The sequence below is a fragment of the Engystomops pustulosus genome, chromosome 8, assembly GCF_040894005.1.
Source record: "Engystomops pustulosus chromosome 8, aEngPut4.maternal, whole genome shotgun sequence".
Lineage (NCBI taxonomy): Eukaryota > Metazoa > Chordata > Amphibia > Anura > Leptodactylidae > Engystomops > Engystomops pustulosus.
Window position 1 is genome coordinate 123,772,850 of NC_092418.1, and position 72,089 is coordinate 123,844,938.

General features: G+C 47.4%; 1 long non-coding RNA gene and 2 other non-coding genes across 3 annotated transcripts; 2 read left to right on the forward strand and 1 right to left on the reverse strand.

The window, feature by feature from the left end:
• Positions 1-19,648: 19,648 nt before the first annotated feature.
• On the forward strand, positions 19,649-19,719 carry TRNAG-GCC (transfer RNA glycine (anticodon GCC)). Its single transcript has one exon. It is a non-coding gene; the product is annotated as a tRNA-Gly (tRNA).
• A 2,371-nt stretch (positions 19,720-22,090) lies between these two features.
• Positions 22,091-22,162, forward strand: TRNAA-CGC (transfer RNA alanine (anticodon CGC)). Its single transcript has one exon. It is a non-coding gene; the product is annotated as a tRNA-Ala (tRNA).
• Positions 22,163-62,399: 40,237 nt separating this feature from the next.
• LOC140074985 (uncharacterized) lies at positions 62,400-63,789 on the reverse strand. Its single transcript, XR_011849323.1, has 2 exons — positions 63,544-63,789; positions 62,400-62,936 (listed from the first exon to the last, which is right to left on the reverse strand). It is a non-coding gene; the product is annotated as an uncharacterized lncRNA (long non-coding RNA).
• Between the last annotated feature and the right edge of the window lie 8,300 nt (positions 63,790-72,089).

Consider the following 72,089-nt stretch of genomic DNA (forward strand, 5'->3'; position numbering starts at 1 on the left):
AGGACAGGAGTATACAGAGGACAGAAGGAGTATACAGAGGACAGGAGGGGTATACAAAGGACAGGAGGGGTATACAGAGGACATGAGGAGTATACAGAGGACAGGAGGAGTATACAGTGGACAGGAGGAGTATACAGAGGACAGGAGGAGTATACAGGGGACAGGAGAAGTATACAGAGGAAAGGAGGAGTATACAGAGGACAGGAGGAGTATACAGGGGACAGGAGGAGTATACAGAGGACAGGAGGAGTATACAGGGGACAAGAGGAGTATACAGAGGACAGGAGGAGTATACAGGGGACAGGAGGAGTATACAGAGGACAGGAGGAGTATACAGGGGACAGAAGAAGTATACAGAGGACAGGAGGAGTATACAGGGGACAGGAGAAGTATACAGAGGACAGGAGGAGTATACAGAGGACAGGGGGAGCATACACAGGACAGGAGGAGCATACATAGGACAGGAGGAGCATACAGAGTACAGGGGGAGTATACAGGGGACAGGAGGAGTATACAGGGGACAGGAGGAGTATACAGAGGATAAGAGGAGTATACAGGGGACAGGAGGGGTATACAGAGGACAGGAGGAGTATACAGGGGACAGGAGGAGTATACAGGGGACAGGAGGAGTATACAGGGGACAGGAGGGGTATACAGAGGACAGGAGGAGTATACAGAGGACAGGAGGAGTATACAGAGGACAGGAGGAGTATACAGGGGACAGGAGGGGTATACAGAGGACAGGATGTGTATACAGAGGACAGGAGGAGTATACAGAGAACAGGAGGAGTATATTGAGGACAGGAGGGGTATACAGGGGACAGGAGGGATATACAGAGGACAGGAGGAGTATACAGAGGACAGGAGGAGTATACAGGGGACAGGAGGGGTACACAGAGGACAGGAGGGGTATACAAAGGACAGGAGTATACAGAGGACAGAAGGAGTATACAGAGGACAGGAGGGGTATACAAAGGACAGGAGGGGTATACAGAGGACATGAGGAGTATACAGAGGACAGGAGGAGTATACAGTGGACAGGAGGAGTATACAGAGGACAGGAGGAGTATACAGGGGACAGGAGAAGTATACAGAGGAAAGGAGGAGTATACAGAGGACAGGAGGAGTATACAGGGGACAGGAGGAGTATACAGAGGACAGGAGGAGTATACAGGGGACAAGAGGAGTATACAGAGGACAGGAGGAGTATACAGGGGACAGGAGGAGTATACAGAGGACAGGAGGAGTATACAGGGGACAGAAGAAGTATACAGAGGACAGGAGGAGTATACAGGGGACAGGAGAAGTATACAGAGGACAGGAGGAGTATACAGAGGACAGGGGGAGCATACACAGGACAGGAGGAGCATACATAGGACAGGAGGAGCATACAGAGTACAGGGGGAGTATACAGGGGACAGGAGGAGTATACAGGGGACAGGAGGAGTATACAGAGGATAAGAGGAGTATACAGGGGACAGGAGGGGTATACAGGGGACAGGAGGAGTATACAGAGGACAGGAGGTGTATACAGGGGACAGGAGAAGTATACAGGGGACAGGAGGAGTATACAGGAGACAGGAGGAGTATACAGAGAACAGGAGGGCTATGCAGAGGATAGGAGGAGTATACAGGGGACAGGAGGGGTATACAGAGGACAGGAGGAGTATACAGAGGACAGGAGTAGTATGCACAGGAAGGGAGGAGCATACAGAGGACAGGGGGAGTATACAGGGGACAGGAGGAGTATACAGAGGACAGGAGTAGTATGCACAGGACAGGAGGGGTATACAGGGGACAGGACGAGTATACAGGGGACAGGAGGAGTATACAGAGGATAGGAGGAGTATACAGGGGACAGGAGGAGTATACAGGGGACAGGAGGAGTATACAGGGGACAGGAGGGGTATACAGGGGACAGGAGGAGTATACAGGGGACAGGAGGAGTATACAGAGGATAGGAGGAGTATACAGGAGACAGGAGGAGTATACACAGGACAGGAGGAGTATACACAGGACAGGAGGAGTATACACAGGACAGGGGGAGTATACAGGGGAGAGAAGGAGTATACAGGGGACAAGACGAGTATACAGAGAACAGGAGGAGTATACAGGGGACAGGAGGAGTATACAGGGGACAGGAGGAGTATACAGAGGACAGGAGGAGTATACAGGGAACATGAAGAGTATACAGAGGACAGGAGGAGTATACTGAGGACAGGAGGAGTATACAGGGAACTTGAAGAGTTTGCAGAGGACAGGAGGAGTATACACAGGACAGGCGGAGTATTCAGAGGACAGGATGGGTATAAAGGAGGAGTACACAGAGGACAGAAGGGGTATACAGGGAACAGGAGGAGTATACAGAGGACAGGAGGAGTATTCAGAGGACAGGATGGGTATAAAGGAGGAGTACACAGAGGACAGAAGGGGTATACAGGGAACAGGAGGAGTATACAGAGGACAGGAGTGGTATACAGAGGACAGGAGGAGAATACAGAGGAAAGAAAGTTCTCAAAATTTAACCCCCTAGTAATGTTACACAATAAGGATTATTTTTAACCCCTTACTTCATAATGTTACTCAGTTTTATTGCTGTTTTAGCTCCTATCACTCAGTGATGGTCAGTGTAAGATTCTCTGTGCTATGAGATGCTCTGTGCTTAGATTATCAGGACCCATAGTTTATCTACGCTATTATTTAGCTTCTGAACGTTCTTCTAGTATCTGACAGATAGAGACATGAGACAGATCAGAGATGACAGATGATGAGATCCATGAGATACATGTTACACACAATGACACTCTCAGCTCTTTTTTCAGTAATCAGTTTAGAACCTGTTCTGTTTGTAGTGATGCTGTGTGCTGACAAAGTGGTTAGATTATCAGAGTCCAGACTTATCTACACTTTTATTTAGCTTCTGAACATTCGAGTCGTATCTGACACATAGAAAGAGAGAGGTGAGCCAGATCAGAGATGAGAGATGATAAGATCCAGGAGATGCATATTACTAATGACATTCTCAGCTCTGCTATAATATCCACGGCATACACTATCAGCTCTGTTATATGCCTCCCTCCCCAGGATAAAGACCTTATCTGTCTGTAGCTTGTAAAATGTCTCCCCTCACACTTGCCGGCAGGAAGTCTGTGTGTGTGTATATCCATATATATGTGTGTGTGAGCTCGTCTTGGAATGTAAGGGTGGGGGCTGGAGGCAGAGAGGGGCTCAGTGCAGCATCAGGCAGAAGAATAATATGTTCCCCGACCCTAAAGTCAGACCATTCAGAGTCGGGTTCAGGGGCAACCGAAATTGTTTATAGCAGGATTGATAGAGGCAGGTTGGACTTAGATCAGTGCAATAACAGTGAATCAGAGAATGTGTTATTTTGTTATCCTGATTACATTTAGATATATTGCGGGAGGAAAACCCCTTTAAATAAATCACAAGGACTGTACAGCAAGGTCGTTCAGCTGTATGACGGCTCTTTATTTGGCCAGATACAGGGCATCACCGGTTCCATTACTGGCAGAGCGCGTCTCATGCACGGCTCTATAACAATCCTCGAAAGCCAAACACAGACATCAACTCATTATCAGCTTATGTGAATAAATCCCATCGTATCCGTCACGTAACAGCTGAGCTGCTGGACATTTACTTTGTAGTGTTGCTGTTTTTACGGTGGTGCATAATTAATCACACTGCCCATTCAGATGATACAAGTCTATAACATATATAGTCGTTTATTTAGGTTTATTTTCTACTTTTAAGGTGAAATTAAACATTAAGTTTACAGAATTAGTGTAAAAAGCTGATTTATATTTTAGGATTGTAGATGCACTGGGGAGCATTCATGCTCTTAGTTCTGTGCATTAAACTTCTCTGCAACCTCTTCCCTTGGATACATTAAAGTAGTAACTCAGAGATGAGAGGAAGCGCTGGGCGGCAATGCAAAGCTCAGAGCTCAACTGTGTGAGATCATGTTCCCAGGGCACTGCAGGGAGCTACAATCCTGGAATAGAAACACATTATTACTTATCCCTGCTGTATTTACTCCCAGGAGTCTTCATCTCTGTGCAGCATATCCCCCACACTGTGATACTAAAAATATGGCAGTCACTTAGAGTGTAATAGCGTCTGTATTACAACCTTGTCTCACACTACGCTCCTAAGTAATATATACCATGCACACCCCCAACTGACCACACTATGCATGCCACACATATCATAAAGAATGGGATGAGCTGACACTTTTAGATTCGGCTCTGCAGAGTTTAGTCGAATCAGACCCAAAAGTTCAGTGCGGGTAACCAGACCCTAACACTCAACCCTCCTGGTAACACCCACGGACGGAAAATATAAAACCGGTGCTCCCATGACGTTATCTGGGAGCATTGACCCTAAGAAAAATGATGGCCCACAAATGCTGTCAGCAGCATTCAAACAGTTACTGGGTGTTACTGGAAGGGGGTTGAACCTAGGACCTGAACCAGCACTTATCAGTATGGACCCACTGATCAGGTCTGCTCCTCCCTAATCATAAAGACACCAGTACAATTGATCAGGGCCACCAGTGGGGTATAATGTGACCAGTAGTGGATTATAATACAGGCAGTTTGGAGGGTAGCCCAGTGCTCAAGCCTTCTAGGGGGCCATGACTTCACAAAACCACCCACTAAATTTTATACTGAACTGAGAAGGACCTCTGAAGGTCCTCCAAAGGTCTTAAAACCACAGATTGAAAACAGGCAGAAGGGACACGTCCTCCATTCCCCTAGAAGCCGATTCTAGTACCAGATGTAGGAAGTGATCCCAGACTTGTAGGGGCCATAATATTCCTACAGCCCAGGGCCCATGGCAGGCTTATTCTGCCCCTGAGTGTGACTCCAGGCCCCCTTTTCATTGTAAAACTTTCTGGACCCTTTGATAGTAATCAAAGTATTCCTCCCCTTAGTGTCCCCAATAGCCAAGTTGTGTGTCCATATAGAGGGGGTGTAGATTTTCCCTCTATGATGTCACTGAGGTGTTCTATGTCACTACTTGTGAGATCACATATGATGGATACATCTATAATATCAAAAGGCAAATGTAAATCTGTCAAAGCCAAGTGAAATCAATCCTCAGTCATGACATGTAGCGTCCTGTTTGTTCTGCCAGTGATCAATGGATTCAGTATGAAAGGTAAGGAAATCTTTAATAGAATTATATGGAATCTGTTGGCTTGTGTGTCACATATTAACCATTAATGATGGAGGACCCAGACTCTCAGATTCTACAGGGAGTATTGTACTGCATAGCACTCAACCATAGGACACTGATATTGCTGATCATGCAGCAGGATTGGAGGCAGGCAGATGGTGGGGGCCCCGGGACTCACGCCTTGGGTGCCCTCCCTTTAATCCAGCCCTGAGTATATAAGGTATCAAAACAGTAGAAAAGAAATTGAGTTGGAGTTGGTGGAGGAGGTGAAAAGCCCTCTATACCGAATAGTAAATCTTCCCATATATTTAGGACCTGGTGGTAGTCACTGACAGCATTTAGATTAATCTTATTTTTCATATCCAAGATAGACAAAACATCCAGACAAAGGGCGTCAAATCTCCCCATGCGCTAAATTTACTGTTTCAAGCAATCTCCATGACACCGTGTCCTCATCATCAGATCGAAGACACCTCCTGCGCCCGCAGGGAGAAGATATGGAGATGAGATAACTTAATAAACACATTGCACGACATGTAGAATACCTTCCCCTAAAGGTTACCCTCCCTGAGAAGGCAGCGCTCCATTCCCCAGGGTTCCCACATCCAAACCTTGTATCACTTAGAAGTGTATTTTATTGGTTCAGGAGAACATTTCTAGATTCCCCGAGCTATTGTTTCCTCATAATACAGACAAAAAACACTGTTCCGGGATTGATTCATAAGCACAACCTATAATAACTTGCCTTGGGGAGGGTGTCAAAGGCGCAGAGATCAATAAGATATTATCTGGTAGTTTGTATAGAACAAGCAGTCATATGTCTGTTTCATCTAGAGATCTGCGCTCGGCTCATGTCCCCCCAGGCTGAGTGTGGTGGTCGCCCAGACCGAGCGCTGGTTCTGTGGTTTTATCTCTGCTCTTATTTACTGCTGAGTAACGCCGGAACGCCGCTGATCTGCCGATTGTCCACCTCCTGCTCCTTTCCATTGGGTTTAGTTTTAAGCACAATGTATCGTTTTATACAAATCTTACAGTATCCCTTTAAAATCAGAACATTGTTAGGATGTATAATGTGAACGGGGGTGAAGTTATTTTAGGGTAAATAGCTGAATCTGTGAAGGTCTCCTGGAGTATTGTTCAATCCATCATCTGCAAGTGGAAGGACACAACTGCCAACCTGCTGTACCACGACCGGCCACACAAGAAGGAGAGGCCAAGGGTCATCCTGGAAGAGGTGCAGAGATCCACAGGTGAGGTAGGAGAACCTTTCCACAGGACAGCTACAGTCACACAGTCCCCAAGTCTGGAAGAAGGGAAGGAAGAAGCCATCACTGAAACCTAGGAAACACATGTGGAAGAAGGTGACCTGGTCAGACAAGACCAAAATTTTACTTTAAAGCTAACAATGTACATCCCCCTGAATACACCATCCTCATGGTCAAGCATGGGGGGTCATCTTCATGCTGGGGAAGGTCAAACTTCAACAGGAACTGGAAGCCTCTCAGAGTTGATGGGAAGATTGATGGAGCTAAATACGGGACAAACCTGTCAGAGGCTACAAAAGACCAGAGACTTGGGTGTAGGTCACCTTAAACCTGGACGACCTCCCTAAACATACGGCAATGGCTACGGTGGAAGGATTTACATCACTGCGCAGTTATGTGTCTATAGAAGTCCAGACCTACATTTCATTGAGAATTTGTGGGGCAACTTGAAAATTGTTCTTCTTCTCAAAACCTTCTCCACCCGTTGTGAATGAGCTGGAGAATGATAATTAGGGGAGGACAATCAATTAAAGGGGTTGTCATATGAAGACCACCCTTGTCTCTGTGCCCTAGGACAAGTGAATGTGGTAGAGGATCGGCTCATCTGTACGTTACATGGACACTTGTTAGAGAAGGTTTTGCTGCGTTAGACATTATTGCTACCAATCAGATATTAGTACAGACCACCAGTGTAGTCATGGGGTGACCCTTTCAAGAGTCAGCTCTACAATAAGCACTACTTTTGCACTTGGCAGTGACCCTTCCCATATATAAATGCAATAGTAAATCTCCTGCAGTGTCATATCTGGAAGTTTCAGGGTCGGTATGAGAAGAGCTGGACCTGATCTAAACATGCGCCCGCCAGGCAGTGTTGTCATAGGAGTCTGTGTAATTCTTCCTATCACCATTGATGCCCTTGTGGTAATGACTCCTGTGTGATGGCTGGATGCTGATTCTTCACTGTATAGACCCCACGTACAAGCTCTCATTCACGCGATGTAGTAACACAGCAAAAACTTTCCACTCTGAGTCCGATAGAGGAAACCACAAGCAGGAAAAAATAGACGAAAAAACCACGACTGCTCTTACTACATGGACTTTCCGAGGACAACCTCCAGGTCCTCCATGGGTGGGACATCTGACCCCGGCTCTGCTGACATCTGCCCTTGGGTGACGGCTTTCATCTCAGGCTTCCCTAACTACAACTCTCATTATCTACCAACATTACTTACCCCCACATGGTAGCGAGAAGGGAATCTGTGGAGGGTCACAAGGTGCCCACATACCTCATGTGCTCCTCAACTCTTCCCAATGTCAGATATCAGGATCATGGAAGGACAAGTCTCCGTCCCCACATACAGGACTTATTTCCCATCTCCAGGTAAAGCTGCTGGACCCCACTGAGAAGTTTGTACCAGACCCACAACCATATTGTATCTATCATTGGTCTACTGCCATTGAGAAGTGGAACCTGTATGGACCTCCAAGTGCTCCTGGGCACAAAGGCAGCTGTGCCCTCTCATTATCTGCCCCTGCCCCCAGCCAGAAATTTATTCATATTTGTTACTATTAAAGTCCAAACAGAAGACGTCAAGAAAACCATTGGTTGACCAATGCAAGAAGTGAAGTGTGTAGAGTGGTTGTCCCTAGAGAATGTCACATCACGTACACTGAAGGCCACCATGGGAGGGTCTTCTCTCGGTCTTCTAATCGATGAGGATGCTATCACTGGGACCCCAGTAATACAGGGGTAATTCAGCTCCATTCATTCTCTATGGGACTTTTAGAGCTTCTCCATCTTGGGCAGGCCTATAGAAAGTGAAGGGAGACACAGTGCATCTACCTTTGGCCAATCTTTTACATAAGTTGCCCAAGGGCCTTTACTGCCTTTATAATAATCCCTGAATATTCATCAAGTGGCTATCAATATACTTAATTTACTGCTGTGTGCAGACTATCTATGGATCTTTGTTTACATGTTTGAGCACTGATGAATAGGAGGAGCTGTAGCAGAAGAGTTATGACTTACCTTACTCTCCCCTTTCCCCTCTCCCTGTCGGTGAGGATAGACACAGTGGGAGATGCCATGAGGTCGTCCTAGAGCAGTGACAGAGGACGCTGTGTATATACAGAGGGCAGCGCGGGGAGAGCAGGGAAAAGCTGAAGCTCTCAAAGGAGGCAAAGACAGAGGGACATCTACATACAGAGACCTGTCTACTGGAGGAGATTTATTGAAAAGTGGCCAACCCCTTTAAAATGGTAAAAGGAAACCTACCACCACAAATCTACCTATAAAGGTAGATCGGGTAGTAGGTGGATCAATAGGACGTGAGGATAGCCCTTTTAAGGACTAATCCTCACGTCCTCGCACTTTTTTGGAAACTTTTATTCGGCACATATGTACATTTTTTTATGCGGCTACTGGGGCGTGGAGTAGCCGCATCTGAGGTTACACGAGACGGCTACTCCACGCCCCGGTAGCCTCTTTTCTCCTCCTACTTACAATCTTCGGCGCACAGCTACGAGGAAGCCCCAGTAGCCGCATAAAAAAATTTACATATGTGCCGAATAAAAGTTTCCAAAAAAGTGCGAGGACGTGAGGATTAGTCCTTAAAAGGTCTATCCTCACGTCCTATTGATCCACCTACCATCCGATCTACCTTTATAGGTAGATTTGTGGTGGTAGGTTCCCTTTAAATGCAACTTTCTGGTCTTCTGATCATGGAGGATTATCCCCTGGAAACCAGAAGTCGGACCCCACTGATCGGATATCAGGTGGGTAGGAGAAACCTTTTAATGTAATAATTCTAATATAAAGCTAATGGAAGAGATTCGGGTTTCAAGTCCAAAATGTCCTGGGGAAACTGCTGTTTTTCTCGAAGAGAAAAGCTACACTCCTTAAAAACCTCCACCCCTCGGACATAGAGGCCCTTAGGACAGGGCATCAGTATTAGATAGGTGCTAGTCCAACAGCCAGAACCCCCACCGTGTATCTGGACTACACTGGCCTCTTTACTGGTGACCAAGCACAGCGCCATATGTTGGATAGTGGTTGTGTCTGGTATTGCATCTGGAGCGCAATCATCTGAAATATTCATGACATCATCTGCCAATAGACGCCCCAGTGATGCACAAATCAGTGGGGTGTCAGATACTAATGGGGTTCCAGATGCTAGTGGGGTGCCATATACTAGTGGGATGCCAGATGCTAGTGGGGTGCCAGATACAAGTGGGGTGCCACATGCCAGTGGGGTGTCATATACTAGTGGGGTGCCAGATACTAGTGGGGTGCCAGATGCTAGTGGGGTGCAAGATACTAGTGGGGTGCCAGATCCTAGTGGGGTACCAGATACTAATGGGGTACCAGATACTAGTGGGGTACCAGATACTAGTGGGGTGCCAGCTGCTAGTGGGGTGCCAGATACTAGTGGGGTGCCAGCTGCTAGTGGGGTACCAGATACTAATGGGGTGCCAGATGCTAGTGGGGTGACAGATACTAGTGGGGTGACAGATGCTAGTGGGGTGCCAGATACTAGTGGGGTGCCAGATGCTAGTGGAGTGCCATATCCTAGTGGGGTGTCAGATGCTAGTGGGGTGCAAGATCCTAGTGGGGTGCCAGATCCTAGTGGGGTGACAGATACTAGTGGGGAACCAGATACTAGTGGGGTGCCAGATGCTAGTGGAGTGCCAGATCCTAGTGGGGTGCCAGATGCTAGTGGGGTGACAGATACTAGTGGGGTGACAGATGCTAGGGGAATGTCATATACTAGTGGGGTTCCAGATATTAGTGGGGTGCCAAATGCTAGCGGGGTGCCAGGGTGCTAGTGGGGTGCCAGATACTAGTGGGGTGACAGATACTAGTGGGGTGACAGATGCTAGGGGAATGTCATATACTAGTGGGGTTCCAGATACTAGTGGGGTGCCAAATGCTAGCGGGGTGCCAGGGTGCTAGTGGGGTGCCAGATACTAGTGGGGTGACAGATACTAGTGGGGTGCCACATGCTAGTGGGGTGTCAGATACTAGTGGGGTGTCAGATATTAGTGGGGTGCCACATGCTAGTTGGGTGTCAGAAACTAGTGGGTTCCCAGATACTATTCGGGTGCCAGATGCTATTCGGGTGCCAGGGTGCTAGTGGGGTGTCACATGCTAGTGGGGTGTCAGATACTAGTGGGGTGTCACATGCTAGTGGGGTGTCAGATACTAGTGGGGTGTCACATGCTAGTGGGGTGCCAGATACTAGTGGGGTGCCAGATACTAGTGGGGTGTCAGATGCTAGTGGAGTGCCAGATCCTAGTGGGGTGCCAGATGCTAGTGGGGTGACAGATACTAGTGGGGTACCAGATACTAGTGGGGTGCCAGATGCTAGTGGGGTGACAGATGCTATTCGGGTGCCAGGGTGCTAGTGGGGTGTCACATGCTAGTGGGGTGCCAGCTGCTAGTGGGGTGCCAGATACTAGTGGGGTGCCAGATACTAGTGGGGTGCCAGATGCTAGTGGGGTGACAGGTGCTATTCGGGTGCCAGGGTGCTAGTGGGGTGTCACATGCTAGTGGGGTGCCAGCTGCTAGCTGGGTGCCAGATACTAGTGGGGTGCCAGATGCTAGTGGAGTGACAGATACTAGTGGGGTACCAGATACTAGTGGGGTGCCAGCTGCTAGTGGGGTGCCAGATGCTAGTGGGGTGCCAGATGCTAGTGGGGTGCCAGATGCTAGTGGGGTGTCAGATACTAGTGGGGTGCCAGATGCTAGTGGGGTGCAAGATCCTAGTGGGGTGACAGATACTAGTGGGGTGACAGATACTAGTGGGGTGACAGATGCTAGGGGAATGTCAGATACTAGTGGGGTTCCAGATACTAGTGGGGTGCCAAATGCTAGCGGGGTGCCAGGGTGCTAGTGGGGTGCCAGATACTAGTGGGGTGACAGATACTAGTGGGGTGCCACATGCTAGTGGGGTGTAAGATACTAGTGGGTGTCAGATATTAGTGGGGTGCCACATGCTAGTGGGGTGTAAGATACTAGTGGGTGTCAGATACTAGTGGGGTGCCACATGCTAGTGGGGTGTAAGATACTAGTGGGTGTCAGATATTAGTGGGGTGCCACATGCTAGTTGGGTGTCAGAAACTAGTGGGTTCCCAGATACTATTCGGGTACCAGATGCTATTCGGGTGCCAGGGTGCTAGTGGGGTGTCACATGCTAGTGGGGTGTCAGATACTAGTGGGGTGTCACATGCTAGTGGGGTGTCAGATACTAGTGGGGTGTCACATGCTAGTGGGGTGTCAGATACTAGTGGGGTGTCACATGCTAGTGGGGTGTCAGATACTAGTGGGGTGTCAGATACTAGTGGGGTATCACATGCTAGTGGGGTGTCACATGCTAGTGGGGTGTCAGATACTAGTGGGATGTCACATGCTAGTGGAGTGTCAGATACTAGTGGGGTGTCACATGCTAGTGGGGTGTCAGATACTAGTGGGGTGTCAGATGCTAGTGGGGTGTCAGATACTAGTGGGGTGTCACATGCTAGTGGGGTGTCAGATACTAGTGGGGTGTCACATGCTAGTGGGGTGTCAGATACTAGTGGGGTGTCACATGCTAGTGGGGTGTCAGATACTAGTGGGGTGTCAGATACTAGTGGGGTATCACATGCTAGTGGGGTGTCACATGCTAGTGGGGTGTCAGATACTAGTGGGATGTCACATGCTAGTGGAGTGTCAGATACTAGTGGGGTGTCACATGCTAGTGGGGTGTCAGATACTAGTGGGGTGTCAGATGCTAGTGGGGTGTCAGATACTAGTGGGGTGTCACATGCTAGTGGGGTGTCAGATACTAGTGGGGTGTCACATGCTAGTGGGGTGTCAGATACTAGTGGGGTGTCACATGCTAGTGGGGTGTCAGATGCTAGTGGGGTGCCTGATACTATTGGGGTGCCAGGGTGCTAGTGGGGTGTCAGATGCTAGTGGGGTGCCTGATACTATTGGGGTGCTAGTGGGGTGCACCTTTCTCTAATATTTATAGTATTATAATACTATATATAATATAGTTATAATTATATTATAATTATAATATATATTATAAAATCTCATCTGGCAACTAAATCAATAAATGAGGCAACCAACATGTCCCCCCCCCCCTCCTGGGGGCGCTGGAGCTCGTAGTCTTGGGGCCCCCATTAGACGTCCATACACTGGTTATGTAGGAGAGGAGGACGTGACCTTCTCCCGACCTTCCACTTTCTAGCATTTCCCTGCGATTACTTAATATCTTTCTATCTCGGAGATATTTTTAGCCGAATGTAGAAAGATTTCACAATAACGACAAACCGCGAGCGCCGTCATTCCGCGGCATCCGTATTTGTATCACTTCCTCGGGATGAGGTCATTGTACTGGAGAATGTGGATGGTCACCCGGATCGGTCGCCCCAGACATCGCGTGCAGGACTCGGAAATGTCACGGATTCCTCTCCGGAAATCTGACGCCTTCACAAAGATAAATATGGAAAGATTCATTTTGTAAAATGATAATGGATCGGATTCTACACAAGTTACTGATCCAGACCACCCAATGCTGAGGACTTGTCACCAGGCGGGACACCCACTGATACAATGTGACAGTCCCAGCACTGGGGACACAGTGATGTCACAGTACAGGGATAATACACACAGTGATGTCACAGTACAGAGATAATACACACAGTGATGTCACAGTACAGGGATAATACACACAGTGATGTCACAGTACAGGATAATACACACAGTGATGTCACAGTACAGAGATAATACACACAGCGATGTCACAGTACAGAGATAATACACACAGTGATGTCACAGTACAGGATAATACACACAGTGATGTCACAGTACAGAGATAATACACACAGCGATGTCACAGTACAGAGATAATACACACAGTGATGTCACAATACAGGGATAATACACACAGCGATGTCACAGTACAGGGATAATAAACACAGTGATGTCACAGTACAGGGATAATACACACAGTGATGTCACAATACAGAGATAATACACACAGCGATGTCACAGTACAGGGATAATACACACAGAGATGTCACAGTACAGGATAATACACACAGTGATGTCACAGTACAGGGATAATACACACAGTGATGTCACAGTACAGAGATAATACACACAGTGATGTCACAGTACAGGGATAATACACACAGTGATGTCACAGTACAGGGATAATACACACAGTGATGTCACAGTACAGGGATAATACACACAGCGATGTCACAGTACAGGGGATAATACACACAGTGATGTCACAGCACAGGGATAATACACACAGTGATGTCATAGTACAGGGATAATACACACAGTGATGTCACAGTACAGGGATAATACACACAGTGATGTCACAGCACAGGGATAATACACACAGTGATGTCATAGTACAGGGATAATACACACAGTGATGTCACAGTACAGGGATAATACACACAGTGATGTCACAGTACAGAGATAATACACACAGTGATGTCACAATACAGGGATAATACACACAGCGATGTCACAGTACAGGGATAATACACACAGTGATGTCACAGTACAGGGATAATACACACAGTGATGTCACAATACAGAGATAATACACACAGCGATGTCACAGTACAGGGATAATACACACAGAGATGTCACAGTACAGGATAATACACACAGTGATGTCACAGTACAGGGATAATACACACAGTGATGTCACAGTACAGAGATAATACACACAGCGATGTCACAGTACAGAGATAATACACACAGTGATGTCACAATACAGGGATAATACACACAGTGATGTCACAGTACAGGGATAATACACACAGTGATGTCACAGTGCAGGGATAATACACACAGTGATGTCACAGTACAGGGATAATACACACAGTGATGTCACAGTACAGGGATAATACACACAGTGATGTCACAGTACAGGGATAGTACACACAGTGATGTCACAGTACATAGATAATACACACAGTGATGTGACAGTACAGGGGATAATACACACAGTGATGTCACAGTACAGGGATAATACACACAGTGATGTCACAGTACAGGATAATACACACAGCGATGTCACAGTACAGAGATAATACACACAGCGATGTCACAGTACAGGGATAATACACACAGCGATGTCACAGTACAGGGATAATACACACAGTGATGTCACAGTACAGGGAAAATACACACAGTGATGTCACAGTACAGAGATAATACACACAGTGATGTCACAGTACAGAGATAATACACACAGTGATGTCACAGTACAGAGATAATACACACAGTGATGTCACAGTACGGAGATAATACACACAGTGATGTCACAGTACAGGGATAATACACACAGTGATGTCACAGTACAGAGATAATACACACAGTGATGTCACAGCACAGGGATAATACACACAGTGATGTCACAGTACAGAGATAATACACACAGTGATGTCATAGTACAGAGATAATACACACAGTGATGTCACAGTACAGGGATAATACACACAGTGATGTCACACTACAGGGATAATACACACAGTGATGTCACAGTACAGGGATAATACACACAGTGATGTCACAGTACAGGGATAATACACACAGTGATGTCACAGTGCAGGGATAATACACACAGTGATGTCACAGTGCAGGGATAATACACACAGTGATGTCACAGTACAGAGATAATACACACAGCGATGTCACAGTACAGAGATAATACACACAGTGATGTCACAGTACAGAGATAATACACACTGTGATGTCACAGTACAGGGATAATACACACAGTGATGTCACAGTACAGGGATAATACACAGAGTGATGTCACAGTACAGGGATAATACACACAGTGATGTCATAGTACAGGGATAATACACACAGTGATGTCACAGTACAGGGATAATACACAGAGTGATGTCACAGTACAGGGATAATACACACAGTGATGTCATAGTACAGGGATAATACACACAGTGATGTCACAGTACAGGGATAATACACAGAGTGATGTCACAGTACAGGGATAATACACACAGTGATGTCATAGTGCAGAGATAATACACACAGTGATGTCACAGTACAGGGATAATACACACAGTGATGTCACAGTACAGGGATAATACACACAGTGATGTCACAGTACAGGGATAATACACACAGTGATGTCACAGTACAGAGATAATACACACAGTGATGTCACAGTACAGGGATAATGCACACAGTGATGTCACAGTACAGGGATAATACACAGAGCGATGTCACAGTACAGGGATAATACACACAGCGATGTCACAGTACAGGGATAATACACACAGTGATGTCACAGTACAGAGATAATACACACAGTGATGTCACAGTACAGAGATAATACACACAGTGATGTCACAGTACAGGGATAATACACACAGTGATGTCACAGTACAGGGATAATACACACAGTGATGTCACAGTACAGAGATAATACACACAGTGATGTCACAGTACAGGGATAATACACACAGTGATGTCACAGTACAGGATAATACACACAGTGATGTCACAGTACAGGGATAATACACACAGTGATGTCACAGTACAGGATAATACACACAGTGATGTCACAGTACAGGATAATACACACAGTGATGTCACAGTACAGGGATAATACACACAGTGATGTCACAGTACAGGGATAATACACACAGTGATGTCACAGTACAGGGATAATACACACAGCGATGTCACAGTACAGAGATAATACACACAGTGATGTCACAGTACAGGGATAATACACACAGTGATGTCACAGTACAGGGATAATACACACAGTGATGTCACAGTACAGGGATAATACACACAGTGATGTCACAGTACAGGAATAATACACACAGTGATGTCACAGTACAGGATAATACACACAGTGATGTCACAGTACAGAGATAATACACACAGTGATGTCACAGTACAGGGATAATACACACAGTGATGTCACAGTACAGGGATAATACACACAGTGATGTCACAGTACAGGGATAATACACACAGTGATGTCACAGTACAGGGATAATACACACAGTGATGTCACAGTACAGGATAATACACACAGTGATGTCACAGTACAGGGATTATACACACAGTGATGTCACAGTACAGAGATAATACACACTGTGATGTCACAGTACAGGGATAATACACACAGTGATGTCACAGTACAGGGATAATACACAGAGTGATGTCACAGTACAGGGATAATACACACAGTGATGTCACAGTACAGGGATAATACACACAGTGATGTCACAGTACAGGGATAATACACACAGTGATGTCACAGTACAGGGATAATACACACAGTGATGTCACAGTACAGGGATAATACACACAGTGATGTCACAGTACAGGGATAATACACACAGTGATGTCACAGTACAGGGATAATACACAGAGTGATGTCACATTACAGGGATAATACACACAGTGATGTCATAGTACAGGGATAATACACACAGTGATGTCACAGTACAGGGATAATACACAGAGTGATGTCACAGTACAGGGATAATACACACAGTGATGTCATAGTACAGGGATAATACACACAGTGATGTCACAGTACAGGGATAATACACAGAGTGATGTCACAGTACAGGGATAATACACACAGTGATGTCATAGTGCAGAGATAATACACACAGTGATGTCACAGTACAGGGATAATACACACAGTGATGTCACAGTACAGGGATAATACACACAGTGATGTCACAGTACAGGGATAATACACACAGTGATGTCACAGTACAGAGATAATACACACAGTGATGTCACAGTACAGGGATAATGCACACAGTGATGTCACAGTACAGGGATAATACACAGAGTGATGTCACAGTACAGGGATAATACACACAGCGATGTCACGGTACAGGGATAATACACACAGTGATGTCACAGTACAGAGATAATACACACAGTGATGTCACAGTACAGAGATAATACACACAGTGATGTCACAGTACAGGGATAATACACACAGTGATGTCACAGTACAGGGATAATACACACAGTGATGTCACAGTACAGAGATAATACACACAGTGATGTCACAGTACAGGGATAATACACACAGTGATGTCACAGTACAGGATAATACACACAGTGATGTCACAGTACAGGGATAATACACACAGTGATGTCACAGTACAGGATAATACACACAGTGATGTCACAGTACAGGATAATACACACAGTGATGTCACAGTACAGGGATAATACACACAGTGATGTCACAGTACAGGGATAATACACACAGTGATGTCACAGTACAGGGATAATACACACAGCGATGTCACAGTACAGAGATAATACACACAGCGATGTCACAGTACAGGGATAATACACACAGTGATGTCACAGTACAGGGATAATACACACAGTGATAATACACACAGTGATGTCACAGTACAGGGATAATACACACAGTGATGTCACAGTACAGGATAATACACACAGTGATGTCACAGTACAGAGATAATACACACAATGATGTCACAGTACAGGGATAATACACACAGTGATGTCACAGTACAGGGATAATACACACAGTGATGTCACAGTACAGGGATAATACACACAGTGATGTCACAGTACAGGGATAATACACACAGTGATGTCACAGTACAGGGATAATACACACAGTGATGTCACAGTACAGGATAATACACACAGTGATGTCACAGTACAGGGATAATACACACAGTGATGTCACAGTACAGGGATAATACACACAGTGATGTCACAGTACAGGGATAATACACACAGTGATGTCACAGTACAGGGATAATACACACAGTGATGTCACAGTACAGGGATAATACACACAGTGATGTCACAGTACAGGGATAATACACACAGTGATGTCACAGTACAGGGATAATACACACAGTGATGTCACAGTACAGGGATAATACACACAGTGATGTCACAGTACAGGGATAATACACACAGTGATGTCACAGTACAGGGATAATACACACAGTGATGTCACAGTACAGGGATAATACACACAGTGATGTCACAGTACAGGGGTAATACACACAGTGATGTCACAGTACAGGGATAATACACACAGCGATGTCACAGTACAGGGATAATACACACAGTGATGTCACAGTACAGGATAATACACACAGTGATGTCACAGTACAGGGATAATACACACAGTGATGTCACAGTACAGGGATAATACACACAGTGATGTCACAGTACAGGATAATACACACAGTGATGTCACAGTACAGGGATAATACACACAGTGATGTCACAGTACAGGGATAATACACACAGTGATGTCACAGTACAGGATAATACACACAGTGATGTCACAGTACAGGGATAATACACACAGTGGTGTCACAGTACAGGATAATACACACAGCGATGTCACAGTACAGAGATAATACACACAGTGGTGTCACAGTACAGGATAATACACACAGTGATGTCACAGTACAGGGATAATACACACAGTGATGTCACAGTACAGGGATAATACACAGTGATGTCACAGTACAGAGATAATACACACAGTGATGTCACAGTACAGGATAATACACACAGTGATGTCACAGTGCACGGATAGTACACATAGTGATGTCACAGTACAGGGATAATACACACAGTGATGTCACAGTACAGGGATAATACACACAGTGATGTCACAGTACAGGGATAATACACACAGTGATGTCACAGTACAGGAATAATACACACAGTGATGTCACAGTACAGGGATAATACACACAGTGATGTCACAGTACAGGGATAATACACACAGTGATGTCACAGTACAGGGATAATACACACAGTAATGTCACAGTACAGGGATAATACACACAGTAATGTCACAGTACAGGGATAATACACACAGTGATGTCACAGTACAGGGATAATACACACAGTGATGTCACAGTACAGGATAATACACACAGTGATGTCACAGTACAGGGATAATACACACAGTGATGTCACAGTATGGGATAATACACACAGTGATGTCACAGTACAGGGATAATACACACAGTGATGTCACAGTACAGGGATAATACACACAGTGATGTCACAGTACAGGGATAATACACACAATAGTGGGATCTCAGTCAGTACTATAGTGCATGTACTCAGCACATCTCACATGTGAGCATTGGTGGTTCAGTGGTAGAATTCTCGCCTGCCACGCGGGAGGCCCGGGTTCGATTCCCGGCCAATGCAGCAGAAGTTTTTGCACCTTTTCATTAGTATAGAAATTATAAATATTTTTTTCCTCTTAATCGGAGGTTTTGTCCTCAAAACCTGAACTTAGTGACCGCTCTGTGTGTCCTGCTGCTAATGTATGAGATGTAACTGTATATATCCAGTCTCATATCCTGCTGGATAATCATACACTGTACTATAGTAGCTATATACTGTACCATATGCTGTAATAACTATATTATCATATACCTTAATAACCCTATACATTACCATGTACTATCAGAGCCTATACTGTAATAACATATACTGTACCATGTACTATAGTAGCCATATACTGTATCATATACTATAATAACCATGTACTGTAATAACCCTATACATTACCATGTACTATCATAGCCATATAATAATCATACAGTGTACTATCATATATACTGCACCATATACTGTATATACTGTATAGCCATACCCTGCACCATATACTGTATATACTGTATAGCCATACCCTGTACCCTAATAACCCTATACTGGATCATACATTGCACCATGTACTATACCATATACTGTATATACTGCACCATACATTGCACCATGTACTATACCCTATACTGTATATACTGTTTAGCCATATACTGCACCATATACTGTATATACTGTATAGCCATACCCTGCACCATACATTGCACCATGTACTATACCATATACTGTATAGCCATACCCTGCACCATACATTGCACCATGTACTATACCATATACTGTATAGCCATACCCTGCACCATACATTGCACCATGTACTATACCCTATACTGTATAGCCATACCCTGCACCATACATTGCACCATGTACTATACCCTATACTGTATAGCCATACCCTGCACCATACATTGCACCATGTACTATACCCTATACTGTATAGCCATACCCTGCACCATACATTGCACCATGTACTATACCCTATACTGTATACCCTGCACCATACATTGCACCATGTACTATACCATATACTGTATAGCCATACCCTGCACCATACATTGCACCATGTACTATACCCTATACTGTATACCCTGCACCATACATTGCACCATGTACTATACCCTATACTGTATACCCTGCACCATACATTGCACCATGTACTATACCCTATACTGTATACCCTGCACCATACATTGCACCATGTACTATACCCTATACTGTATACCCTGCACCATACATTGCACCATGTACTATACCATATACTGTATAGCCATACCCTGCACCATATACTGTATATACTGTATAGCCATACCCTGCACCATATACTGTATATACTGTATAGCCATACCCTGCACCATACATTGCACCATATACTGTATATACTGTATAGCCATACCCTGCACCATACATTGCACCATGTACTATACCATATACTGTATAGCCATACCCTGCACCATACATTGCACCATGTACTATACCATATACTGTATAGCCATACCCTGCACCATACATTGCACCATGTACTATACCCTATACTGTATAGCCATACCCTGCACCATACATTGCACCATGTACTATACCCTATACTGTATAGCCATACCCTGCACCATACATTGCACCATGTACTATACCCTATACTGTATAGCCATACCCTGCACCATACATTGCACCATGTACTATACCCTATACTGTATACCCTGCACCATACATTGCACCATGTACTATACCATATACTGTATAGCCATACCCTGCACCATATACTGTATATACTGTATAGCCATACCCTGCACCATATACTGTATATACTGTATAGCCATACTCTGCACCATACATTGCACCATGTACTATACCATATACTGTATAGCCATACCCTGCACCATATACTGTATATACTGTATAGCCATACCCTGCACCATACATTGCACCATGTACTATACCATATACTGTATAGCCATACCCTGCACCATACATTGCACCATGTACTATACCCTATACTGTATACCCTGCACCATACATTGCACCATGTACTATACCATATACTGTATAGCCATACCCTGCACCATACATTGCACCATGTACTATACCCTATACTGTATACCCTGCACCATACATTGCACCATGTACTATACCATATACTGTATAGCCATACCCTGCACCATACATTGCACCATGTACTATACCCTATACTGTATATACTGTATAGCCATACCCTGCACCATATACTGTATATACTGTATAGCCATACCCTGCACCCTGCCTGCAGCTGTGATGTGCGCAGACTCTTGCAGTGACAGCTGATTATATGGGGACATTCGGGCCACTGGGGTCTGAGCCGCAGGAGGGGGAGGAGCCGGCCGGAGGGGGAGGAGCCGGAGCTTCCCTCCAATACAGGGGGCAGCACTGACGCAGGCAGCCGGGGGATGTAGCTCAGTGGTAGAGCGCGCGCTTCGCATGTGTGAGGTCCCGGGTTCAATCCCCGGCATCTCCAGGGAGGTTTCTCTTTTTCTCATATTCCTGACACAATGTAACACATCAGAATAATGAGTGGCAGTCATTTCCTTTCTTTCCTTTCTTGTGGAGTGGAGAATTTTGGTAATCAGCAAAACTTGAATGTTGTATGTAACTGTATGTGACTGTATGTGGAGTAATAACAATCTATGTCCATCCTGTTATATATCATCTCAATTAAAAAAAATATGAACAAAAGAAAAATTTATAATGGAGTAAAATAAAAAAAGATAATAAAAAAAGATATTTGGTTAATATTTTCAATATATTCGGAGAATTGTAATTTTACATGAATTCAAATTATCGTTATTATTGATGATGTGACGTCTAATAACATTGATGGGTTTAGTTGCAGAATCTCATCAGTGTGATTAAGGCTGCGTTCACACGGGGTGTTTACGTTGTGTTTCGGATTTGGGGATTTGTCAAATTACGTTGCATTATTGTAAACGTTAACACAATGTTAACGCCTAGTTACCGTGTTTGTTCGCACCACATTAACAGAAAGTTAACATGATATTAACACAATTTTAACGCAATACAATTGTCAAATCTTTCTGCAGCTGTTAAATTGCTTTTCAGGAGGCACCGTAAACGCCACTTTGTGCGTGATCTGACACGACTACGATGACATTAGAACTACGGATATTCAGGTAACAGAGTGAGAGCAGGTTCACGCAGTGTTTACCAATTGTAAATAAATCGTAAACAAAATGCTTTTACATTCACCATCTGTGAACAATGTATTTACATTTTGTTAATATTATGTTTGCTTAAACGCTACGTAAACACATTGTAAACACAACGTAAGCTGCATGTGAACACGATCTGTGGCCGGACCCAAATAAAAATCGGATGACCTGACGCTGGTTTCGTGAGCCAATAGTCTTGTAGTCCTCTGATATAACATGTGTTTACACACGGATAAATGAATTGTAAACATGAGATTTTTAAGTCCCCGCCTTCAGATCCTGAATTACAGAAGTGTTCCACAGACGCCGCTACATGAGCCCCAGGAACGTCCCGTCATCATTTTACATAAATCCACAATCAGTCAATTCCTAATTAATCCGGAGCTGAAAATGTCACTTTGAGGGGAGTTCTATCCACTCGTCTTTTTGGTGTCACTTGTGACATTTCTCCAAAAATCTAGAATAATATAAAGTGCTAATTAGCTGCGGCCTCTGAGACTCCCTGTAACCCTCATCTGCAAAACAAGTAAAAATCATCGTTCCCTTTTACCTGTCAGGACTAGATGGTGGTTTTTTTTCTTTTTGGTTGGGGGGGTCGGGGGGGTTGAGGGGGGGGTTGTCGTCTCCTGTTCCTAGCTGGGGATGTGAGATCTTGTAGATGTTGATCGTTAGATGGTTGTTAATGACTCCTTATAATTACTTGCAGGTGTCTGACCACTGGAGATGGCAACGCTGGGACCCACAGTGACCACAGGAACCGGGGTCCCCATATGAGTCTCCATCGGGGTCTCCATCCTCAGCCTCCGCCCCTTCTCACGGTGATGTCCTATACACTAGATGGTAGAGCAGTCAGGTAAGTGCACTCGGCTGTTGTAAGTACTTGCCCCTCGGGCCACATAGAGGTCTAAGGCACCCAGTCACGGTGCGGTGAGCACACATAGTATCACCGTGACTGAGCCAAGCGGTCACTCCGCTTTCTGTGGGCGGGGGAGGGGTGAGGAGCACTCATCCCTCCTTCCTCCTGCACCTGGCTGTATGCTACACACAGGTACAGCCCGGGTGAGCGTACAGTCATGTGCATAGGGACGTAATCCACTCTACAGATAAGTAAATTATCCAATTCTGGCTGCATTAAACCACCACTAGAGGGAGCTGAGGAGCATATTGTAAACTTTTCTGTTATTTAGTTACATTTGTGCATAGTGTACAGTCAGCACATTAGCTCCCTCTACTGGTGGCTTCCTCTCTGGACGATCCTCCATGTCTACGAACTACAACTGCCCATTGATTCCTTCCATTGTACTTGACAACAGTTCCAATAGTCCTAAATTCTCATAGACACATTCAAAAAAGGGGTGTTCAGCCCGGCTGAGGAGGGGGTAAATTAGTCAACACTTAAAGGGGTTTTCTAGGTCACCCTTTTTTTTATTCTGTGGATCTGTCATTAGGAAGATTGTGATATGTGAAGGTCTGACACCCAAACCCACTGAGATGCAGTTCCAGACTGAGAGGAGCCTATATGTTCTCTTGCTGATCAGTGCAGGGTTCTGGAATCGGACCCCCTTAATCACATATCAATGACCTATCCTGTCCATAGTGACCCCTATAAATTCTCAAAAACATCAAACATTTGCTCCCAAATTACCCTACAAAAGCGGATCCCATAGAACAGGGGTTCTCAACCTGTGGGTCGCGACCCCGGCAGGGGTCGAACGACCAAAACCCAGGGGTCGCCTAAAGCCATCGGAGCCTCGATTTTATCGCGTTTTGGGTGCAAATACAACATTCTTGTACATGGTTTGGGGTCACTGCAACATGGGGAACTGTATTGCGGGGTCACAGCATTAGAAAGGTTGAGAACCACTGCCATAGAAGGACAATCAGAGATCCCTTCAAACAAAAAGGGACTGTTCAGAGTGGAAGATCCCTTTAAATTTACCTTCAAAAATAAAATCCTAATTACCGCTCCGTTTTTAGTGATAACAGTTACATTTCTGTTACAATGTTTCTTATTGTTAACCCACGGCGTGCTGGTGCCCAGATCCATGAACCTGCAGCGTTGAGCCGCTCTCCGCAGCCGGCGCAGAGCCGGGAGATTTTATAATAATCCTACATAACCATAACCAGCGGAGAGAATGCAAACCTTGTCTTAGCCTTTCCTGAGCGGAGGTGAGTTAGAGCCGAGTTTTGTGCCTGATTTAGGTTTGCAAAGGGAAAAGGTTTATTGTATTTCATTGTGGAAGCGGCAGAGGAGATGATGTGGGGAAGTTTTATTGTCTGCATGAAAATTAATGCTTACTCTCACAAAGTGCAGATAATGGTAAACTCTGATGAACTTTTTGAATCTGACATTTAATCCCAATTTTTACAGCTGCAAAGAAAAAAATATAGTAAAGACATTTTATTCCATAATGAATTGCCCTTTAATTTTTTTTCCTGGGATATCAGATTAATGGTAAATCCAAGAAAAAAGCCGCGAAACCATAAAGCATCGGGATTTTTATTTTATACATTGATCTAGCGGATGGTCTGATGCTGGGGATGTGAGCAAGGGAAAGGAAGCCGTACCCCGCCTGCAGGGGGCAGCGGTGGGGGGGGGGGGGTAACATTTATCTTTTACTCTCTGCAACTTTGTTTTAATTTGTATTCATCTAAAGGAGAACAATCAGCATGAAATATTTCTAACCTCCCGATAGCCGGATAAAGAGCAGAATGTAGTTTCCATACATTTCATTAGTGTTTGGTACCATTGTCCTTACACGGTGTGACGTGTATATAGGTGCAGTCTATTGGCGTCACAGTCCTGTATTCAGGATATAAGATATTGCAGTACAGGCGGTCCCCTACTTAAGAACACCCGACTTACAGACGACCCCTAGTTACAGACGGACCTCTGGATGTTGGTAATTTCCTGTACTTTAGTCCCAGGCTACAATAATCATCTGTAACAGTTATCACAGGCGTCTGTAATGAAGTTTTATTGTTACTCCTGGTTCTCATGACAACCCAACATTTTTAAAATCCAATTGTCGCAGAGACCAAAAATGTTCTGTCTGGGATTACAATGATAAAATATACAGTTCCGACTTACATACAAACTCAACTTAAGAACAAACCTACAGACCCTATCTTGTATGTAACCCGGGGACTGCCTGTACTTGATACTTTCTTCTATTCTGTCCATTAAAAGATCTAATAACAATGTACAATGTATTTATCTGTATTCAGTACAACGTTTCCACCCCGTAGGGGCCTTTTTGTAGCATCTATTGATATTTGTGCCTATAAGGGCTCTCAGATTCCCCTTCCTGAGACCACAGATTGGGGGATGGGACCCCATGGTTTAATCATGAAGATGATGGGGAGATGAGCATCTGCCAGGCGTCTCCAGGGGAAGGTGGAAATGCATTGTTTTTATTTGTTTACAACATTTTAGATAATTTTTTAAAGGATACAATGTATTTGATGATACCTGATGAACACATATAACATATTCTATCCCTGTTGCATATAGAAATGTGACAGATGTCCGTATACATCCATATATTTCCATAATGATCCCTGACATAGTCACTATCATGATAATAAAGGATAAAAGAGGGAAAATACAAAAGTAACATAAATCTGCAATGTGATAAAGCACATATTACAATAGCAGCCAGTGTTAGGTATTGTCCCTGGAGATCGGTGTAATCAGACCTTTCTGCTAGATGTAACCATGACACAACCTGTGCAATGGCTTTGAGCCCCAGAGATCGGGGGGCACCACTAGGGATGAGCACGCCTTTTCAGGTTCGGGTTTGCAGAGTTTACCCTTTACCCATTTTCCCTAGGACAATTCTTCCAAGTGATGTCATCAAAGACTTTGCCGGCAAGGTTTAAAGAGTTAAAGGAAATCTATCACTAACTATTAATAAAATGACACTGAACATACTCACCTATTGTCCTCTTTATCGTGATCCTGGCGCTGGTCTTCTTCAAGCACAACAAAATCGCCCGATTAAAAGACTTCTAAAAAGCAGTCCTGACTGCAGGGACGCCATGTCCGGTGCTCCGGGCCGCTAATTATTCACACCTCTCGCCATCTACCCCTCCCATGCTGGGGAGGGAGGTGTCATCACGCAGGAGCCGTGTATAATTAGCAACTCGGACCACTGGACACCTCCCTCCCCAGCATGGGAGGGGTAGATGGAGAGAGGCGTGAATAATTAGCGGCCCAGAGCACCGGACATCTCATCCCCATGCTCCAGGCTGCTTTTTATAAGTCTTTTGTACAGGCAATGCTGGCGTGTCATGCCTGGAGAAGACCAGCGCCAGGGTGAAGGGGACAATAGGTGAGTATTTTCAATGTAATTTTACTTATAGTTAGTCATAGATTTTCTTTAAGACCCGCTGGCAGGGTTTAGCCCAAACGCTGAACCGAACCAGAACTTCTGGCTTAAAGTGAGGAAAGTCATGTTTAGCTGGTGACAAGTTCCAATAATCTCTGCGATGCTGATTTTAAAAATGCCTTTGTCATCATTCTGAATCAGTTCAGTAGTTTATAAAAGTTGAATAAAAATTACTTGGCTCCCTACCAGCACAGCGTGGTGAGTCCTGGGGGAGGGGCAGCTGCGGCCTGTGTGTGCCTGTGTCTCAGTCTCCTCTCCTCCTGTCATGTGCATTGAGCAGGCAGGGGAGGAAGAATACATGAGAAGACACAGGCACAAACAGGCTGCAGCAGCCCCTCCCCTGGGACTTATAATGGGCTGCTGGCAGGGAGCCAAGTAATGTAAAATAAACTTATAGAAACTACTGAAATAATTCGGAAAGCTGACAAAAATATTTTTAACAGCAGAGGCTATTGGAGCCTGTCCTGGTGACAAATTACATTCTGGGTTCACCGGCTCAAACCTGTATTGTTTGGCTCTTCCCTAGTCTCCATATGTACAATCCTAGACCAGTTGACCTGGGGGGCTGTAAAAAACAAACTTGTACCTACCTCCTACAATGCTGCAACAGGAACGCTCTGCTCCGACAACTTCCGCCCCCCATATCACACCCACCCGTCTCCTGCTGCTGCGCCTGACACACCATTAGTTTCAATGCGTATCCAGCGCGGGGGCAGGGCGCAGGTGGGTGTGCCATGGGGGCAGAAGTAGTATAAAAGGGACAACGCGAGCACCGGAGGAGGAGCATAATTTGTCTTTTATTTTTCAGACCTCCCCAGGCCCCTGTATATTATATTCATCAATGTCCAGAGGAGAATCGGGAAGGTGCACAGTCCAGTCCTTATCGGTGTCCTCGGGTGCTGATCCAATCTATGGCAGAGCAGGAAGCCACAGACTCCTTGCCCTCCCATTTATGGCATGAGATACAACCAGGAAGATGAATAGATTGGAACCTGAACTGAATCTTTTGAAGATTCCTTGAATCCAATCTTAAATGTGTGAACGTGAAGCTGCTCTATGAATTCTGTGCACCCCTGTATACGGAGAGGATATGGGGACACCCGGGACCCTACGTCTGGCACATAGGTGGTTGCTATAGGGGACGGATGTTTGTCTCTTGTCCCTGCAGATCTGGTAAGAAGAAGGAGCCGAGTTCTCGTGGAGTTTAATCATCGGTGATGAGTAATAGTATCAGAATGATCCTCAGACAATGTTTATCACACAGAATCGCAGCAGATTCTTCCCACTCAGCCGATTATTATGAGAAGCAGATTCTTAGAAATCCATCATATGTGGGGAAGGAATTGTAATTAGATTAGCTGTTACATCGTCTTCATTACCATAATGACACTCAAATAGATCAGGACGGCGGATGCCAAGCGCAGACGGGAGCGTCATACGCTGGATTTGGAGAACAGGAACTTCTATTATGTCACAGCATCCAGAGTCTGCGAGTCAGGGGGCGGCCGTTATTTGTGGCGCTAGTGGTGTTTGCTCTGTGATGTTATATTGTGGTGCACAGGCTTCATGTATGTAGTGCACAGTCTTCATGTATGTGGTGCACAGGGATCATGTATGTGGCGCACAGGCTTCATGTATGTGGTGCACAGGCTTCATGTATGTGGTGCACAGGCTTCATGTATGTGGTGCACAGGCTTCATGTATGTGGTGCACAGGGATCATGTATGTGGCGCACAGGCTTCATGTATGTGGTGCACAGGCTTCATGTATGTGGTGCACAGGCTTCATGTATGTGGTGCACAGGCTTCATGTATGAGGTGCACAGGCTTCATGTATGAGGTGCACAGGCTTCATGTATGTGGTGCACAGGCTTCATGTATGTGGTGCACAGGCTTCATGTATGTGGTGCACAGGGATCATGTATGCGGTGCACAGGGATCATGTATGTGGTGCACAGGGATCATGTATGTGGTGCACAGGCTTCATGTATGAGGTGCACAGGCTTCATGTATGTGGTGCACAGGCTTCATGTATGTAGTGCACAGGCTTCATGTATGTGGTGCACAGGCTTCATGTATGTGGTGCACAGGCTTCATGTATGTGGTGCACAGGCTTCATGTATGTGGTGCACAGGCTTCATGTATGTAGTGCACAGGCTTCATGTATGTGGTGCACAGGCTTCATGTATGCGGTGCACAGGCTTCATGTATGTGGTGCACAGGCTTCATGTATGTGGTGCACAAGGATCATGTATGTGGTGCGCAGGCTTCATGTATGTGGTGCACAGGCTTCATGTATGTGGTGCACAGGCTTCATGTATGTGGTGCACAAGGATCATGTATGTGGTGCGCAGGCTTCATGTATGTGGTGCACAGGCTTCATGTATGTGGTGCACAGGCTTCATGTATGTGGTGCACAGGCTTCATGTATGCGGTGCACAGGGATCATGTATGTGGTGCACAGGCTTCATGTATGTGGTGCATAGGCTTCATGTATGTGGTGCACAGGCTTCATGTATGTGGTGCACAGGGATCATGTATGTGGTGCACAGGCTTCATGTATGTGGTGCACAGGCTTCATGTATGTGGTGCACAGGCTTCATGTATGAGGTGCACAGGCTTCATGTATGTGGTGCACAGGCTTCATGTATGTGGTGCACAGGCTTCATGTATGTGGTGCACAGGCTTCATGTATGTGGTGCACAGGCTTCATGTATGAGGTGCACAGGCTTCATGTATGTAGTGCACAGGCTTCATGTATGTGGTGCGCAGGCTTCATGTATGTGGTGCACAGGCTTCATGTATATAGTGCAAAGCCTTCATGTATGTGGTGCACAGGCTTCATGTATGTGGTGCACAGGCTTCATGTATATAGTGCACAGGCTTCATGTATGTGGTGCACAGGCTTCATGTATGTGGTGCACAGGCTTCATGTATATAGTGCACAGGCTTCATGTATGCGGTGCACAGGCTTCATGTATGTGGTGCACAGGCTTCATGTATGCGGTGCACAGGCTTCATGTATGCGGTGCACAGGCTTCATGTATGCGGTGCACAGGGATCATGTATGTGGTGCACAGGCTTCATGTATGCGGTGCACAGGCTTCATGTATGCGGTGCACAGGCTTCATGTATGCGGTGCACAGGCTTCATGTATGTGGTGTACAGGCTTCATGTATGTGGTGCACAGGCTTCATGTATGTAGTGCACAGGCTTCATGTATGCGGTGCACAGGGATCATGTATGTGGTGCACAGGCTTCATGTATGTAGTGCACAGGCTTCATGTATGTGGTGCACAGGCTTCATGTATGTGGTGCACAGGCTTCATGTATGTAGTGCACAGGGATCATGTATGTGGTGCACAGGCTTCATGTATGTGGTGCACAGGCTTCATGTATGAGGTGCACAGGCTTCATGTATGTGGTGCACAGGGATCATGTATGTGGTGCACAGGCTTCATGTATGTAGTGCACAGGCTTCATGTATGTGGTGCACAAGGATCATGTATGTGGTGCACAGGGATCATGTATGTGGTGCACAGGGATCATGTATGTGGTGCACAGGCTTCATGTATGTGGTGCACAGGGATCATGTATGCGGTGCACAGGGATCATGTATGTGGTGCACAGGCTTCATGTATGTGGTGCACAGGCTTCATGTATGTGGTGCACAGGCTTCATGTATGTGGTGCACAGGCTTCATGTATGTGGTGCACAGGCTTCATGTATGTAGTGCACAGGCTTCATGTATGTAGTGCACAGGCTTCATGTATGTGGTGCACAGGCTTCATGTATGTGGTGCACAGGCTTCATGTATGTGGTGCACAGGCTTCATGTATGTGGTGCACAGGCTTCATGTATGTAGTGCACAGGCTTCATGTATGTGGTGCACAGGCTTCATGTATGAGGTGCACAGGCTTCATGTATGTGGTGCACAGGCTTCATGTATGTAGTGCACAGGCTTCATGTATGTAGTGCACAGGCTTCATGTATGTAGTGCACGGGCTTCATGTATGTGGTGCACGGGCTTCATGTATGTGGTGCACAGGCTTCATGTATGTGGTGCACAGGCTTCATGTATGTAGTGCACAGGCTTCATGTATGTAGTGCACAGGCTTCATGTATGTGGTGCACAGGCTTCATGTATGTGGTGCACAGGCTTCATGTATGTGGTGCACAGGGATCATGTATGTGGTGCACAGGCTTCATGTATGTGGTGCACAGGCTTCATGTATGTGGTGCACAGGCTTCATGTATGTAGTGCACAGGCTTCATGTATGTGGTGCACAGGCTTCATGTATGTGGTGCACAGGCTTCATGTATGAGGTGCACAGGCTTCATGTATGTGGTGCACAGGCTTCATGTATGCGGTGCACAGGGATCATGTATGCGGTGCACAGGCTTCATGTATGAGGTGCACAGGCTTCATGTATGTGGTGCACAGGCTTCATGTATGCGGTGCACAGGGATCATGTATGTAGTGCACAGGCTTCATGTATGCGGTGCACAGGGATCATGTATGCGGTGCACAGGGATCATGTATGCGGTGCACAGGGATCATGTATGTGGTGCACAGGGATCATGTATGTGGTGCACAGGCTTCATGTATGAGGTGCACAGGCTTCATGTATGTGGTGCACAGGGATCATGTATGCGGTGCACAGGGATCATGTATGTGGTGCACAGGCTTCATGTATGTGGTGCACAGGCTTCATGTATGTAGTGCACAGGCTTCATGTATGTGGTGCACAGGCTTCATGTATGAGGTGCACAGGCTTCATTTATGTGGTGCACAGGCTTCATGTATGTAGTGCACAGGCTTCATGTATGTAGTGCACAGGCTTCATGTATGTAGTGCACGGGCTTCATGTATGTAGTGCACGGGCTTCATGTATGTGGTGCACGGGCTTCATGTATGTGGTGCACAGGCTTCATGTATGTGGTGCACAGGCTTCATGTATGTAGTGCACAGGCTTCATGTATGTAGTGCACAGGCTTCATGTATGTGGTGCACAGGCTTCATGTATGCGGTGCACAGGCTTCATGTATGAGGTGCACAGGCTTCATGTATGTGGTGCACAGGCTTCATGTATGTGGTGCACAGGGATCATGTATGTGGTGCACAGGCTTCATGTATGAGGTGCACAGGCTTCATGTATGAGGTGCACAGGCTTCATGTATGTGGTGCACAGGCTTCATGTATGTGGTGCACAGGCTTCATGTATGTGGTGCACAGGCTTCATGTATGTGGTGCACAGGCTTCATGTATGTGGTGCACAGGGATCATGTATGTGGTGCACAGGCTTCATGTATGTGGTGCACAGGGATCATGTATGTGGTGCACAGGCTTCATGTATGTGGTGCACAGGCTTCATGTATGTGGTGCACAGGCTTCATGTATGTGGTGCACAGGGATCATGTATGTGGTGCACAGGCTTCATGTATGTGGTGCACAGGCTTCATGTATGTGGTGCACAGGGATCATGTATGTGGTGCACAGGGATCATGTATGTGGTGCACAGGCTTCATGTATGTAGTGCACAGGCTTCATGTATGTGGTGCACAGGGATCATGTATGTGGTGCACAGGCTTCATGTATGAGGTGCACAGGCTTCATGTATGTGGTGCACAGGGATCATGTATGTGGTGCACAGGCTTCATGTATGAGGTGCACAGGCTTCATGTATGTGGTGCACAGGCTTCATGTATGCGGTGCACAGGCTTCATGTATGTGGTGCACTGGCTTCATGTATGTAGTGCACAGGCTTCATGTATGTAGTGCACAGGCTTCATGTATGTGGTGCACAGGCTTCATGTATGTAGTGCACAGGCTTCATGTATGTAGTGCACAGGCTTCATGTATGTAGTGCACAGGCTTCATGTATGTAGTGCACAGGCTTCATGTATGTGGTGCACTGGCTTCATGTATGTAGTGCACAGGCTTCATGTATGTAGTGCACAGGCTTCATGTATGTGGTGCACAGGCTTCATGTATGTAGTGCACAGGCTTCATGTATGTAGTGCACAGGCTTCATGTATGTGGTGCACAGGCTTCATGTATGTGGTGCACAGGCTTCATGTATGTGGTGCACAGGCTTCATGTATGTGGTGCACAGGCTTCATGTATGAGGTGCACAGGCTTCATGTATGTGGTGCATAGGCTTCATGTATGTGGTGCACAGGCTTCATGTATGCGGTGCACAGGCTTCATGTATGTGGTGCACAGGCTTCATGTATGCGGTGCACAGGCTTCATGTATGCGGTGCACAGGCTTCATGTATGAGGTGCACAGGCTTCATGTATGTGGTGCACAGGCTTCATGTATGAGGTGCACAGGCTTCATGTATGTGGTGCACAGGCTTCATGTATGTAGTGCACAGGGATCATGTATGTGGTGCACAGGCTTCATGTATGTGGTGCACAGGCTTCATGTATGTAGTGCACAGTCTTCATGTATGTGGTGCACAGGCTTCATGTATGAGGTGCACAGGCTTCATGTATGTAGTGCACAGGCTTCATGTATGCGGTGGAAAGGCTTCATGTATGTGGTGCACAGGGATCATGTATGTAGTGCACAGGCTTCATGTATGAGGTGCACAGGCTTCATGTATGTGGTGCACAGGCTTCATGTATGTAGTGCACAGTCTTCATGTATGTGGTGCACAGGCTTCATGTATGAGGTGCACAGGCTTCATGTATGTAGTGCACAGGCTTCATGTATGCGGTGGAAAGGCTTCATGTATGTGGTGCACAGGCTTCATGTATGAGGTGCACAGGCTTCATGTATGTAGTGCACAGGCTTCATGTATGCGGTGGAAAGGCTTCATGTATGTGGTGCACAGGGATCATGTATGTGGTGCACAAGGATCATGTATGTGGTGCACAGGGATCATGTAGGTAGTGCACAGGCTTCATGTATGTGGTGCACAGGCTTCATGTATGTGGTGCACAGGCTTCATGTATGTGGTGCACAGGCTTCATGTATGTAGTGCACAGGCTTCATGTATGTGGTGCACAGGCTTCATGTATGTAGTGCACAGGGATCATGTATGTGGTGCACAGGCTTCATGTATGTGGTGCACAGGCTTCATGTATGTAGTGCACAGTCTTCATGTATGTGGTGCACAGGCTTCATGTATGAGGTGCACAGGCTTCATGTATGTAGTGCACAGGCTTCATGTATGTGGTGCACAGGCTTCATGTATGTGGTGCACAGGGATCATGTATGTGGTGCACAGGCTTCATGTATGTGGTGCACAGGCTTCATGTATGTGGTGCACAGGCTTCATGTATGTGGTGCACAGGCTTCATGTATGCGGTGCACAGGCTTCATGTATGAGGTGCACAGGCTTCATGTATGTGGTGCACAGGCTTCATGTATGTGGTGCACAGGGATCATGTATGTGGTGCACAGGCTTCATGTATGAGGTGCACAGGCTTCATGTATGTGGTGCACAGGCTTCATGTATGTGGTGCACAGGCTTCATGTATGTGGTGCACAGGCTTCATGTATGAGGTGCACAGGCTTCATGTATGTGGTGCACAGGCTTCATGTATGCGGTGCACAGGCTTCATGTATGTAGTGCACAGGCTTCATGTATATAGTGCACAGGCTTCATGTATGCGGTGCACAGGCTTCATGTATGTGGTGCACAGGCTTCATGTATGTGGTGCACAGGCTTCATGTATGTGGTGCACAGGCTTTTTATATACAGTGACAGGTTTTCATAGAGCCTTAATAACTAACTGGGGCTCTTCTTTTATCCCTCATATCCCCATAAAATCAACTTTGTTAGCAGAGCTACTAGGAGTCGGAGGAGGCATATGCACATGCCATTTGCCCACTTATCCATTCAACACTTCATGTGATGTGAGCAGGGTGATGTCATCTAAGGTCCTTTCCACTAACATTTGCAAAATGTATCCCAGCTATGTATCTGATCACATGAAATCACATCAGCTTCCATGGACTTCTACTGCTCCGCATCCTCCCTGGAGGCTGCTGTGATTTCATGTGATTAGATACATACATGGGGTAGAATTTGCAAACATTTGTGGGTAAAGGACCATCAATGACATCACCCTGGTCACATGACATGAAGTGCTGAATGATAAGATGGATGCATGTGGGAGCAGGACACGCCTCTGGATCTGGCTGTGTGCCAGATAAGATGACAAAGTCTATTTTATGGGGATGGGGAAACACTTTTTAGCTAAAAGACGGGTGACAGGTAATATGGCTCTAAGGGAACCTGTCACTAGCTGTATTTGTGAAAAATGTGGTGACCATTTCCCTTTAAACCATGATGTCTCCTAAACATAAGAAATGATCAGCAGTTTCCTGACGTCCTCCTTATTCTTAATATTAACTTACTCTATTTTATAACATTGGGTAAATTGTGGCCATAAACGAGGTGAAAATGCAGGCGGCCGGATTGGCCATGAACTGCGACTATTTTATAATCTGTTACTGTATGGAAACCGAGGAGACATAAATCTCTGGACATTAAGGACCTCAGTGTTCTGTGCACAACCTGTGTTTGAAGTCATTGATGTTGACTCTGAGGAGCTCCCCACCTCCTCGCACCTCACATGGAATTTCCACCCACAATCACCGCCACCAGCAGCAAAAACCTAACCCGCTGGAAAAAGCATGAAATATAATATCCACGGCTTATGTCAATTCACTTAGAAGCCTCATTAAACCTTGGGTCAAATCCAGCGAACACTCATCTATTAGTGATCACCGTCCCGAGCGGCTGAAGAACCAGAACTGACCCGGGATCCGGGAAACTACTTTATCTTATCTGAGAAAATGACTAAAAAAAGAAATAAACAAAAACACTAAATAAATAAACAATTTGACCTTTTTATATTAGGGGCATTTAAAGGGGTTAAAAAACAGTGATAAACTCACTTCGGGGTTAATAATTTACATATGGGCGGTGCTTATCCTCAAATATTTTGCAGACCCCTAATACAAAGTGATAAACCTTGTGGTGACAGCAAACATACTCTGGCTGTCCCCAAGAATTCGCCTGTAGATGGGTAATGGCCCGGCTCATGCACCGGTGATCTGATTGCTGGACACAGGATCTGCACAGGGCATCATGGGAACCTGTCAGTCACACTGACCCACACTTACTAAACATATATAAACTTCCAGGGACATAAATACCGCGATAGCAGCCGTAGCAGCTGTTATGGGGCCCACAGTGTCAGGGGGCCCGGCTTCTGGAGTAATGGGGGTCTATTGGGGGTGTATATCTGTATGTGGTATTGTATGTATGTGTGTATATGGTACTGTATGTATGTGTGTACATGATGTGTGTGTATATACTGTATGTAGGTGTGTATATACTGTGTGTATACATTTATTTTTTAAGGGAGAAAAAGGGGAACCCATTCAGAAGTCTTCTATGAGGCACAGTCTCTCCTAGTTATGAAACTGAAAACTGCTATTATGCAGAGGTACAACTATCCCAATATTGTTCCTCTCCATGCCTGTAAATTCCCATGGTCCATTTGTAAAGTCGACTCACCATCTATGGAAATGACCCCGTGTGAGTCCGATTATCGTCTTTCCTTTGAGCTGAGGCCAATTTCTCCTTTTTCCTGCTTCAGCTTCCTGAAAGATTGTTCTCTTTATTCAGCCGAGTGACTGGGTTCAGCTACCTCATACCCGCTCCTTCAGGGGCAAGAGAGGTGTTGGCCACAAAGGGGTAACTACCGGGGTAGATGAGGTAGCTTTGGCTAGTCACTCGGCTGAAGAGAAAGTGCTCCCCTTGTCAGGAGCCTGGGGCAGGAAGGACATGAATATATCGGCTCAAAGGAAAGACAATGATTGGACTCACTGGTGTGTAAATGTACAGGCATGGGGAGGAACAATATAGGGATAGTTTTGCTGCTGTATGATAGCAGTTTTCAAAGATATTTTTAGTGTGGGTTAATGTAACTGACAGGTTCCCTTTAAAGGGGTTTTCCACTTTTTTACAAAATCCCTGAAGGGGCAAAATAAAAGAAGAAGTTACACTTACTCATTTGGAGGGTTTCCCTGGCTCCTGCGGAGACATCCTCATCCTGGCGCTTCAGCTCCCAATGTACAATGGTGATGATGCCATGTTTATTGGGCACATGATGTCTGGGCCAATCACTGCTCACAGCAGTCCAGGGATCGGTCCAGACATAACGTGCTCAATAAAGGTGACATCACCAACAGATGGCAGGAACGGAAGCTGCAGGAGCCCGGGCCACCCACTGGAGAGGTAAGTATAGGTTTGATTCCATAGCCCCAAGTGCTGCTCCTTCTGGGGGTTTCCTTTGAAGTAGAACAGTCATTTAACACAGTTTTGCCTTGATTGATGACACTAAAAAGTAGAGAATGGGTATTACATTTCATTACAGCAACTCATGTGGCTGCATGTGGTATTGCAGCTTGGAGTCATCCGGCAAGTACCACGGTCTTAATATATGGACTGGAGAAGTCCTGAGGTTTGGACCTTCGCTGATCACATAATGACGGATTATCCTAAGGAAAAGTCATCAATAGAGATTCCTATAAAATCCCTTTAATTTCCATGAGCAGCATCAGAGTATTGAGCCTCTCGGGTCACTAGAATCCCTTATAATATGAATGAGGGCTGCAGAGTGTGCAGGATACATAGGAGGTCCATGAGGATATCAGGAGACCCCATTGGTTCTGACTTGATGACCCCCAAAGACAGAAAATGTGAAGCCTCTATTCAGATCTTCGGATCTACCACCGGCAGCTAAGCCGAGAGTGTGACTCTACCGGGAGTTCCCCTAAACATAGACAGATGGTTCATATTACCGAGCACTAACCACGTACACACATGACACAGCAGGGACCCCGCGAGGGACTCAAGGATGCGGGAAGCCGCAAACACCAGATACAACGTCCATATAATGAGCTGTAATCATGGGTCATCCTACTGCACGAGACGCCAATAATATCCTACTACAGTCTTACTACTTGTATCTGCTGACAATTCCCAGACATTACAGCTCCCATAAGGGAAGAAAGTTTTCCCAGATATTTCTATGACCAATCAGGTGATCGGCCATAACTTATTATATATTATGGAGGTTCCATCAAGAACTCCAACCTAGGAATGGACTCCACAAAGGTTCTGGAGGTAGGTGTCAAAGTAGATGAACTCAGACCTAATACTTTCCAGCATCTCACTGTCTTCTGCCTCTAGTGTATCATGGAGCCATCTCCATTCCAAGTTATGGTAGAACATGCACCAAACCATCCACCAGGCCAGGCCACCTTCTTCCTTCCCTTCATGGTCCAGTTCTGATCCTCATGTCCCATGTCTTATGTGTTCTGCACCTTGCTGTTGTCTGATATGAGCTACAGTTGCTCTTTGATGGGATTGGACCTATCAGGTCAGCCTCCACATCCCATATGCATTGGTGAACCTTCAGCACCTTTGGGTTTTCTTGGATTGGACCACACTTGGTAGACAATAACCTCTAGAAACACCCCATAAAGACAGTTGTTGTGAGAATGTTGTGACCCATTGTCCTTAATAAAAGTCATTCTGATCTTCACAATCATGAGGCGACCCGAATCTGGACTTCAGGCAATAGTCTGGGTTCAGCGGTCGCCCACAATCCCACCAGTAACACCAGGTGTAATGGTCGCTCCCTCACCAGCTCCAATCACTGGGGTAACCGGTGGGTGTTCCTGTTCGGATACCCAAACCAAACTTTTGTTCAAGGTTTGGCCGAATTTGGCGAACCCGAACCCAAACGCTCATCCCCAATCCTGGCCCATTGTTCCTACTTCCCACTCACAAGCTCAGATTGGTGGTTGGGTGTCTGACTACTGGGACAGCACAATCACCCATTGAATGGACTGGCGGGACTGTATTTGGCTGCACCCGAGTCAAGGATCCTTTGGGGGCCTATAATGTCTTCTCAACTCAACTTGGTTAGACCAATTTTGCCGTGGGGGTTGTTTGAGGGGGTTCATTATGCAATTTTTGTTTTAGAATTTTTTTGGGGGTTGGGAGGTTCATAATGCAATTTTTTTTGGTGGGAGCTGGGGGGGGGGGGGTTATTATGCAATTTTTTGTTTTTGATTTTTTTGGGGGGTGGGTTTGATGGGTTCATTGTGCAATTGTTACATTTTTGGGGGAGTCATGCAATTTTTTAGGGCAATTTCTTTTTTTTATTTTTTGGGGTTTTAGAGGGGTTCATTGTGTGAATTTTTGAATTTTTATTTTTTTTGGAGGGGTGTGATTGAATGCACAGTGTGAACTTGGCTTTTAAGCAGGTGTAAAAAAACTGGATGAAAAAGTAAAATGAAAAAATTGTATCTAAACACTGTATGTGAACTGATGTTAATAATTCTGCCTGTGACCTTTGCCCCTGATGCTAGGAGGTGACTGTCCTGTCTGCTGCTCATGGCTGGTCTCTGTGGCAGCTCACACCCCTCTCCCCATCTGCAGCCTCTGCACTATGGGATCACCTTTGCCCCTGATGCTAGGAGGTGACTGTCCTGTCTGCTGCTCATGGCTGTTCTGTGTGGCAGCTCACACCCCTCTCCCCATCTGCAGCCTCTGCACTATGGGGTGACCTTTGCCTCTGATGCTGGGAGGTGACTGTCCTGTCTGCTGCTCATGGCTGGTCTCTGTGTGGCAGCTCACACCCCTCTCCCCATCTGCAGCCTCTGCACTATGGGGTCACCTTTGCCCCTGATGCTAGGAGGTGACTGTCCTGTCTGCTGCTCATGGCTGGTCTCTGTGGCAGCTCACACCCCTCTCCCCATCTGCAGCCTCTGAACTATGGGGTGACCCTTGCCCCTGATGCTAGGAGGTGACTGTCCTGTCTGCTGCTCATGGCTGGTCTCTGTGGCAGCTCACACCCCTCTCCCCATCTGCAGCCTCTGCACTATGGGGTGACCTTTGCCCCTGATGCTAGGAGGTGACTGTCCTGTCTGCTGCTCATGGCTGGTCTCTGTGGCAGTTCACACCCCTCTCCCCATCTGCAGTCTCTGCACTATGGGGTGACCTTTGCCCCTGATGCTAGGAGGTGACTGTCCTGTCTGCTGCACATGGCTGGTCTCTGTGGCAGCTCACACCCCTCTCCCCATCTGCAGTCTCTGCACTATGGGGTGACCTTTGCCCCTGATGCTAGGAGGTGACTGTCATGTCTGCTGCTCATGGCTGGTCTCTGTGGCAGTTCACACCCCTCTCCCCATCTGCAGTCTCTGCACTATGGGGTGACCTTTGCCCCTGATGCTAGGAGGTGACTGTCCTGTCTGCTGCACATGGCTGGTCTCTGTGGCAGCTCACACCCCTCTCCCCATCTGCAGTCTCTGCACTATGGGGTGACCTTTGCCCCTGATGCTAGGAGGTGACTGTCATGTCTGCTGCTCATGGCTGGTCTCTGTGGCAGCTCACACCCCTCTCCCCATCTGCAGTCTCTGCACTATGGGGTGACCTTTGCCCCTGATGCTAGGAGGTGACTGTCCTGTCTGCTGCTCATGGCTGGTCTCTGTGGCAGTTCACACCCCTCTCCCCATCTGCAGTCTCTGCACTATGGGGTGACCTTTGCCCCTGATGCTAGGAGGTGACTGTCATGTCTGCTGCTCATGGCTGGTCTCTGTGGCAGCTCACACCCCTCTCCCCATCTGCAGTCTCTGCACTATGGGGTGACCTTTGCCCCTGATGCTAGGAGGTGACTGTCCTGTCTGCTGCTCATGGCTGGTCTCTGTGTGGCAGCTCACACCCCTCTCCCCATCTGCAGCCTCTGAACTATGGGGTGACCTTTGCCCCTGATGCTAGGAGGTGACTGTCATGTCTGCTGCTCATGGCTGGTCTCTGTGGCAGCTCACACCCCTCTCCCCATCTGCAGTCTCTGCACTATGGGGTGACCTTTGCCCCTGATGCTAGGAGGTGACTGTCCTGTCTGCTGCTCATGGCTGTTCTGTGTGGCAGCTCACACCCCTCTCCCCATCTGCAGCCTCTGCACTATGGGGTGACCTTTGCCTCTGATGATAGGAGGTGACTGTCCTGTCTGCTGCACATGGCTGGTCTCTGTGGCAGCTCACACCCCTCTCCCCATCTGCAGCCTCTGCACTATGGGGTCACCTTTGCCCCTGATGCTAGGAGGTGACTGTCCTGTCTGCTGCACATGGCTGGTCTCTGTGGCAGCTCACACCCCTCTCCCCATCTGCAGCCTCTGCACTATGGGGTCACCTTTGCCCCTGATGCTAGGAGGTGACTGTCCTGTCTGCTGCACATGGCTGGTCTCTGTGGCAGCTCACACCCCTCTCCCCATCTGCAGCCTCTGCACTATGGGGTCACCTTTGCCCCTGATGCTAGGAGGTGACTGTCCTGTCTGCTGCTCATGGCTGGTCTCTGTGGCAGCTCACACCCCTCTCCCCATCTGCAGCCTCTGCACTATGGGGTGACCTTTGCCCCTGATGCTAGGAGGTGACTGTCCTGTCTGCTGCACATGGCTGGTCTCTGTGTGGCAGCTCACACCCCTCTCCCCATCTGCAGCCTCTGCACTATGGGGTGACCTTTGCCCCTGATGCTGGGAGGTGACTGTCCTGTCTGCTGCACATGGCTGGTCTCTGTGGCAGCTCACACCCCTCTCCCCATCTGCAGCCTCTGCACTATGGGGTGACCTTTGCCCCTGATGCTGGGAGGTGACTGTCCTGTCTGCTGCTCATGGCTGGTCTCTGTGTGGCAGCTCACACCCCTCTCCCCATCTGCAGCCTCTGAACTATGGGGTGACCTTTGCCCCTGATGCTGGGAGGTGACTGTCCTGTCTGCTGCACATGGCTGGTCTCTGTGGCAGCTCACACCCCTCTCCCCATCTGCAGCCTCTGAACTATGGGGTGACCTTTGCCCCTGATGCTAGGAGGTGACTGTCCTGTCTGCTGCTCATGGCTGGTCTCTGTGTGGCAGCTCACACCCCTCTCCCCCATCTGCAGCCTCTGCACTATGGGGTGACCTTTGCCCCTGATGCTAGGAGGTGACTGTCCTGTCTGCTGCACATGGCTGGTCTCTGTGGCAGCTCACACCCCTCTCCCCATCTGCAGCCTCTGAACTATTTGCCTGGAGGAGGATCCCGCCCCCGTGGGATATTTATAGCGCCGCTGACGTCACGGAGCCGGGCCCTGCTGACGTCATGGATGATGCTTTTGGCCGCAGATCTGGTGCCGGGGCTCGGGGCTGATACAATGGAGGCTTCTTCTGACTGCTGCAGCCTGGAAATACACCTGCACCCCCGGATCCAGCCCGGAGGAGGGAGGGGGCGCTGCCGGGGCTGCAGCTGCACTTCGGCTTCTGGAGGAATCGGAAGATGGGGGTAAAGTATGTGCCAGGGTGTGGGTGGCAGAGCTGTGTCACCAGGGGGGACCCATCTCTACATATGCAATAGGAAACTCAGCCCCTGATTCAGCTGCTGCAGAACCTCTTGCTATATCCTGCTGCAGAACCTCTTGATGACCTCTGCGCAACTCATCAAGTTACTTTGTATATCTCATCGGCATGCGTCATACTTGTAGAAGCTCCTGCAGAACCTCTTGGTGTAACTGTGCTGCTGCAGAACCTCTTAGTTATCTCTTTGCAACTCATCAAGTTACTCTGAATATCTTATAAGCATGTGTCATACTTGTAGAAGCTTCTGCAGAACCTCTTGCTATATCCTGCTGTAGAATCTCTTGGTGTAATTGTGCTGCTGCTGCAGAACCTCTTGGTGATCTTTGTGCAACTCATGCAGTAACTCTGTATATCTCGTCAGCATGCGTCATACCTGTAGAAGCTCCTGCAGAACCTCTTGGTGTAGTTGTGCTGCTGCAGAACCTCCTAATATATGTTGCTGCTGTAGGACCTCTTGATATGCGCTGCTGCAGAACCTCTTGGTGTAGCTGTGCTGCTGCAGAACGTCCTGATATATGCTGCTGCAGAACCTCTTGGTGTAGCTGTGCTGCTGTAGAACGTCCCGATATATGCTGCTGCAGAACCTCTTGGTGTAGCTGTGCTGCTTCAGAACGTCCTGATATATGCTGCTGCAGAACCTCTTGGTCTTACATTGCTCTATGATGCGAAGGATTTCCCATGTATCTCTTAGGTTTACTTTGCATCTCTCATCAGCATGTGTCATACAGGGCTCTTAGCAGCTGCAGAACCTCTTGAAGTGTTACTCAGTCCCTAACTACCTTCTCTACTGTGGATTGTATTCAGAACCCTTTAAGGCAGAGGCGCTGCAGAACCTCTTGATAAAGCAAAGCTGTAGCGGAACCTTTAGGTGACATATGGCAGCTGCAGAACTTGTTGGCTCAGTAATACTGCCACAGAGCTCACTGAACCTGACCTGCTGCAGAACATCTTTGTTAAGTAGAGTTCAGAAAAGCAGAGTGGCTTGGAAAACAACTTAATGAGACAGAGCTGCTGCAGAACATCTTAGTGAACCAGAGCTGCTGCAGAACATCATATGCGATGAAGAACTAATGCAGAGAATCTTGGGGAAGCAGAGATGCTGCAGAACATCTTTGTTAAGTAGAGTTCAGTAAAGCAGAGCAGCTGTAAAACAACTTGGTGAGACAGAGCTGCTGCAGAACATCTTGGCAAAGCAGAACAGGTGCAGAGCATCTTCTGGATGCAAACCAATTGCAGAGAATTTTGGTGAAGCAGAGCTGCTGCAGAACATCTTTGTTAAGCATGGTTTCAGCAGAGTTCACAAAAGCAAAGCTGCTGCAGAACATCTTGGTGGAGCAGAGTTACTTCCAGAGATAAGTGAACAAGAACTACTTCAGAACATCTTACTTCAGCAATGTTATGCAGAGGTTAGTAAAGGAGAGCTGCTGCAGAACATCTTGGCAATGTAGAGTTACTTGGCTTAGCAGAGATGATGCAGAATCTTTTGTCTTTTGTGTCCCTCCAGGAGTCGCCCCCCTGCTGATTGGTCTCCTCTAGGTCCCCAGTGATTGACGCATGTCCTCAGGTGCCCCCAGGGGTTGGAGGTCCTCAGGTGCCCCCAGAGGTTGGAGGTCCTCAGGTGCCCCCAGGGGTTGGAGGTCCTCAGGTGCCCCCAAGGGTTGGAGGTCCTCAGGTGTCCCCAAGGGTTGGAGGTCCTCAGGTGCCCCCAGGGGTTGGAGGTCCTCAGGTGCCCCCAGGGGTTGGAGGTCCTCAGGTGCCCCCAGGGGTTGGAGGTCCTCAGGTGCCCCCAGGGGTTGGAGGTCCTCAGGTGCCCCCAGGGGTTGGAGGTCCTCAGGTGCCCCCAGGGGTTGGAGATCCTCAGGTGCCCCCAGGGGTTGGAGATCCTCAGGTGCCCCCAGGAGTTGGAGGTCCTCAGGTGCCCCTAGGGGTTGGAGGTCCTCAGGTGCCCCCAGGGGTTGGAGGTCCTCAGGTGCCCCCAGGGGTTGGAGGTCCTCAGGTGCCCCCAGGGGTTGGAGGTCCTCAGGTGCCCCCAGGGGTTGGAGGTCCTCAGGTGCCCCCAGGGGTTGGAGGTCCTCAGGTGCCCCCAGGGGTTGGAGGTCCTCAGGTGCCCCCAGGGGTTGGAGGTCCTCAGGTGCCCCCAGGGGTTGGAGGTCCTCAGGTGCCCCCAGGGGTTGGAGGTCCTAAGGTGCCCCCAGGGTTTGGAGGTCCTCAGGTGCCCCCAGGAGTTGGAGGTCCTCAGGTGCCCCCAGGGGTTGGAGGTCCTCAGGTGCCCCCAGGAGTTGGAGGTCCTCAGGTGCCCCCAGGGGTTGGAGGTCCTCAGTCGTAGTCCTGACGGGTCTTGCACATTCTGCTTCCCTGCTTGTCATGTTGCTGGCAGCACCATCTGGCCCGGGGCCCGATCCGGGAAGGTTCTGGAGGATCCCCCGCTATGCACTTGTGTCATCCGATATTCTTAGCCGCGAATCTTAGAACGTCACAATCCAATCCGGATAAAAATAACTGGGACGCCGCGCTCCTCACGCTATGGTGCGGGGAAAGTTTTGTGCGCGTTCTGGTGCACAGCTGGAATCCGCCGCGTCCAGATGTCGCTGATGTCTCTTTAAGCTTGGATAAGCGCGGAACATATGGAATCCGCTGCCTTTCCATATGGCCCAATTAGCCCCTCACCCCCGCCATGATCAATCATATACGTGCTAATAGAAAACTCATGGCTGGAAAATGAGCAGTTTGTGTTTTCCGTCAGCCCCCGCCGCACGTGAGAAGGAAAACAACTGCTTCTGCATAGGCTGATATGTAGCAGAGCTGAGATTGTTGTACTATGAGTAATGCGATTGTGCGCAAATGTGTAACTATAGGGGGGGGGTCTAGGCCCTTGTGCATGAGGGGAGACCCAAGACCCCTCTACACTAAGACACTAGAATGCATGACACATAGTGATAGGGATTATATTCTGCATCAGGTTCTAATGATAAACTCGGCTCTGCTACATCTGTATATCACAGTAGTAGACGCTGTTATAGTGTGAAGATGATCATGTGACAGGTCGGATCAGACCACAAATCACATCCATCAATCAGATCTGTGAGATCTCTAAAGTTATTGATCCAGAAAGTAGCGACAACAACCAGGAACGTCCCCTGTGATGCACAGCTATGCGACCTGAAGGTGCTGGACCCAATCGCCCAGGGGAGAATCTATGGAGCATTGATTAAGTTCTGATCCAATAGAGATATTACAGATCGATTTCCCACATTGTCTTGATCCAATATGGCGGCTTTCAAGATGGCGGCCATGGTCTGAAGAGCCTAAAATATAGACCTAGAAGTAATGCGGGAGGGACTAGACCCACGCGTTGTGAACCGCATGATTCTTATTCAGGGTATAGACCCCTCTGCCGTTACTTGCCAGGGATCAGATATGTCATCATATATTGTATGCCAAATACTATGACTCACTGGGTGGCTCCGCCCCCTGGACTCTTAAGCCAAGAAATAAAAGGAGTTTAATCAAAAAGAAATAAAAGTTGTGTTTTTCTATGTATAGATCCCCTTCCCCCTCCATATCCAATGTGAGGGTCCCATCTAGGCTCCAGGTTCCAGAGCAATCAGTGCCCAATATGCTACTAAGGCTCTGTACTGTCAGGTGGGAGGTCCTGGACTGGAGCGACCAGTCTGGCCCCGCCCACTTGCCAGTTTAGCAGCTAGGAGGGGGAGCAGTGAAGCACAGCAGCCAGAAGGGGGAGCAGTGAATCACAGTAGGTAGGAGGTGGAGCAGTGAGTCAAAGCAGCTAGGAGGTGGAGCAGTAAGTCACAGCAGCTAGGAAGGGGAGCAGGGAGCCACAGCAGCCAGGAGGGGGAAGCAGGGAGTCACAGCAGCCAGGAGGGGGAGCAGGGAGTCACAGCAGCCAGGAGGGGGAGCAGGGAGTCACAGCAGCCAGGAGGGGGAGCAGTGAGTCACAGCAGCCAGGAGGGGGAGCAGTGAGTCACAGCAGTTATAGGGGGAGCAGTGAGTCACAGCAGCCAGGAGGGAGAGCAGTGAGTCACAGCAGCTAGGAGGGGGAGCAGTGAGTCACAGCAGCTAGGAGGGGGAGCAGTGAGTCACAGCAGCTAGGAGGGGGAGCAGTGAGTCACAGCAGTTATAGGGGGAGCAGTGAGTCACAGCAGCCAGGAGGGAGAGCAGTGAGTCACAGCAGCTAGGAGGGGGAGCAGTGAGTCACAGCAGCTAGGAGGGGGAGCAGTGAGTCACAGCAGCTAGGAGAAGGAGCAGTGAGTCACAGCAGCTAGGAGGAGGAGCAGTGAGTCACAGCAGCTAGGAGGGGGAGCAGTGAGTCACAGCAGCCAGGAGGGGGAGCAGTGAGTCACAGCAGCCAGGAGGGGGAGCAGTGAGTCACAGCAACTAGGAGGGGGAGCAGTGAGTCACAGCAGCTAGGAGGGGGAGCAGTGAGTCACAGCAGCTAGGAGGGGGAGCAGTGAGTCACGGCAACTAGGAGGGGGAGCAGTGAGTCACAGCAGTTATAGGGGGAGCAGTGAGTCACAGCAGCCAGGAGGGAGAGCAGTGAGTCACAGCAGCTAGGAGGGGGAGCAGTGAGTCACAGCAGCTAGGAGGGGGAGCAGTGAGTCACAGCAGCTAGGAGAAGGAGCAGTGAGTCACAGCAGCTAGGAGGAGGAGCAGTGAGTCACAGCAGCTAGGAGGGGGAGCAGTGAGTCACAGCAGCTAGGAGGGGGAGCAGTGAGTCACAGCAAATAGGAGGGGGAACAGTGAATCACAGCAGTTATAGGGAGAGCAGTGAGTCACAGCACTAGGAGGGGGAGCAGTGAGTCACAGCAGCTAGGAGGGGGTGCAGTGAGACACAGCAACTAGGAGGGGGAGTAGTGAGCCATAGCAGCTAGGAGGGGGAGCAGTAAGTCACAGCAGCTAGGAAGGGGAGCAGTGAGTCACAGCAGCTAGGAGGGGGAGCAGTGAGTCACAGCAGTTATAGGGGGAGCAGTGAGTCACAGCAGCCAGGAGGGAGAGCAGTGAGTCACAGCAGCTAGGAGGGGGAGCAGTGAGTCACAGCAGCTAGGAGGGGGAGCAGTGAGTCACAGCAGCTAGGAAGGGGAGCAGTGAGTCACAGCAGCTAGGAGAAGGAGCAGTGAGTCACAGCAGCTAGGAGGAGGAGCAGTGAGTCACAGCAGCCAGGAGGGGGAGCAGTGAGTCACAGCAGCCAGGAGGGGGAGCAGTGAGTCACAGCAACTAGGAGGGGGAGCAGTGAGTCACAGCAGCTAGGAGGGGGAGCAGTGAGTCACAGCAGCTTTGAGGGGGAGCAGTGAGTCACAGCAACTAGGAGGGGGAGCAGTGAGTCACAGCAGCCAGGAGGGAGAGCAGTGAGTCACAGCAGCTAGGAGGGGGAGCAGTGAGTCACAGCAGCTAGGAGCAGTGAGTCACAGCAGCTAGGAGAAGGAGCAGTGAGTCACAGCAGCTAGGAGGAGGAGCAGTGAGTCACAGCAGCTAGGAGGGGGAGCAGTGAGTCACAGCAGCTAGGAGGGGGAGCAGTGAGTCACAGCAGCTAGGAGGGGGAGCAGTGAGTCACAGCAAATAGGAGGGGGAACAGTGAGTCACAGCAGTTATAGGGAGAGCAGTGAGTCACAGCACTAGGAGGGGGAGCAGTGAGTCACAGCAGCTAGGAGGGGGTGCAGTGAGACACAGCAACTAGGAGGGGGAGTAGTGAGCCATAGCAGCTAGGAGGGGGAACAATGAACCACAGCAGCTATAAGGGGAACAATGAGTCACAGCAGCTAGGAGGAGGAGCAGTGAGTCACAGCAGCTTTGAGGGAGAGCAGTGAGTCACAGCAGCTAGGAGGGGGAGCAGTGAGTCACAGCAGCTAGGAGGGGGAGCAGTGAGTCACAGCAGCTAGGAGGGGGAGCAGTGTGTCACAGCAGCTAGGCGGGGGAGCAGTGTGTCACAGCAGCTAGGAGGGGGAGCAGTGAGTCACAGCAGCTAGGAGGGGGAGCAGTGAGTCACAGCAGCTGGGAGGGGGAGCAGTGAGTCCCAGCAGCTAGGAGGGGGAGCAGTGAGTCACAGCAGCTAGGAGGGGGAGCAGTGAGTCACAGCAGCTAGGAGGGGGAGCAGTGAGTCACAGCAGCTAGGAGGGGGAGCAGTGAGTCACAGCAGCTAGGAGGGGGAGCAGGGAGTCACAGCAGCTAGGAGGGGGAGCAGTGAGTCACAGCAGTTATAGGGGGAGCAGTGAGACACAGCAGTTATAGGGGGAGCAGTGAGACACAGCACTAGGAGGGGGAGCAGTGAGTCACAGCAGCTAGGAGGAGGGGAGCAGTGAGTCACAGCAGCTAAGAGGGAGAGCAGTGAGTCACAGCAGCTAGGAGAAGGGGAGCAGTGACTTACAGCAGCCAGGAGGGGGAGCAGTGAGTCACAGCACTAGGAGGGGGAGCAATGAGTCACAGCAGCTAGGAGGGGAAGCAGTGAGTTACAGCAGCTAGGAGGGGGAGCAGTGAGTCACAGCAGCCAGGAGGGGGAACAGTGAGTCACAGCAGCTAGGAGGGGGAGCAGTGAGTCACAGCAGCTAGGAGGTGGAGCAGTGAGTCACAGCAGCTAGGAGGGGGAGCAGTGAGTCACAGCAGCTAGGAGGGGGAGCAGTGAGTCACAGCAGCTAGGAGGAGGGGAGCAGTGAGTCACAGCAGCTAGGAGGAGGGGAGCAGTGAGTCACAGCAGCTAGGAGGAGGGGAGCAGTGAGTCACAGCAGCTAAGAGAGAGAGCAGTGAGTCACAGCAGCTAGGAGGGGGAGCAGTGAGACACAGCAGCTAGGAGGGGGAGCAGTGAGTCACAGCAGCTAGGAGGGGGAGCAGTGAGTCACAGCAGCTAGGAGGGGGAGCAGTGAGACACAGCAGCTAGGAGGGGGAGCAGTGAGTCACAGCAGCTAGGAGGGGGAGCAGTGAGTCACAGCAGCTAGGAGCGGGAGCAGTGAGTCACAGCACTAGGAGGGGGAGCAGTGAGTCACAGCAGCTAGGAGGGGAAGCAGTGAGTCACAGCAGCCAGGAGGGGGAGCAGTGAGTCACAGCGGCCAGGAGGGGGAGCAGTGAGTCACAGCAGCCAGGAGGGGGAGCAGTGAGTCACAGCAGCCAGGAGGGGAAGCAGTGAGTCACAGCAGCTAGGAGGGGGAGCAGTGAGTCACAGCAGCCAGGAGGGGGAGCAGTGAGTCACAGCAGCTAGGAGGGGGAGCAGTGAGTCACAGCAGCCAGGAGGGGGAGCAGTGAGTCACAGCAGCTAGGAGGGGGAGCAGTAAGTCACAGCAGCCAGGAGGAGGAACAGTGAGTCACAGCAGCTAGGAGGGGGAGCAGTGAGTCACAGCAGCTAGGAGGGGGAGCAGTGAGTCACAGCAGCTAGGAGGGGGAGCAGTCAGTCACAGCAGCTAGGAGGGGGAGCAGTAAGTCACAGCAGCCAGGAGGGGGAGCAGTGAGTCACAGCAGCTAGGAGGGGGAGCAGTGAGTCACAGCAGCTAGGAGGGGGAGCAGTGAGTCACAGAAGCCAGGAGGGGGAGCAGTGAGTCACAGCATCTAGGAGGGAGAGCAGTGAGTCACAGCAGCTAGGAGGGAGAGCAGTGAGTCACAGCAGGAGGTATCACTGTGTGTATTATCTCCTGTACTGTGACATCACTGTGTGTATTATCCCTGTACTGTGACATCACTGTGTGTATTATCCCTGTACTGTGACATCACTGTGTGTATTATTCCCTGTACTGTGACATCACTGTGTGTATTATCTCTGTACTGTGACATCACTATGTGTATTATCCCTGTACTGTGACATCACTGTGTGTATTATCTCTGTACTGTGACATCACTGTGTGTATTATCCTGTACTGTGACATCACTGTGTGTATTATCCCTGTACTGTGACATCACTGTGTGTATTATCCCTGTACTGTGACATCGCTGTGTGTATTATCCCTGTACTGTGACATCACTGTGTGTATTATCCCTGTACTGTGACATCACTGTGTGTATTATCCCCTGTACTGTGACATCACTGTGTGTATTATCCCTGTACTGTGACATCGCTGTGTGTATTATCCCTGTACTGTGACATCACTGTGTGTATTATCCCCTGTACTGTGACATCACTGTGTGTATTATCCCTGTACTGTGACATCGCTGTGTGTATTATCCCTGTACTGTAACATCACTGTGTATTATCGCTGTACTGTGACATCACTGTGTGTATTATCCCTGTACTGTAACATCACTGTGTGTATTATCCCTGTACTGTGACATCACTGTGTGTATTATCCCTGTCTGTGACATCACTGTGTGTATTATCCCTGTACTGTAACATCACTGTGTATTATCGCTGTACTGTGACATCACTGTGTGTATTATCCCTGTACTGTGACATCACTGTGTGTATTATCCCTGTACTGTGACATCACTGTGTGCATTATCCCTGTACTGTGACATCACTGTGTGTATTATCTCTGTACTGTGACATCACTGTGTGTATTATCCCCTGTACTGTGACATCACTGTGTATTATCGCTGTACTGTGACATCACTGTGTGTATTATCCCCTGTACTGTGACATCACTGTGTGTATTATCCCTGTACTGTGACATCACTGTGTGTATTATCCCTGTCTGTGACATCACTGTGTGTATTATCCCTGTACTGTGACATCACTGTATGTATTATCCCTGCACTGTGACATCACTGTGTGTATTATCCCCTGTACTGTGACATCACTGTGTATTATCGCTGTACTGTGACATCACTGTGTGTATTATCCCTGTACTGCGACATCACTGTGTGTATTATCTCTGTACTGTGACATCGCTGTGTGTATTATCCCTGTACTGTGGCATCACTGTGTGTATTATCCCTGTACTGTGACATCACTGTGTGTATTATCCTGTACTGTGACATCACTGTGTGTATTATCCCTGTACTGTGACATCACTGTGTGTATTATCCCTGTACTGTGACATCGCTGTGTGTATTATCCCTGTACTGTGACATCACTGTGTGTATTATCCCTGTACTGTGACATCGCTGTGTGTATTATCCTGTACTGTGACATCACTGTGTGTATTATCTCTGTACTGTGACATCGCTGTGTGTATTATCCTGTACTGTGACATCGCTGTGTGTATTATCCCTGTACTGTGACATCACTGTGTGTATTATCCCTGTACTGTGACATCACTGTGTGTATTATCCCTGTACTGTGACATCACTGTGTGTATTATCTCCTGTACTGTGACATCGCTGTGTGTATTATCCCCTGTACTGTGACATCACTGTGTGTATTATCCTGTACTGTGACATCACTGTGTGTATTATCTCTGTACTGTGACATCACTGTGTGTATTATCCCTGTACTGTGACATCACTGTGTGTATTATCCCCTGTACTGTGACATCGCTGTGTGTATTATCTCTGTACTGTGACATCACTGTGTGTATTATCCCTGTACTGTGACATCACTGTGTGTATTATCTCTGTACTGTGACATCGCTGTGTGTATTATCCCTGTCTGTGACATCACTTAGTGTATTATCCCTGTACTGTGACATCACTGTGTGTTATCCCTGTCTGTGACATCACTGTGTGTATTATCCCTGTACTGTGACATCACTGTGTGTATTATCCCTGTACTGTGACATCACTGTGTGTATTATCCCTGTACTTCAATCTGAACCTATAAGATTCCGGAGTGTGAACAGTTACTTATTGTTTCGCGGTTTATGTCGTATTCATGAGATGTGAGTAGTCACCTCCGTGTATGGAGACGCCTCTAAACGAGTCCTGATAATAGACACCATCCAGCGGTCGTTTATCATTCATTTATGTAAATGAGGCCGGTCGCCGGCAGCTTGTCATTGATTAATATAGAACACGCTCTAATACAGAGAGTCACCCGCTCTGACTCAAACAAATGTCTCCTTAATGCAAAACTGATTTAAAGGGGCGGCAAACCCCAAGTCCATCTCATCTCTTATGTTCTCTGCAGCTGATTGCAGTCTATTGTTCTCTGTTATCAGCCAGTGTATAGCACAAAAACACGTATACATTCCTATTATTAGTATTTTATGATATTTTTGGGGCCTGGAGCTGCAGATGATGTGGTCAGTGCTGGTCAGACACTTCCCCCGGTGACAGGTGACACAATCTCTGACAATAAAGGAAGTGATGAGCGATACTTTGTATGGGGATTGTCAGGCACGTCAGGACGTTTGCTCTCGGACGCTTTGCTACTGTCACAGCCATGATAAAAGTGACACTTGATGCGCAGCTGCGCTCACAAATAACATCGCTGTCCCCAAATTGTCAGGATTCCCTTCTGCTACACGGCAGCGGCGAGAGATCCTCATCCTGACACGGAGATTGGCTGCTATCAGCATGTACTGTGACAGCTGCCATGTTTATAGGGAACACAGAAAAGATGCCAGGAACCGAGCGGAGAAAGGACGCAGAGTCACATCTCACACTTGTCCGCAGCTACTGGAACTATTTCCTACAAAAAAGTAATAAAAAGTTACAATCCTAAATCTGTTTATAAATATTTATTTCTTATCCCTTTTTTGGGGGACTTTCATTTGCTTTTTAAAGGAAATATCCCATCAAAATCCATCTGGATAAACCCGGGACATTACTCCTAGATCCGGGCACCGGGACTGTGGGATCTTCTTATATTTCTTATCCATGGTCTCCTTCCTTCTAACATCAATATCTACTAGTAGCGAATAAGCCTAAAGAGCTTTGGGGGCATTATCAGAGCCCCTCTGTACTCTGGCTTCATAGGCTGTCACACTGTGCACTTCCCTCCTCCCATTATGTGAGATCGGGCAAAGGGAGGGGCAATGTAACAGCACATGAATCTGCAGCACAGAGGGGCTCTGGTAACACTCCTGGCCCCTTCTGGCTCATAAGTATAATTATAGAAGTAGATTTAGAAGGAAGCAGTCCATGGATAACAAATATAAGATGATACCGCAGTCCCGGTGCCCGGATCTATGAGTAATGTCCCTGGTGCCTGGAGCTATGAGAAATGTCCCGGGTTTATCAGGATGGATTTTCAGGCTTCTCTAGCAACATCAAGCTTTCCCCTATACAAAGTCTGATGGGGATAATTTGGTTATTGATGGTGGTCCCAGTGGTGGAAACCTGCAGATCATGAGTAGGGGGGCCCGTTGTACCCAAAATGAATGGAGGGACAGGATGCGCTTGCAGGTTGCTGCTCCATTCGCTCCGCTATCTCCACCAGCGCCATAGACATGAATAGAACATCAGGCGCATGTGTAACCAGCCTCACTATTCATTCGGGGCATAACAGACCCCATTCTCATGATACTTGCGGGTCCTACCAGTGGGACCAACACTGATCCTTTACTCGTGTCATTTCCTAATCAGAACCGGACCCATAAGTCTTAGTATCCGATAAGGTGTTTACTCCCCATATGAAAAGACAAGAACAGTAAATGTTACATTGTAGGTGGGGGGGGGGGGGCTTACAGATTTAGTTACACCACAGCCTGCAGCGGTGACATTGTGACTGCTGCCGTTTATCACTGGCCTCAACAGAAAACTGATGAGGCCGGTGATATCTGAGGGGGCACCGTGGGATCACATGAAGGGGCACAGCAGGATCAAATTAAGAGGCATGGCAGGATCATACGAGGGGGCACAGCGGGATCACCTGAGGGGCATGGCTGGATCACACAAAGGGGGCACAGCAGAGTTATACAAAAGGGCACAGCGGAATCTCATGAAGGGGCACAGCGGGATCACATGAGGAGGCACGGCAGGGAATCACATGAAGGGGCACCGTGGGATCACATGAGGGGGCACCGCAGGATCACATGAGGAGGCACCGTGGGATCACATGAGGGGGCACGACAGGGAATCACATGAGGGGGCACCGCAGGATCACATGAGGAGGCACCGCAGGATCACATGAGAAGGCACTGCAGGATCACATGAGGAGGCACCGCAGGATCACATGAGGAGGCACCGCAGGATCACATGAGGAGGCACCGCAAGATCACATGAGGAGGCACCGCAGGATCACATGAGGAGGCACCGCGGGATCACATGAGGAGGCACCGCAGGATCACATGAGGAGGCACCGCGGGATCACATGAGGAGGCACCGCAGGATCACATGAGAAGGCACTGCAGGATCACATGAGGAGGCACCGCAGGATCACATGAGGAGGCACCGCAGGATCACATGAGGAGGCACCGCAAGATCACATGAGGAGGCACCGCGGGATCACATGAGGAGGCACCGCGGGATCACATGAGGAGGCACCGCAGGATCACATGAGGAGGCACCGCAGGATCACATGAGGAGGCACCGCAGGATCACATGAGGAGGCACCGCATGATCACATGAGGAGTCACCGCAGGATCACATGAGGAGGCACTGCAGGATCACATGAGGAGGCACCGCGGGATCACATGAGGAGGCACTGCGGGATCACATGAGGAGGCACCGCGGGATCACATGAGGAGGCACCGCAGGATCACATGAGGAGGCACCGCAGGATCACATGAGGAGGCACCGCAGGATCACATGAGGGGGCATGGTGGGATCACATGAGGGGGCACCGCAGGATCACATGAGGGGGCATGGTGGGATCACATGAGGGGGCACGGCAGGGAATCACACGAGGGGGCACCGCAGGATCACATGAGGAGGCACCGCAGGATCACATGAGGAGGCACCGCGGGATCACATGAGGAGGCACCGCAGGATCACATGAGGAGGCACCGCAGGATCACATGAGGAGGCACCGCAGGATCACATGAGGAGGCACCGCAGGATCACATGAGGAGGCACCGCAGGATCACATGAGGAGGCACTGCAGGATCACATGAGGAGGCACCGCGGGATCACATGAGGAGGCACCGCAGGATCACATGAGGAGGCACCGCGGGATCACATGAGGAGGCACCGCGGGATCACATGAGGAGGCACCGCAGGATCACATGAGGAGGCACCGCAGGATCACATGAGGGGGCACGGCAGGGAATCACACGAGGGGGCACCGCAGGATCACATGAGGGGGCATGGTGGGATCACATGAGGAGGCACCGCAGGATCACATGAGGAGGCACCGCAGGATCACATGAGGGGGCACCGCAGGATCACATGAGGAGGCACCGCGGGATCACATGAGGAGGCACCGCGGGATCACATGAGGAGGCACCGCAGGATCACATGAGGGGGCATGGTGGGATCACATGAGGGGGCACCACAGGATCACATGAGGGGGCATGGTGGGATCACATGAGGGGGCACCGCAGGATCACATGAGGGGGCATGGTGGGATCACATGAGGGGGCACGGCAGGGAATCACACGAGGGGGCACTGCAGGATCACATGAGGTATATGGTGAGTGGTCACAGGTAAATGATAATAAATGTGAGATGTTTGGTTGTAGGACCCTGGAGTGATCTCTGCATCAGACATTATTCACATTTATCTAACAGCCAAATTACGCTTTGTTTCAATAAAATCTACCTGGAATATTCTTTTCCTTCCCGGTCTTGCACATGAGGAGGAGCTGTCACTGCGCTGTCACTGGGAAGTTTTCTAGCAGTTTCTATTCATATATATTCAGTTTTCATATGTTTAGAAAATATTTACATTCCATAAACAAATAAAATCTTCCAGCAGAAGAGTAAAGAGTAACATGACAGAAGGGCGTAACTGTCCTTCACAGCCTGACACTGACTGGACAAAATGAGGGACACGCCCCTTGCTGGTAACACCCACTTGTCAATGTAATTAGTACAAAGGGAGGCACAGGATAGGATCCAACTTGACAGACGATTTGGGTGGTCGTGACCCCCTACAGGCCTTGGACCCTGGGCTGCTCTCCAAACAGCCCATCATATAATCCGTTACTGAACATCACAACATAAAGTTATTATTGGGAATTGTTATGTTACAGGAAATGCAACAATGTATCAAAACGTTAGCAGAGTCATAACGGGTCTAATGTAAACGCATCACAGGTGAAACTTATATATTCAAAACTTTAAACACTTATAGAAGCGGATAGAATATTCAGCGCATTCCTGAAATATTTGAAATACATTTATTGTCATTTATATTATTTTATCCCATAGTCTGTATGTAACAGAGGACCCCAGTAACCTCTTCTTACATATCAGATTGTTGGAGCCTCTGATTGATCTGTAGAAGGGCTGGCAGCCTTGGACGTCCTTTATATAGAGGCATTTGACTGTATTTAATGTTCTTGACTGATCTAATTGCCCCTCCCCCACCCGCATCGGGCCTCAGCTATCATGTACCTTAGGACGTAGCTTGATGGGAGGAGAGAAGGGGGTAGGATGGAGATGATGGGAACGGTAGCAGCAGATTAGGACTGTGAAGAACTCACCTGTACATTGGTTAGAACTTGTCGGAAACAAAGTAACAGAAGTACAATGTAAATATCTGAGATTCCCCGGACAATGGATGTAGGAAGGGTCTTGTGGTGTGAAATCCTCACTATAGAAGATGAAGTTCTAAATTTGACTTGTTCCAACTCTTCATCGCGGTGGAGTACAAGGCATTTTCAGGATTTTTAGCTCCCGGTGTTTGATCTTCATTTTACTCACATCATTACCCAGGTACGGCTTGATATAACTTGATTAGCTCCCTCCCCAGTCATGATTGGTAATTAAAATAGGCATTAAAATTAGTCACTTAGCAATTTTGCTGTTCAATTGGCAATTAAATTACTTAATTGCAATTACGGTCCTAATTTTAATTGGCAAAATGATAGATGTAGATTTAAGATAATATGTATAAATACTTTAATAAGTGTCTATATAAGGAGGCTTTAATTGCTTAAGTTCATGCATATGCCTTTCACCTAAACTTTAAATTGAGGCGAAAACACACTGGAACCGCGGTTTTTTTTACTTTTATTTTAACGCGTGAAAGAAAACGTTTTGGGCAAATGGCATCCGAGCTTTATCAGGATCAGCATTTTTGATTGGTATTTTGATTGGTGGAATTTTTGGAATTGGGGAAGGTGAACCCAATAGACTTGCAATGATATTAGATTAGAGGAATAGGTGTTTAGAATAATTATGGGCGCTCTTTGGGTGGTGGGTAGGGATAAGGAAGACTCGAATCCGCAATGTTTGGGTATGGGCCCAACATTGCAGTTATGGTTCTGGTGTTCAGTCTATACCTAAAGGTACATTATATCGCCCTATCATCCTCAGACACTAGTAGACTAAGAATTATATTGGATTCCTAAAGAGAAGCTTTCACAATCCCCACCAATCCCTTAGGCACTGCTCCACCTATTCGGGCAGAGTTGTCATCTTTTCTCTAGCCCCCATCGTCGTAGTCATCACTTAGTCACCCTAAGTAGTGAAGAGTGGACCCAAATCACAATGTTCCAGTCTGTGCCCAACATTGTGGGTTCAGGTCCCTGAAGTTTGGGTTCAGTGATCAGTTAACACCCCCAGCCATTACCACCCGTGATCGGTGCAGGTGTGTGGGTGCCGGATCACGGATGTTACAGGTGGGAGAGAATTTTCAGGTTGGAACTTGTAGGGGTCCAGTCATTCATATTCTTAAGTAATTAATGTCTTTATTTTTGGATCTCTACTGGGGCCACGCTGTCTTCTCCAGCCCCGGATCACCAATCGGATAGTAGAGAGCCCCGTACCTAAACTTCCCAGAGACTGTGCTAATTAGGGTCCACAGATTTATAGTCCTAGCCAGAAGCATTTGAACCCAAACGTGAACAGTTCCAGTCATCCCTTACAGTAACCATATGAACTAGAAAAAAGTGCTGTATCTTCACAGGCTGTTACACTGTGCAGTAACAAATCCAACCTCACACTATGAGAGAGCTATTGGAGAGGGAAACAACCTGTGAAGCTGCAGCATGGATGGGGCTTTGGTAATGCCCCCAGAGCCCTTCTGGTTCATTAGAATAATTTAAAAAGTTGATTTTAGAAGGAAGAAGATCATGGATAACAAATATAAGAAGTCACGGTGCCTGGATGTATAGACTAAGTGTCCCTGGTTTATCATGATGGAGGTGAGATTGATATTTTCCAGTTATAGAAGGGAATGTCCCGTTTCAGGCGGTGCCCTGGTCCCTAATCCCGGTATCTCCATACCTGATGGATGACATCACAACTTATAAATCTGCCCTACCGATCCCCATCAGCCGTAGGGGGGTCATTTATATAGAAGGTGAATAGAACCCACCTATAGTGATAAAAAGGCTGTGAGTATAAAAAGGAAATCTACCATCAGAATCCATCATGATAAACCAGGAGAACTTGCCTAGATCCCGGCACCAGGACTGTGGTCATCTCTTTATATATGTTATCCATGGTTTCCTACATTCTAAAATAAACTTTTATAATGAATTTAATGAGCCAGGAGGGGGGTGTTACCAGAGCTCCTCTGTGCTGTAGTTTAATATGCTGTTACACTTCTCCCCCTCCCCCCTCCCTCTGCCTGCTAATGCCACCAGGAGTCCTTTATCCGAATTAGAAAAGTTGATTTTAGAAGGAAAGGGCCATGGACAGCAAGAATAAGAATATTATCCAAGGAATCTATGAGTTAGTGTCACTGGTTTATGATGAAAGATATGATAGTAGATTTGCTTTAAAGCGAATCTGTCACCAGGAATGTAATCTTTAGCTGGTGACAGGTTCCAGTAGCCTTTGCTTTGCTGATTCTAAATATGCCTTTGTCAGCATTCTGAATCATTTCAGTACTTTATAAAACTTTATTTCACATTACCTGGCTCCCTGCCGGCAGCTTATGATGAGGGATAGGGGAAGCAGCTGCAGCAGCCTGTGTTAGTCTACTCTCCTCCACAATCATTCAGCTCCCTCCTCCCTTTCCACTCCTTGTCATATGAATTGAGCAGAAAGAGGGGGAAGGGAGATGGTGAGGAGGAGAGGAAGAATGCATAAGGAGACGCATGTACACACCGGCTGCAGCTGCCCCTCCCCTGGGACTCATCACATGCTGCTGGAAGGGAGCCAGGCACAGCATAGGCTATTGGAACCTGTCACCTGCTATAAATGACATTCCCGATGACAGGTTCCCTTTAAGCCGTGCACTCATATAATGCTCTGCATGTGGCTCGCCCCCCGTCCCAGCGTTCATTGCTCTTTCCACATATCATACACAATGCAAAACTTTTCTTTGATTTTCCAGCCAGTTATTATTCCTCTTGTCCTGTGTGTGGCTTCTGTGGGTCGGTTCTCCTGGTGTCGTTAGTCTGAGAGCCCCCATTATGTATTCTCCATCAGGGGTGTCCGGCGAGTGGCCTTTGGCTTTGATGTGACCTTCTCACTCTTTGTTTTATGACTCGTTCCATTGCCGAGTCTACAGACCAAATTATACAAAATCACTTCTCACAATAGCGTTCAGCCCATAAGAACGCGGCGCTGAAACAACTGGACACATGGTGTAAATAGCTGGAGGGTTGGAGGCGTTCATCGAAATTTTAATGCCGACATTTCATTTTTTGGCTTTGAAATACAAAAATAATATAATGTCACTTGATGAAATTTGGCCTCAAAGTATTTCATCTCATTATAAAGTAACTTCCTATAAATGAAACATTGTGATACAACGGGGGTCATTTACTAAGGGCCCGATTCGCGTTTTCCCGACGTGTTACCCGAATATTTCCGATTTGCGATTCTATTCCTAGGACATTCTTGAAGAAATGGGTCTCTGTGGGAATAGAATTGCAAATCGGGATCCCTGAATTGCCCCGGGATTTTGGCGCACTCGATCGGATTGTGGCGCATCGGCGCTGGCATGCACGTGACGGAAATCGGGGGGGCGTGGCCCGGATTCGGAAAAAACGCCAAATTTAAAAAAAAAAAATGTGTTGCGAAAATTGCACTTACCTTCACTCAGCCCAGCTCGGTGTACTCCAGTGTGTTCCGATGCTCTTCAGCGCAGCAGCGCCACCTGGTGGATGTCGGAGGAACTACCTTAATAAATCCCAACCGGACCCGAATCCAGCACAGAGAACGCGCTGCTGGATCGCAAATGGGCCGGGTAAGTAAATCTGCCCCAATATATCGTATTATAGGAAATCTACCATAACAATCCATCCTGATAACCAGTAACTCACAGATTCAGGAGGCACCAGGACTGTGGTATCTTGTTATATGTGTTATCCACGGCCTCCTTCCTTCTAAAATCAACATTAAAAATATGCTAATGAGTCTCAATGACTATGGAAGGTGTTACCAGATCCCCTCCGTGCTGTAGCTTCATAGGCTGTTACACTGTCTCTCCCTCCCCTCTGTTTATTAAGTACTTCCCCCTCTCTCTGCCTGATGTAACCTCACAGCAGCAGAAGATGTTTTAGCACATCGTGGGATTCTTAAAATAAACTTTTAAAGGACATCTACCAGCAGATTACCGGAGGTAGACCGTCATATTGAGGCTGCTCGTTACCTGTAGGGAATGATGGGACGCCTTTCACTAATTCCTGCTCCTGTTCCAAAAAAAAAAATTAACATATGTAAATTAGCCTTAGGCACACAGAACCTGAGCACCCCAGTAGTTCTGCACGCCCCCTGCCTACGAGTATTCACCTCTCTGTCGCTCTCTTGTCCTCGGGGGCAACAAGTGACGTCAGCCGCCTGCCTGCAATTCTCTTATTAGGAGTCTACCAGTGGTAATCTGGTGGTAAAGGTCCTTTAAAATTATGCTAATTAGCCTGAAGGGCTCCACTGAGCCAAACAGAGGCCAGTGGTGGTGGCACTGGGGCACCAGAGAGAGGTAAGTAGAGCCAGTTCATATGTTCATACCTTTGGGGTGTCCATATTACAAAAAAAAACCCTAATCTCGGACAACCCCTTGATAGGAGGAAGCATAAAAGGAGCTGTCATCTACAATTGTGTCATCAGCCCTACCCCTTACCACGTCTACAGTTCATGTGACTTGGCTCTGGACAATCAGAAGACTCTTACATAACAGTTTCTAGAATTTAGGAACCTCCCTATCCAAGTATCTGAGGTTACTCCAATGGCAGGCGGGTAACTACAGTGGTAGCAGCCATAGCAGCTGCTATGGGGCCCGCAGTGTCAGGGGGCCACAGCATCCAGGATAATGGGTGTGTATATGCTGTATGTCTGTATATGGCATTGTATGTATGTGTGTATTGTATATTGCTGTATGTATATATATATGATGTATATACACTGTGTGATCGTTACGCAAATGGGGGAAGGGTGACCTCAATCAGAAGTTTGCTATAGGGCCCAGCTTCTTCTAGTTACGCCTCTGTCCAATGAGCTTAGAGATCATTCACAAATTGCTTACAGGAACTTACTGATGATATTTCCTGTGTGAACGTGATATCAGACATAGAAGTAGACGGATACGTTACAGCTATTCCGTCTGCCCGCTTGGCTCGGCTGAGCTTGTTGAGATCCTTCATGTCCAATCCTTCTCTCCCCTGGCATCCATTGGAAGAGTGAGAAGTTTCACTTCCAATTCACAAGCCATGACCTGGTCACAGCTCAGTCCTGTTCAAGTCAATGAGCTGCAATACCAAGAACAGCCACATATAACGTGCGGTGCTTTGCATAGTAGGAATTAGAGAAGTCACAACGCTCATCCAAACACATCAGTCTCTTCAGCTGCTTGGTGGGGGGTAACAGGGTCTGATAATAAGCCTCTACATTAAAGATGGGTGATCAAGTACTGTAGCGCCCCTTTAATTGGTTACAATTAGTGATTGATAATCATGGAAACAGTTTCAAAGTTGTGACAGTAAAGTGATTTCTGAGTTTCTGAGATGAGATTAAACACAAGTGCCGTCTTCTGGTAACAGCGCCACTCTTACTCAGGGGCAGTACGTGGTATTGAAGGGTGGCGCTGTTTTGGGAAGATTTAGAAGTTTATTTTCTAGTGGTGGAAATCCCTTTTAATAGGAACTTGAGATCTGAGATTACAGCGAACTTATAATATAATGTTAATAAGTGTCCTCTACTAGAAAACCATCATTTATACAATTCTGTAGAATAATACCAAGAGATCCGATCGCCCACCGCCTTGTTATATTTTTAGAAACCTCCATGTGGTAACAATGTTACATTGTGATATTCAGAGACTCCTGTAAATACAATCTGTACAGACACCTGGACTGTTTGGATTGTGTCTGGTCCTGGAACGTGTTTTCTGTGGCCACCTTCTGGCGAGCGGCGGCATTCAGCGTCATCCTCTCGTATCTACAATATAATGTAACCATAATGTAATAACAATGTAACCAGAACACGACACAATCGTTACACTGTAATAATGGAACATCTTACCTAATGTCACTGGAATCAATGAGGAGGTGAACTCCGGGAGATACAGGAATATAAATAAATGTAATATTTACAAATATTTGCAAAACAATTAATGCACAAGATATGGAAGTGACAAGAAGACTCAGAATTCCAAGAGAATCCAGACAAATTCTGCTTGGAATAGGGAGCATTATGGCCAAAATACAGCGCTGGAAAGGCAGATTGTACATTATCTGAACGGAATCCTACAAAAGAGGTAAAATCCAAACAAATGTAATATCCTGAAGGGTAAATGGACTTTAGATATAAGTAAAATCTGGTCCTAAGGTCTTCTCCATGATGTCAGGAGGAGAGACAGGAATAGGAACAGGACCTACTCTATAATTTGCGGCTTGGGCAGGCGTCTCACACACAAAACTTCTGTGATCTGCAGCAGATTTTACGCAACATACTGAAAATCTGCTGCAGATCCTGAGCCTAAAGCAGCTATGAAGCTATAAATCCAACAGCGAGGGCATGCTGGGATTTGTAGTACAAGCCTCACCTGCATTTCTTATACATATTCACAAACAAAAACCTGAACTCATTTCTTCCAAATCCCTGAGATTACAGGATCCGCGGAGCCTTCCACTAAAGGAGAAGTTCCTCCAAGTCAGAAGTCCCAGCACAGGTCACGAACCAGAGGCCTCCCCTTACCAAAGTCTAGGGAGAATCCGTCTGTAGGTCGCCCTTTGCATCAGTTACTGCCCACACAGGCTCGGTCTAGGTTCGGTTTCCCTAAAATGTCTGACTGTGGGGGCGGGGGACGGGCTCAGGACACCACACCCGGGGAAGTTCAAAAAAATTGACAAACAAGCAAAATGAAAGAGAGGAATAAGTTAGTCATGAGCTGCATTGTTATAGGCACTGGAGGAATTATTATTATTCAGCCTAGACTGGAGTGAGAGGTGACCCTGGGTCTGCACACACTGTAACGTTACTAATATCCATAGCAGCTTCTCACACATGAATGAGAGCCACTAGAGCTGTGCACCCCCGAGAGGGAACCTGTCAGCTCCTGAAGCTGAAGTGCCCTGCATTATAATAATGTGCACTGTGGGTGTGGCCCAGGGGCATATTAAGACTAGAATCAGCTTCTTAGGGTATGGACTATGTGTTCCTTCTCCTGCTTTCAATCTGCTGTTTAAGGACCTTTGAAGGACCTTAAAAGGTCCTGATATGGCTGAAGGTCCTTCTCAGCATACACTTTGGTGGGTGGTTTGGGTGGCCCCCGGGGCCCCCTAGAAGGCTTGGGCCCCAGGCTACCACCCAAAACGTCAATATAATAATCCACTACTGGTGCAGCCACAGAGTCCTGTGCATCGTCTGTTGCTCAGTTTGACCCTCCTCCCCATCTATATATAAATTCATACATATTCTCTAGATTCAGGTTTGTAGATTCTCACCAACATGGCAATAAATTCAGATTATTGAGACCTGGACAGGTTCCCCTTTATAGGGCATGTGCCAAGATAACAAGCTGATACAACCCCCACCGAACTCGATAGTATGAGTGAGCTGCAGGGCCGAGCACAGCGCTCTGATGTCTCCAGCGCTCCCATACACAGTGAATGGCAGCGCTGTTCTCAGACATTTCTCCTGGACCATTGGATGGATCTGCCGGATGCTGTTCCTCCTATTAGTGAGAATGGACCCCGTGTTCTTTGGATTGCTGGGGTTCCTGTTCTCGTCATCAGTTAATCCCTATCAGTGATGCCAGTGGGGTTGACTTTGGGACTGTGGGTGCGGTCACGCGTCGCGATTAACGCATGCGTTTAAAAACACATTGCAAAAGCCGTAGATGGATTTGAAGATGGATTAATTAAACAGCTGTTAACACTTGTGTTTACAAAATGCAAATGTTAACTCATGCATTTACGGTTGCGTTTTGTAAACACAAGTTAACAAGTTAACCGTTGTTTGATTAGACAAATCTCTCTTCAGCTTTTGCAATGCGTTTTTAAAGCTTTCGCTAAACGCGCCGTCTGACCGCACCCTTAAATTCATACTATTGGCGCTGATGACTCTAGTGCAAAAATATACACAAATCTTGTCCTGAGATAATGTCATAAGAACCATTATGTACACAGTTGGACCGGATTCGTATAACATGGACGCATTGCGGTGGTCCGAATGTGATGTAACATCTGAAGTTACTCATCTTTTATATGGAGATTAATTATATATGTAAACTGATGTTGAAAGTGGAATATACGTGTCCCATCCCCCGCCGGGAGAGGTGACACAGGGGTGACAAGTCATATTCTCATTAGCATACGTACTGCCCTATTTCCATCGGTATAATTGGTGCTTCGGAGGGGGGTAATCTCCGCGGCTGCTTGTTTGCTGTGAGCTCTATGTAACCCGTATAACGTTCTATGTATATAGAATCTATATCACACAGACAAGGGCTGAATATACAATATTAAACTGCATTTATCAGCGGAATAAGGAATAAGCGCTGAATTAGTCGGATACACGTTCGCATTATTCCATTCTCCTGCGTGCGGTATTATTAATGTGCGGCGGTTTTATTTCCAGGTTCACAATACATAATTACACGTCCCGCTCCTTCTCATGGGTTTCCTTTACATGGAAGACGTGTAATAAGTGGTTATGGAATTGGAATCAGAGAGAACAATGGAGATTTTCTGCAGCCGCGTAGAATCGTCTCCCTGTTTAAATGAAGGTATCGCTAATTGGATGTATTGTAGGGTTTGAGAGAGTCTGGCAGCTTATTTATCGCAGTGTAGTAATTCCACTTAACGCTTATAAGGCTGCAGTCATATGGGGGATCTTTAAAGGGAATGAAGCTAACAGCGCCCCCTCCTGTCCATAGGCTGCGTCTGGTACTGCAGCTCAGCCATTTTCACTTCACTTAGACGTAAGACCAATCATGGACACTAGACAGAGGGGGCGCTGATTCCAAGAAAAATAAAGCCAGTTATAACTATTTACATTTACATTGTAGGAAATCCAGATTCCACGTGTGAGGCATCTGGTATAGACTGTCCCTTCAAATCTCCCACAGAGAACACAGAAGATCAGCGTCCTAGTGCGACAACGTGACATCACACACTGCGACGCCTGTGCCACTCATATGGCTGCTGGAAGAGGAGGAGGATGCGGGAGCGGGAGAAGGTGAGTAAAGTTTTATTATTTTCCTGTATACATGCATTACTGAGGCGCGTACTGAAAAAAAATAATGGGAAGGGCCCCCACCAGTTTGCTCCCAGGGGCCTCCACCAGCCTTAATACCTGGACATGAACGTCTGATGTTCTCAAGCCACAAACGGATCAGTAACCATATGGAAGTCTTGTTATTGATACTTTAAATACTCTTCTACAACTACTCTCATCCTCATAGACTGTAAGCTCTTGTGTCCCCCTCATCCTTATAGACTGTAAGCTCTTGTGTCACCCCCTCATCCTCATAGACTGTAAGCTCTTGTGTCCTCCCTCATCCTCATAGACTGTAAGCTCTTGTGTCCCCCCTCATCCTCATAGACTGTAAGCTCTGGTGTCCCCCCATCCTCATAGACTGTAAGCTCTTGTGTCCTCCCTCATCCTCATAGACTGTAAGCTCTTGTGTCCTCCTCATCCTCATAGACTGTAAGCTCTTGTGTCACCTCCCTCATCCTCATAGACTGTAAGCTCTTGTGTCACCCCCTCATCCTCATAGACTGTAAGCTCTTGTGTCCTCCCTCATCCTCATAGACTGTAAGCTCTTGTGTCACCCCCTCATCCTCATAGACTGTAAGCTCTTGTCACCTCCTCATCCTCATAGACTGTAAGCTCTTGTGTCACCCCCTCATCCTCATAGACTGTAAGCTCTTGTGTCACCCCCTCATCCTCATAGACTGTAAGCTCTTGTGTCCCCCTCATCCTCATAGACTGTAAGCTCTTGTGTCACCTCCTCATCCTCATAGACGGTAAGCTCTTGTGTCTCCCCCTTCATCCTCATAGACTGTAAGCTCTTGTGTCCTCCCCTCATCCTCATATACTGTAAGCTCTTGTGTCACCCCTTCATCCTCATAGACTGTAAGCTCTTGTGTCACCCCCTCATCCTCATAGACTGTAAGCTCTTGTGTCCCCCCTCATCCTCATAGACTGTAAGCTCTTGTGTCCCCCCTCATCCTCATAGACTGTAAGCTCTTGTGTCCCCCCTCATCCTCATAGACTGTAAGCTCTTGTGTCACCCCCTCATCCTCATAGACTGTAAGCTCTTGTGTCACCCCCTCATCCTAATAGACTGTAAGCTCTTGTGTCACCCCCTCATCCTCATAGACTGTAAGCTCTTGTGTCACCCTTCATCCTAATAGACTGTAAGCTCTTGTGTCACCCCCTCATCCTCATAGACTGTAAGCTCTTGTGTCACCCCTTCATCCTAATAGACTGTAAGCTCTTGTGTCACCCCCTCATCCTCATAGACTGTAAGCTCTTGTGTCACCCCCTCATCCTAATAGACTGTAAGCTCTTGTGTCACCCCCTCATCCTCATAGACTGTAAGCTCTTGTGTCACCCCTTCATCCTAATAGACTGTAAGCTCTTGTGAGCAGGGCCTTCACTCCTCATATGACAATGTTATGACTCTTTAATGTTGTATTTTATTTGTATATGTTCCCCAGAATTTGTTGGCGCTATATAAATAAAGATTATTATTATTTCATTATGGTGGTTGTCACTTTTGTTATCTTTTGAGGGACTATATTTTCCACTCCCTTAAAGGGAACCTGTCAGCAGAAATTGACCTAATAGACCACTACCAGCATGTTGTCATGCAGATTATCACCTTCAAGATCATCTTTCTTCCATGGCCCAGTGCGGTGGCGTCACCCAGAAAAGCAACTTTGAAGTGAGATGTAACTGCATGTATAAAGACAAGGAGGTGAAGAGTTCAGGACTGAAGTCAAGCTCTTCCCATCTCTGACCGCCTCCGCTGCTGTGATTGACCGCATTGGTAACTTTTACCCCTGGACACAGAGCTATCGAGCAGAGCAGGTGTTCGCAGGCAGGAGAGCGTGACTTCAGTGCTGAACTCTCTGTAATTGCACGTATAAAGTCAAGGAGGTGAAGAGTTCAGGACTGAAGTCAAGCTCTCCCCATCTCTGACCGCCTCCGCTGCTGTGATTGACCGCATTGGTAACTTTTACCCCTGGACACAGAGCTATCGAGCAGAGCAGGTGTTCGCAGGCAGGAGAGCTTGACTTCAGTGCTGAACTCTCTGTAATTGCACGTATAAAGTCAAGGAGGTGAAGAGTTCAGGACTGAAGTCAAGCTCTCCCCATCTCGAAACACCTCCGCTCGACCACACTGGTTACTTTTACACTTCAACACAGAGCCATCAAGCAGAGAAGGTGTTCAAAGGCAGGAGAGCTTGACTTCAGTGCTGACCCCCCCACTCACAAGAGCACTACGACCCTTCCCTCTTTCAGTTAGCTGACTAGTGGCGGTGCCAGGAGCTGCACCCCTCACCAATCTGATATTGATGACCAATCCAACAGGAGAGACACAAACATTGGAGTCCGAAAGACCCTTATTGAGGATTTAGTATCGACATTGTAACCAAACAACTGCAGATCTTGGAAGGAACATTTGTATCTGTGATGAATGGTCGGGCTCTGGTGTCAAGTCCCTTGTACATTATATAACATTTTCTGACCCGGTCTAATGTTTCCATGTCCAGAACACCGAGACGTTCTGTACCTCAGCTCAGTTTCTGGAGAAAAAAACGTTTTCGGTTTTGATTCATTTGTGGTGTTCCCTTTTACTGTGTCACTGTTTAGGCGTCTTCTTCCCCTTTCTCAGTCACATTATAAGACGCATAGTATTGGTATAGTTACTAAGAGGAATATTCTTCATTGCATATACAGGGGTGTGAAAAGTGCCCATTACTGGACCCAAAATGTGCCATAAAACATTCATACTCCCCTCCCCCATACTCTGCTCAAGGTTCAGTGATAGTCCTCTTGCCCCAGGACTCTTGCCCCATGATCACATATTCTCTTTATATCAGATTTTGCTAATTTTGTATACAGTAGCTCCCCCTAGTGGTAGCAGAAAGCTTACAGAATTCTTATTTTTACCTCGCACTCCTGTTCAGATACAGTGGGTACGGAAAGAATTCGGACCCCTTTAAATTTGGTAAGATCAAAAAAGTTATTTTTTTTTTCTCATTAATTTACACACTGCCCCCATCTTGACAGATAAAAAAACAGAAACGTAGATATTTGCTAATTTGTTAAACAAGAATTCGGAAATATCACATAGTGATGAGTATTCAGCCCCCGATGATGAGTATTCAGCCCCCGATGATAAGTATTCGGCCCCCGGTGATGAGTGTTTGGCCCCCGGTGATAAGTATTCAGCCCCCGGTGATGAGTGTTTGGCCCCCGGTGATAAGTATTCGGCCCCCGGTGATGAGTATTCAGCCCCCGGTGATGAGTATTCAGCCCCCGATGATAAGTGTTTGGCTTCTTTGCTCAGTGTTGAGTAGAAGCTTTGGTGCTGGTGCAGCCCGGAGTCTTCTATGGAAGATGCAAGTTTCTCCCCCCTGGATTTGGGGATCCTCTGCCTCTTCCTTGCAGATCCTCTCCAGTTCCCTCAGGTTGGATGGTGAATGTTGGTGGAGGCCATTTTCAGGTCTCTTTCATAGCTCAGGTTCCGAAGCTTCTGCTCTGTTATTTTGGCTGTGGGCTTAGGGTCATTATTTTGTTGAAAGGTTCGGCCCAGTATGAGGTCCAGATCCCTCTGGGAGAGGTTTTCATCCACAATATTGCTGTAATTGGCCAATTGCACACTGTACACGGCTTTCATATGTCTGGCACTGAGGAGAGGCTTCCGTCAGCAGACTCTGCCATAAAGCGCCGACTGCTGGAGGCTGCAGTGATAGGCGACTCCCATCTCCCTCCTGCATCTCTGGAGCTCAGCCACAGTGATCTTGGGGTCTTCGTTACCTCTCACCAAGGCTGGATGGCCAGGTCAAAGAAGAGTTTGTCTCAAACTTCCCAAAGAATTATGGAGGCCGCTGTGCTCTTAAAAAGCTTGAGTGCGGCAGAAATCCTTTTGAAACCTTGATCTCTGCCAGATCTGTGCCTTGTCACAATTCTATCTCTGAGCTCCTTGGGCAGTTCCTTAGACCTCATGTGCCCTGACATGCAATATAGACAGGTGTGTGCCTTTCCTAAACAAGTCCACAATAAAGCTAAAGGAAATCTACCATTTGTTTTGACGCATTATTAACCAAACATACCTTGAGAATGCTGTAGCTACACTGATGCAGAAACATATCTTGTTGAATCCCAACTTGAGTGGTTTTGCTGAAATAAAAATTATAATATTATGATAATGAGGCTCTGGCGCTCCTGTCGCTGCTTCGGCGCCTCTTCTCAACCTATTTATGCACTGCTCCAGAGAATGATGTCATCACTGTGTTGTGCCTAACAGACTGAATGAATCAATCGCTGCACCATCCCCCAGCTGCCGTGTATCAGTCATCCAGCTCAGGTTGATTAGTCCTGTCTGGACTGTTCAGAAAGCTCTGTGTAATGTGTTTATGTAGGCAGCTAGCATGCAACCCAGCTTTCCCAAGGTCCTGAATTTTATAATTATTTTTTAAGCAAAATCACTTAGATCAGGGATTAATGAAGATATGTTTCTGTCTGAATACAGACAATGTGGCACAGGATCACCTAGAATGATCACATAATTATACAAACATATGGCTGATGGCTGAACAGTATAACTTTTCATGCCAAGTTCAGTATTTGACCCATTTTTGTTATTTATTCCTACTACCGCTAAGTACAACTGAATTACCCTGTTATGGCCCATACGTCTGCATCCCACAGGGCCCTAATAGAGTGACACCACTATCGCTGCACTAATTATGACGCTAATTACCTTTTCGCTCATTGCAAAATGTCACAGCTTTAATTTTGCTTTCTCTGTGGCAGAAAGAAGCCGGAGTCTATCATTACATGTGCGGGAAACAAAAGTGGAGGAATCTTTGATTAAAAAAAAAAAGACGACGACATATATGGGGGAATTGTGTCTGTAGCTCATCCCTTATATACGGTTATGTAATTCCTACCGGTCAGGGGAGGGTCAGGCGGGGAGGACACAGGAGATCTGCATTCCCTGCCTTACTAGACATATTATTCCTTATTTATAGGGGAGATTGTAACAACAAGTAGGGACTGATATGGGGCTACTTCTAGGGATACTGTCTAAGTGGTCCCCTGGTCCCAACCCTTTAACCCCAGTAAGAAGGTTGATGCAGGGAATTACCCAGGTCGTAACCCTTGAAGCCTTGAGTCTCCATCTCACACACACAGGTCGAGAGATTGCAAAGACAGAAACACAGGTAATCAGGATACAAAGAAGCAAAGGCACGTCGGAAAGTTAGGAACCATCTTGCTCAGGCACCTTACAGTGAAAAAGGTGTCTGAGCAAGTTTTATAGGTTCGTAACGGGCTAGTGCCCCTTACAGGCAAAGACTGGAGCACAGCAACTAGATAAGGAGGTAGATATATGCAGGGAAATAACCAGGTCGCTACCCCTTGAAGTAGTTAAGAAGTGCCAAAGACTGAAAAACAGGATACACAGAAGCAGGAGCATGTCCTCATCGAAAACGGAAAGTAAGGAACCTTCGAGTTACTTCTTGTTACTTACCTTACTATTTAGAAAGGTTCCTGAGCAAGGTTTACAGGTTCTTTAAGAGTCAGTGCACCCTCCAAGTAATAACTGGAGAACAGTGACTACATAAGAAGGTCAATGCAGGGAAATAACCTCTTGAAGTAGTGAATAGGGAAGTTCCAAAGACTGAAACACAGGTAATCTGGATACAAAGAAGCAAAAACATTTCCTCAACGTAACTTGAAAGTTAGGAACCTTCATGCTCAGGCACCTTACTGTGGAGAAAGGTGTCTGAGCAAGTTTTACGGGTTCCTTAAGAGCCAGTGCACCCTAGAGAAAATTAATGGAGCACAGTAACTACAGCCAGGAACAGCAGGTAAAGAATGTGAATGGACACCATTCGATAGATTCACC